The sequence below is a fragment of the Rousettus aegyptiacus genome, unplaced genomic scaffold (assembly GCF_014176215.1).
Source record: "Rousettus aegyptiacus isolate mRouAeg1 unplaced genomic scaffold, mRouAeg1.p scaffold_m13_p_4, whole genome shotgun sequence".
Taxonomy (NCBI): domain Eukaryota; kingdom Metazoa; phylum Chordata; class Mammalia; order Chiroptera; family Pteropodidae; genus Rousettus; species Rousettus aegyptiacus.
In genome coordinates this window covers 151,860,808-151,932,896 of record NW_023416307.1, presented here as the reverse complement: position 1 = coordinate 151,932,896, position 72,089 = coordinate 151,860,808, and the positions used below count along the sequence as shown (strand labels likewise).

The window sequence follows — 72,089 nt, the reverse complement described above, 5'->3', positions numbered from 1 at the left end:
CTTTCTCTTCACCTCCAACTGTCCACACCGGCCAGCTCCCCCCAGCCCAGCTGTACCTACGCCCAGCAGGAAGCGTCCACAGCGCCCCGGGCAGGAAGTGATGGTGCCCCCCTCCCTGGCCCTCCGGAATGGGGTTAGGGAGAATTTGGAGCCTGTGCAGGCTAACAAGGTAGTGTCCCTTTACACCTGCCATTTTCAAACAGTAATGTTCAACCTGGGGGTGTCGGGGAGGGGGTCAGACAAGCAGGACGACGGAGGGGTCGAGCTGTCCTGGTGTCCCAGGCAAGTGGGCTCCAGCTCCCAACCTGACATAGGGCTTGGCGAAGCAGACGCCCTTCGGCGAGGCGCTCTGTGACCCGCACGAGCCCTTGGGCGTCCCTCGCACCGTCCCTCGCAGGCTGGCCGTCGCGGACTCCTGGGAAATGCTGGCAGATGCCGCTTTCTCCCTCCCACGTGCTCCCTGTGGGCTGCGGGAGCCCCGCTGCGTCAGCGGTTCTGGGCACTTGCGCTGTCCGGCCCACCGGGCTCGGCCCGCCTCCCCGCTCCCCGTGCCAGGGCTCGGGGCTGCGGACCCCCCACCCCCGCCCCGCCAGACTGTGACGCCGCTAGCCCACCTTGGCACCTCTGCGGCCCCGGCACAGTCTGCAGCAGTTCTGTGACGCGCCTGCAGGAGCCACCTGTGCTGTCCCTAAGGCTGTCTCCTCCTCTGGGGCGCGTAGGCGTGGCTCGCTCACCAGTTTGGAAAGACCCTCAGAGGGGGCCCTCCATAGCTGAGGCGCACTCGGGCCCTGGGAACCTGAGCAATGTGGTGCCCCAGAGGCATATTCAGAAAAGTAGCCGCTTTACGATACCACCACCCAGGCTCTGGGGCAAAGGGCTTCGTCCCAGATGGACCCCATCAGTGGCATGACACTTGGCCCCGAGAGCATAGGAGCCCCACTGTCACCAGGCTCAGTCCTGGATGAGCCCGACCCCTAAAGGAAGTACCATGGCTAGCAGCCCCAACAGCAGCCTCCCTGGCCTGCAGACCCCGCTCCCCCCAGAGGCCTCGAAGGAGCTGAACCTTTAAAAGCACGGGACCAAGGAAGCAGCAGCAGCAGCCCCTGTAAAGGGCGGCCTCTCTCACCGCCCCTCCTGGGCTCCTGGATGCAGATTTGGCCCTGGAGACTCAAGACTTTGGTGGGCGTGGATGCAGCTCCAGGCAGGGTCCAGCTCCCTCCTCTGGAACTGGAACAATCTAGAGGCACCCACAGGGGCCCGCTCCCCTCATCAATTCTGCATCTTCCTGAAAATGTACTTTTAAGCCCCTTAATTGCATTTCAGAGATAACCCTGCAAGCAAAGTGGCAGGAAGAGAAACCATAGAGAGAGGTTGGTGGTCAGGCTCTTTGTTTTAAATCAATCAAACATCTGCGACTAATGCAGCTTTGGGCTGCTCCTCAGGAAGCATTAGCCCTATTAGTGGGGGCTGGCAGGAACACAAAATGAGATATTTATGGGCTGGGCACGTGTGCAAGACCACGGGGACCGCGGGGCTGGGGAGCGGAATGGCACAGGTCAGCATGTCTGCTCGCCTCACCTCGCCTCGCCTGGGGGATCCACGCCGAGCTGGGGGACAGAGAGGCCCAGGTTCTCCGTCTCGGCACCACATGCACCCTGACACATTCGCGCGCGGTGGGGAGAGGGCTCCGTCTTTCAGTTCTAACTCCGACCAGAGCTGGGCCCAGGCAAGTCGCCCCATTCTGTCTGGGCTCCGAGCCTCAGTTATAACGTGAGAGATCTGGAGAGATGTCCCCTGAAGTTCCTTCTCTGAGCTCAGAGCAAATAAATGTGTGTTGTTGCTACTTGGAGCAACAACTGTCTGCTAAGTAGGGAATCTTCTGGTTAAACCAGAGACCCCCGCTGTGGCCTGGGAGCTGCCTTCGGGAGTCAGGAGCAGGGTAACAGTGAGAGAGGGGACTTTGGTGCTCTCGGAAGGAGGGAGAGGAGCTGGGATGGGAGGAGACGGAGCAAGGGTGGGGGTGAGAACACAGGCACCGTGCCAAACGGAGGGGTGGTGGGGAGCAGCTGGTGAGAAGTGGCCAGTTAAAGACAGGAAGCCCGAGCCACGATTTCAGGGGGTGAGAGCGCGTGTGGCAAAACTTCACTGTGCGCAGACCGTTCACACAGGTCCCGTTAGGAGCCACGGCCTCGTGCATTGTGCTCCTGGTCGTTCGGGGAGGAGAATCAAGAGGGGAACGTGCTCCAGGGTGGATGGAAATAGGAGCAGAGGTAACGGGGAGTGACGAGGACGCAGCAGAGAACAAGAAAGCCCAGCAACGCGCAGCCGGGCCTCAAGGGGCGACCCGCGGGGGGCGGGGGGTGGCGCAGAGCTGGGCACCACGGGTGTCACGGGGAGACAGAGGCGGGCCCACTCCCCCCTCGCTGCCTGGCCGTCTGCGATGGCCACCGCCACCTCGTTCCCAGGTGGTGGAGAGCCAGCAGGGAGGCCGCGGGGACAGACCCAGCTCGGGGAGTTCTCACACCACCTCAAGCTTCCTTCACATCCAATGCTCCCTCTCCCCCGACAGCCCCCTCCTTCCCTTGGCCTTTTTCTCTTCCTCCTTTAGACCTCGGCACACGTGCCCCATCCTCAGCGAGGTCCTCCCTGTCCCCTGTGCCTCCAAGCTGAAACCAACCATCTGGTCCCCTCTCCCGAAGCGCCCTGTGCTTTTCCTGTGCGGCGTCTCTCAGCTCGTCATGACACGCGCTCGTGTGCGAATATCTGCTAAGTCTCCGTTTCCACGCTCACTCTCGGCTCCCTCGGTGACGGCGACGGTGGCGGCGGGCACTGCCTCTGCTTCGTTCATCACCCTGAGCACTTTAGGGGATGCCCAGAATCCAGCTGGCGTTTAATAAAGTGTTTGATGAGTTAATTAATTAAGAGATATTCATGGAGCTTGATTTTTGGTTGAGTATTGACTGAATTGCCATGGATACCCTTGCTGACAGCTTGGGAAACTATACGGAGAGGACGGGGTAAGATGAGGGTCAGGTGGCTGCAGGGGACAGGGGCCGAGACCTGTCCAGTCACTCTCGTGCCCTGCTCAGCAAAGAGGTCCTCAGCAGTCAGCCACCGGCTTCTAGCCACAGCCCAGAGGGCGGACGAGACAGGCAGCACTGGGAACCCAGAATGGAGAAGGCCCCTGTGGGCAGCTGGCGACCCAGGGGCCCCCGTGGAGATGACCGCAGCCCACTTCACACGCCAGAGGCGGAAGGGGAGATGTGAGGATGGCCAGGTAGCCCAGCCTGTGGTCCCCTCACGCCCCTCCCCAATCCTCAGCTCGGCTCTTTTCTCTTATCCGACTGCTGAGGACTCTTGGCAGAATCCTCTACTTCCCACAGCTAAGTGGGCCCAGAAGAAAGCAGAGAGCAGCTCCCTCCGCTCCGCCCGCGACCTTCGCTCCTCCTTCCTGCCCCTTTGCATCATCCTCATTTCCATGACCCGAGCTTCCCTGGCCTCACCGGCCTGTGGGTGACCACGGATCCCGGTCATCTCTGATTTCCTAGGACAGGGCCTGGAGTACACCATGTGGTCGATAAACGCGTATAGCGTGAATGAAATGTGTATTTATGAATAAAGATGGTGTCGAGGTCCCCTGGGTTTCCTGGGGGACCAAAAAGGGGGGCCTGAAATAAAGCTGCTGCAAGCAGTGGGTGTGCAGCTGAACTCCAGGGGATAGCATCTTCCCTTTAGGAAAGGATGGATGGATGGATGGATGGATGGATGGATGGACGGACGGACGGATGGACGGACGGACAGACGGACGAACATATGGATGATGCTGTCTAAACCCATACTGCAAAAACCACGGTCTGTGGACCACCGGCATCACCTGGGAACTTGTATGAAAGCCAGAACTCCCAGCTCCGCCTGGCCACACTGAATCCGTGTCTGAATTTTAACAAGATCGCCATGTGGTTTGCACGTGCCCTGAAGTTTGAGAAGAGCCAGTCTAAACCACAAGCACTCCAATCTGGTCAAGCCTTGGGCTGGGGAGTGATGCGGGGAGGTCCAGGCAGAGCCCTTTCTCTTCTCGGACGAGAATCCAGTCGGCCTCAGATTCTACCTGGAGTTCTATTCCGGGTGGCAAACCAGACATGTGCCCAGGTGTGGTGGGTATTTCTCTTCAGCAAGACTGAAATCTAGTGTGAAGTCTTCCTGTTCTAGAGCATCTAAGGAGCCAAATTGCCCCCAAGAGTGGTGAAGAAGGGAGTTCTCGCTATGCCTATGTGTTTGGACCTCGGATCTGTGGGCTGAAGGCTTGCGGAGATTTCATACACAAAGAGAGGCATGATATCTTATAGTATATTTGGGATGCACTTGGCATCCATCTTTCTGAAGGACCTGCTGGGGCCAATTACCCCAATTATCTGGGACTCTTGCTGTTCAACATCAGCTCTAATTTGCTGGGCAACATGAGGCAAGGCCCTTGGCCTCTCTGAGCCATCGTTCCTCATCTGAGTAGCAAGAAGAGAAGGTTGTTGTACAATATTGGCTATGTTTGAGCCTAGAGACTATTTCTCTTCTCTTCTGGAAGGAGAAACCCTTTAAAGGACTCCCTTGTCTGAACAACTCTCCGGGCAAAAGAAAACAACTAGAAATCTGTCTCTGATGTGAAATCGATCACTTTAAAGCAACTCTTTGACCATGCTGTTTTGCTGCTCAGATGACTCTGGCACTTCCAAAATATGTTATATTTGTCCCAGACTCCTCACCGGGGGATCCAGTCACATCTTCCACATCTTTCTCCATATCATTCACCCAGGTCTGAGTCTCCTGCCAGGGACCAAGGTTGACTTTCATTTCTAAGTATGTGTGCCTGGGTTCCTGAAATCTCATCCTCCCTCCACCGCCGCCTCCAGGAAGTCTCCCCCGATCATCTCCTTCACTCCAGCCAGACATGAGTCCTCTTTCCTCTCAGACTTCCGTGCACTCCCACATAGCTGAATAAGGAAGCTGCCCGGCTGTGGCGCTCCCGGGGGGCCAGGCCTCTCCCCTCACTCCTGCGGCTCCTCTTGCAGAGCCCAGCACGGTGCCTGCCACGCCATGAGGGTATTTCTCACACTTTTTACTAAAATATCTCTAAGGCGGAGGACCGTGTTGAAGTCCTCTGACTCCTCTGGGAAAAGCGGCCTCCACTTCCCACCCCTCCACAAGGACAGCATTTCTTTGCTCCCGTGTTAACATTACAATTCGTTGACTTTAGCATTCCGCACAGCACATGTAAGCGTTTGCTTTCACAGAAACATCAGGATTTGCCCCCGTCCCAGTTGTCCAGCCCACTCGATACTCTGGGAAGATGGGCAACTTCCTGTTGCCCCTTCGTAAGAGGTCTAAGACCGAGACGCCAACTGTAAGTACGTGAAAATAGAACTGGACAGTGTCCGGAGAAGGCCACCTGCCCTGCAGCCGGCAGAGCGCCAAGCGAATGAGCTGAGGGGTTTGGGCTTTAAGCTTGTACCTCATTCTCTGGCAAAGCCCTCGAGAGTTTGCAAAATGCCTTCACAACTTGAATGCCACCTCGTTTGGGTCACAATGTAATGGAAGGTCGGGGAGGGGAGGAGTTATTATTGTCATTTACGGAGTGGTTCTGGGTTACCTGAAACCCCATAACTAAAAAAATGATGCGGAAAGAGCTAAAAAACCTTTCTAATTTTCCTAACACATGGAGCATCCTCTTATGAGGACAGCTGGTCAACCAACACCACTGGGTGGAATTCTACCTTTCACAGAGGACATGTGGAAATCTCTTGGGGACAAGTCAACCTCTCAGCCCTACTGAGGGTGAGACCTATCCCCCAACCTAATATATGTGTGTGAGTGTGTGTGCGCGCACGCACCCACCCCCACACACACACATCTCACCCTTTGGGTTTGCAAACTTGTGCTTTGAGATCAAAGTCTCAGGACCGCCTCTTTGACGCCAAAGGTGTCATCCATGCCAGCCAAGAGAATCTCTCTGCACATACCCTGTGCTGGGGGGCCTGCCTCCTGGCCTCGGGACCCTGAGACAGCTCTGAATACACCAGAAGGGCAGTTTGAGGGCAGAAGGAAGGAAGGAAGGAAGGAAGGAAGGAAGGAAGGAAGGAAGGAAGGAAGGAAGGAAGGAAGGAGATAGAAACTTTTCTAATAGTCTTTTACCCTCCTCCATTTACAGTGGCTCCTCAGCTTACAATAGGCTTACGTCCTGATAAACCCGTCATTAAGTAGAAGATGCACTTAATACACCTAACCTACCAACCATCGTAGCTTAGCCTCGCCTGCCTTGAACGTGCTCGGAACACTGCATTAGCCTGCAGTTGGCCAGAGTCACCTGACACAGTGGATACACTGTGCAGTAACGGCCATTTACCCTCGCGATCGTGTGCGTGGCTGGGCGCTGTGGCTCGCTGCCGCTGCCCAGCATCACGGGAAGAGACCAGAACTCAAAATTCGAAGTACAGTTGCTACTGAATGTGTATCGCTTTCGCACCATCATAAAGTAGAAAAATCCTAAGTCGAACCATCATGAGATGGTCCATCTGTCCTCCCTCCTCCTGGCCCACTTCCCACTTCCTGTCCTGCAGAGAGAGCAGCTCCTGAATTATGGCCTGGAACTGGAAACGAGGGTGAGTGGGAGTGACTCGGCTCTCCAGAAGAGCTCCGTTTCAGTGGGAAGTGACTCTGACCTTGGACACGGGCTGCCCGGAATCCTGGCCCTTAGGTTGCTGGCAGCAACTTAGACGTGAACCCTCTTCGGAGAGACCCCTGGGGGCTGGATGGGCCTGTGTGAAGGGATCAGTGACATGGAGTCGCTCCCCACAGCTCCACCCAGGAGCCCCTGACTGAAGGCGACGCTGCCACCTCTCCCTGCAGGGGACGGAGCTCCGGGGGGAGGCTGCGTGCCGAAGGCCTTTCCCCGGCTGTGTCACACCGGAACCACACCAGGACTCAGCCTCTTCATCTTCAAAACAGAAGACATCGCTGAATCCAGCCAGCCGAGCTTGGGTTACGGCGGCGGAGAATCGCATTAAGTCCTGACCCCAGCAAGAGGAAGGAAACTTAAATCAATGCCCATAAATGACTAAAACCGTGTAAACGGATCCCTTCGGTACAGGGAAGGACCAGGATGGCTTCGATTGGGGGTGCTGGAGGCACAGGAGGCCCCCACTTCCCTGGGGAGGTGGTCCGGGAGACAGCATGCCACCTGCTCTGCTGGCCACCGCGGCAGGTGCCAGATGACTGCTCACTAGCTCAGTGGCCCTCCAGGTCCAGGGGGTAGAAGGGGGCTTCGAATGTGGGAAAGGTAGGGACTGTGGCCACCAGAGATGACGCACTTCCTCCATGACCACGCGACACGCAGGCCCAGCATCACCAGAGCTCCAGCTTTTAAGAGAAGCTGGAAGTCTGGACTTACATGTGAAATTTCCTAATTTTTAGAAGTTGGCAACTAGTTTCGGTGAAAGAGCAAAGTCGCCTAACCATCTCGTCATGGACCACACAGAACACATTCTCTCTCTGTGCTGTGACTGCAGGAAATGGCTCCCCGGGTACAAGGAGTCCATGGAGGGAGCGAGCAGCCCCATGCTGGGGGAGGGAACGCCTCAGCCAGGGAAGCCAGTGGGTGATGGAGAAAGTCAGCAGCGGGGATCCGGCTGCTCTGAAACCTTGCTGGAGAGGCTCCCCTGCGCCCCGCACCCCCTCCCTGCCACCGGGGCCCTGTCCGTCCCCGCAGGCCAGCAGCTGCGGCAGGATGACTTGCAGGTTTTGCTGGCAAAGCATCCTTGCTCTGGCCGGGGCAGACGGCAGCTCCTCCAGCTGCCGTTCCCTTGCCCGGGCTGCCGATCTGTGAGCAGGACTGTGGGACTGAAGTGGCACCCCACTCCCTGACCACCCCCCCCCCCGCCTGTCCCACTGCCCCCACCCCTTCGCCTTCCCTCCCCTGCGCACGGATCTCCCTCCAGACTCAGCCTCCCAGCCATTCCCAGACTGGAGACTCAGTCCTCTCCCTGGGTGGATATTGGCTAATTGATTGGGCTTTTGTTGCTTCTGCTCCAAAGGCAGTCAGGAAAGTCTCCAGACAGCTCTTTGAAGAGGGACAATGACTAAGGCGGAATGGTTTCTAATCGTCCTAAATCCTGCTTTCCTGGAACGGGAAGGGGCTCCTATCATATCCCCCCCACCCCACCCTCTGCTTTCGCCCTGGGGCCCATGGAACCATCCAGCTTTCCTCACCTTGGGGTGTGGGGGCGGGGGCAGGAGAAGGGGGGAAGGGAGAGGCCTCCTCCCTAAAGGGTGGGGTCTCTGTCCTTGCACTCCATGACGACTGCACAGGACCCTCTCTCCTCTCCCTTCACTTAACAGAAATGTTTTCCTCTTTTTCAAATGTGAGATTAAGAAAGCCATTTCACAGTTAAAAAAACAGACTTGTAAGCAGAGGATCAGGCCGCTCTTAAGAAGGCTTTGTTGATTCTCCAAAATATTCCCAAGTGTTGATATAAATAATGACTGCTAAATTAAATGTTGCAAAAATAAATGATTCAAGTACACTGTTCCTTTCACAAGCCTTTCTGAATCTGCAAACTTAAGACTTACCGTGAAGTTTACCCTGCAAGTTTTTAACAAATTCTACTGAAAACATTTCAGAACTCTCCTCCCCCAAATAGAGAGTTTTGATACAGAAGAGGGGTCGACTCGAAGTGCCTGATTTCCTCCTCATAGAACCACTTGAGTTAATGAAGTTAAGATAAAAAGCATTGCTGTTTTCCATTAAGTTGGACTGCTCTCCAAAGAAATCGAGATCAAATATTTAAATATAAAGCCCCATTTCAAAACACGGCCATTACGAGAGGTCGGCTGGAACACTGCCTCCACTGCTCGGCGTGCGAACAGACCTGGGAACGTCACAGAACCTCGAAGCGCCAGTTTCCTTTAGGGAAGACGAGGTTAAAATAATAGTCCTGATGACTGTTCAGAGAGCCGCGTGCTTGCGATATGTACACGTTTCCCTTTGTTTATTGTACCTTCATAAAACGTTGACTACCTATATCGCTCACACCTACCTGCCAGGACTATTGGGATAATCAAAGGGGCTGACAGACATGGCAATAGCCAGTGACCTCTAGATCGCCAAGCGCGAGAGGAGGACACCACTGTCACAGAGCAGGTGGCCCTGCACGCCCATACCTGGCTGGCAATAGGCAGTGAGTGGGACGGTGGCCAGAGAAGAGGCTGGAGGAAGATAGGTCTCACCTGCACAAGCTGCCAGCTTTGTCGTTATTAACTTATCTACCTGTGATGTGGGCACGATAATCATCGTGTCACGTAATAAATGCCAACCAGGTGCGCAAACTCTGTCAACACGCCGGCCCGCACCTCCCTTCTCCCCTTACCCGTCCCACCCAAGTACCCGGAGGTTCAGCTCCTTCCCTGTGCTCCTGATGGCTGCTGAGCCTGCCCAGCCCCCGACTGCGCCCCCGCCTGCTTGTCCTGTGTGAGGTCGCCTTTGGGGCCGAACACCACCAAGCAAGATGACCCAGACGAGCCATAGCAGAGCCCGCCTACGGGTCCGGCCTCCGTCCTGATTCCAGGCCTTCTCAGGCCCCGGTCCCCCCGCCGCCCCGTCTCTGCGCACCCATCACCCGTGTTCCCTCTTTATTCAGGGCCCTAAACACCTCAAGCCTCAGTATCCTTGTGTGTAAAATAAAAATAAAGGAAATAAGATTCGAGATAACAGATTCGGATTAACAAGAGATTCAGGCGGCGGGGCAAGGACAGAGCAAGAGCCTTCGCTGCTGGAGCGTCTTTTCCTGGCTTCAAGCAGTGGAGTGATGCACCCAGGGTCGCAGAGACAGATGGGGGGGTGGGGCAGCCAAGACATGAGCGGAGGCAGCCTGACCCCAAGAGCATGTCTCACTCTCAGGCTGGCTGAAAGTGACCTGTAGGAGGCGCGGGGGTGGGTTGGCAGGGCTGGACCCCCAGCATCTCCATCTTCCCCACTGACATCTGATCTCAGTGCAAGCAGAGAGCTTGCTATGAAACGCGGCTTATGACAAGCCCCGCACGCGCACCCACACCGAGCGGGCACCCCAGCCTGCTCCCCTCCCACAGCCTGGATGCAGAAACAAGAGCTGAGCCAGCTCGCAGCCGCCCCCAACAGGGAGGGTGCGAGGGTGGAGCTGCGCCCATCTCCCTGGACCTGCTTTCCCAGTGCCGGTATATAGGTCACCCTTCCAACCCCTGGTGTGATGACTCACCCACCGCTCCCCTCTGTCACAGCCTGATAAAGAACTTGAGCCATTAAGAAATGGAACAAATTACTAAATGGGAGGCACGAGAGAAATGCGGGATTAAATTAGTCCATTATTCATATATCATAAATGACTCTTCTTCTGCCTGATTCTTGTCTCTGTCTCTGTCTGCTGGACTTGAAACAGGGACGGCCTCCTAGGATCAGGAGGGCAGAGGCTCAGAAGGCCCCACTCCTCATGAATGGGGACCCCAGGGGTGGCAGCCAGCTTCCAGCTGGGCCACAAGAGCTGGCCTGGCCCGGGCATCTACTGGCCGAGCCAGGGCTGCTCTCCGGGCGGCGAAATCTTGGAACCAAGTAACAGGGCTTATAGGGCATGGCTCTGCTACCCGAAGTGGTGGGCAAGGCTGAGAGCTGCAATGCGTGTGTCGCCTGAGGGGTGTGTCACCCACGCAGAGCATGTCACCTCTGAAGGCCATGTCACCTTTGTGAGCCATATCATCCCTCAGGTGTGTTGTCACCCAGGTGGGGTGACAGGCATGTCATTGCTTCGGAGCACACTGCATCCTCAGAAAATGTGTCATTCTTGCTCCGAGACACACCTTCTGGGGGTGTCTCATCCTTGAGGAGCGTGTCTTATGACGGAAAGTCTCTTGATGCCTTTCTGTCACAGCTGGAGACAGGACCGGCCTGGGTCTCTCCTGGGGTCTGTCCTGCTTGGAACAGGGCCAGGAAGGAGAGAGACCAGCCAACCCAGGGCCAAAGACCCAGGACGCCTGTTCCCCACGCCTGCGAGATCCCTGCCCTGCTCTCGGCCACGGCCCCTCCCTGTAGCTCTGCAAGCCTCCACCAACGGAAGGAGGAAGGAGCCAGGGGTGTGTCTCAGGGGGGCTGGGAGGAGAAGACTGGGAGGAGGCCTGATTCGGCTGGGAAGGAGTGAACCCTGGAGGGGGAGGGAGGGAGGGAGAGAGAGAGGTGCCTCCCCCTGCTGGCCACAGCTGGGAACAGTAAAGCTGGAGGCGGGGGCTGGGAAATGATCAAACACTCGGGCTACTGAGATGTTTAGCTTGATAACATGCAACTCCTAGGCCGAGGGTCAGGAATTCCCGCACAAACAGCAGTAGTCTGGGCTATCTGCAAGAAGGCGTTTTCCTAACCAGAACTTACTGGGATCGTACAAATGGCTGGGACTACTCCCTAAGCCGCCCGACGTCTTTTTTTGCACTCTAAAGGGCTGGCTGTGTTTGAAAGGTGAGAGGAGGCCGCGCCGTGGGGGAGTAGGGAGGGGGAAGGGGGCGCGAACAGCGTGGGGCGCACTAGTCCTTGCCAGCCAGAAGTCGGCACAGGTTCTTACGTAACGGCGGTTAAGCGCTGTAACGCTGCGGGGCTGCCAAGGGCCAGCGGCTCTCTGCACCCAGCCACGACCCCGGGCGAGGTCACAGATGAGGAAACTGAGGCCCAGTAAGCGACTGGTCCACGCAAGTGGCTGAGCCGGGATTTTAACGCAGGTCGAAAGAAGGTCGAAGCTCAGGCTTTGTTCACGTCGCCCCGCGCAGTCTGAATTGGAGCCCGCTCGGGAGACGGAGACGGACTTGCTGTCATCTCATTACTGCAGCCACAGCTGGCGTCCGTCTGTGGTGCCCTCCCGGTCTTGCCACACGGTCCTGGCAATGCCGACATTCTAATTGGGAGGAAGGTCAGATTTTTCCACATTCTCAGTATCCCAATTCATCGTGTCCACTTTGATTCTCAGATTTGATCACTTCCCACCCTTGCCTCTTGCTTAACTGTTCCCTGGGCGGAATTCCAGCCTTAGCCAAAAGGGCACCATTCCTACTGAAGCCAGAAGTCAGAACCTACTCCTGGCAGTCTCACCCAGCTCTCCTGCAGCGGGCTCACAGGATCCGCTTGCGGCCGACACGCAGAGACAGCGCCCAAGCCCGTCATTGAGGCTCGCTGGACCTCGCGAGCCATCTGACTTGACACTGATCTCTAGCTACAGCTTTGCAAATCGTTGCCTTAGTTCCCTTCCTTTGAATGCATTACAAAGTTAAAGGGAGAGAAAGAAGTCTTTTAAGAATCCCCCAGCTATCTTAATTAACATGCAGAACGTTTTTCTGGCAGTGCACAGGCTGTGATAAAACGGGAAGCTTCTTAACACAACATATATTTAATCTGTGGCATTCATTTCCACATGAAATTCAATCAGATATTTTAAGGGCGTTAACAAGGGCTCTCAGATCGAACTGTGAAAAAAAACGCAGGTGTGACAAATACAGTCAGGCTACTGAGTGAGGTGTTTTATCAAATGATGAAGATGTAGGGTGCGGTGGGGTTGAAAGACAAACCTTAATTCTAATTCTGTACATTGTCAAAGAGAGTAAGAGAATTTATTGGACAATGCCCCAGCAATCTAATGACCCACTGCCTCCGAAAAATCAATAAGACTTGCTCATTTGTTCTGTTTCTCTGGGAACACTAATTCGAGCCTGCTATGTGTCAGGCACAGGGGGGAGGCAGTGACTGAGGAATAATGCAGTTCAGGTCTCTGACCCCCTGCAACTCACATTCTAACAGGGAGAGACAGACAATAAGCAGGCAAACAAACGAAAATAGCAATTTCCAACTGGGCTGAGAAACAGGTAAGGCATCTGGGAAGACTTATTTGAGGCGAGACCTGAATCATGAGGAAGGGCATGCCCTGCAAAGAGGGAACAGCCTGTGCCCTGTTCCTGAGGCTAGAGGCCCCGCGTGTGGGGGAGGAGGGGCAGAAAGGCGGCCAGTGGAGCCGGACGTGGTGAGCGCTGAGGACCGGCATTCGGTTGGAGAGGTAAGCCTTCCGACTGGTCCTTTCTGTTTTCCAATGAAGGGTTTTGTCTGCTACAAATCCGTGGGAAAAGGATGGTTAGGTCGGCTGCTGGTGTGAGGGAAATAGCTCTCCACGGAGAGAAGTATCAAGCTGCATCCCAAATGAGGACGCCTGACTGATCCCAGTCCTCACTCAGTGTGAACGCCAGTGGAAATAAGGATTTAACAAGTGGCATATCTTTGTGTTGCTGAGAGATGAGGAAGGGTGTCTAAACATAATCCAAAACACATACCCTTCAGATGATGATTGGATGAACGTAACAACATCAAAATCAAGGATTTTTTCCCCCAAAAAACCCCACTTTAGACAAAGCTAGCAGCTAGCGAGGACCTGGAGAAGATTCTGCATTGCCTAAAACGAAGGGATTAATATTTAGGATAAGGGTTGGCAAAGTATAGGCCACAGGGCCAAATCCAGCTGGCTGCCTGTTTTTGCAAACGAAGTTTTTATTGGCATACCGCCACACCCATTCGTTTATGTATTGTCCATGGCTGTCTTTGTGAGCATCATCTGAGTTGAGTAGTTGTGACACACTGTATAATCCTCAAAGCCTGCCCCATTTCATATCACGTCCTTTACAGAAAAAGTTTGCTGACCCATAATCTAGAGTACATAGGGAATGGGCAGGAAATACACCAGAAAAAATGCAACGTCTTTAAATAGACAATTCACTGGAGAGAAAAGGGACTGGCTACACGCAATGAAATGAGGATCCTCATGAGAATTCGAAAGAGTGCAAATTAAAACAATAATGAGATTAGAAAGGTAGGTAATACCACGTGCTGATGATGATGGGCAAAAACGAGAACCTTCAGGCTTTTGGGTTAGAGGTAAAGTAATATGACCATTCTGCAGAGCTTCCTGGCTGTATTTGATTAAGCAACTTGAAGTAGCAGTTACTGAACCTGAGAAGGAGTCCCAGGAAAGGCACCTGTGCCCCACGCCCACCCACACCCCAGCCACTGGACGGCAATGCTGTATGCGAACACTGACCGCTGTCCGCCCTGCATGAAGCTGTCCCCTCCCTCATTTCTAAGAGAACCCTGATGAGTCGTTCACATGCTCCCCTTCCATAAACAGCCCGAGTATTGGGGAGGGAGGGAGACCTCAGCCCCAGCTCCAGGGCTGGGCCAGATTGCCTCAGCAATGGAAACAGGGCCAAATTCAGGCCATTGAGATTCAAAGCAAGGTTTGTCCACAGATTTGGGGGAAGTTGTTCCTTACTCTGCTGAAAGAGCTTCCGGAATCGGTTCTGTCTCTCTCTTTCCTTGGGCGTGCTGTAGCATTCTGGGCCTTACGTCTGCTTGGACAGAAGATGATGCAAATACCTGGAAGAGGGTAAAGGTGAAAAGAACCCCAGGAATCAGAGCTGGAATTTAGACTGGGCCAACACGAAAGTCCACCCATCCTCTGGGCCTCTAGTGCAGCCATCCAGAAATTATTTAAGCTGGTTTGTGTCTGCTTTTCTTACTTGCAGCTCAAGGCCTCTTAACCCATAGAAACTACTGGAGAGCTACAGGGATTAGAGAGGTGAGGGGATCTTGCTTCCAAGTGGAGACTAGAAGGAGGCAAGCCTCAGAGAAGCCCCTCCTACAGACACGCACACATGCCAGGCTGGTAAGGGAGACACAGGAGAGATGGCATGGCTGTGGGCTGCCCTGGGAAAGGAGGCCTAACCCAGGTGAGGCGTCTCCCATTGGCCAAGGGCAATTCTTGAGGAGGGGAAGCTGTGAACGTCTATCTTCCAAAGCTCAAGCCTCTGGGGCTTGAGACAGGGTCCTGGTGGGGCACCAGTGATACCCAGTGTAGTCGGTATAGTCAAATATCCCCAGTTCTCTCTGAGAAGGTGCTGAAGGAAGTGACGAGAGAAACCTGTGCCAAAGCCTTGCGGCCAAGACGGGGAGAACACAGCAGCAGATCAGAGAAGGGCTGCAGGCCATGGAAGGACAGGGAAGTCACGGCGGATGCAGAATATCGACATGCACGGTCACATCAGGGGAGTGTCATCCTAGGGATACCAGTGCGGGCAGATGACAGTCAGGAACCAAGTGGCCCCTGCACCACCACCAAGGCCTGGACGCCGCATGCCATCGCCCCTGGCACTCTCCCCAGGCACAAGGGGGAAGAGGAAAATCCCTGAGTTGACTCACATTAAATGTCTGCCCACCGGGCAGAATGTGCCTCCAGGACAGATACGGGAAACAGTTAAAGAAGAAGTCACATTGGTTTGCCTCCTCGATGTGCAACCACCGCATGTGCACCCTCGGACACATGAAAGGACGCCATTAACAGGAAAACACCATTAGCGAGTTCATTAATCATGGTCATTTTCACACTTCCATGACCAGCTACAATGCTGGTGGTTTAACTAAGGCCTCCCTATTTAATTACGGTGTTTCTCAATTAACAGTTCACCCCCTACCCTGGGCCTGCCCGGGCTTTCAGTTAAAGATAAAGCGCTCGAATTTCACAAATGTTCTTTGTAGGGGATCCCCCCTTACTTGGGCAAAGGGCCATGTCTGGTGTTACTAGGACAATCACTTGCGGTTGAGTGAACAGGTCCGTTATCAACAATGGTGCTAAGGACTTGGCCTTATCTGTGAACGCCAGGGTGATGAACAGCAGCAGTGATTTCCAGGTGCCTCACAGGGCAGCTGGGCAACCCTAGAAAACCCCTTCCCTTACCCTCAATCTTCTCATCTGTACAGTGGGGATAATGTAGTGGGGATAAGGATCCTCCCCAGAAATCTTAAATGACACGATGCATGTAAAGTGGCCAGGAAAGGGCTTGGCACACAGCACTCAATTAATACCAGGACTTAGTATATGTTAAATATTTTAAAAATGTCTGTTGATGCACCCAGACAAAAAAAGTACACATACTATAATTGTACGGCTTGATGAATTTCCCCAAACGGGAGAGACCGAAGTAACCGGCACCCAGATCACAAAAGAGAGCATCACCAGGGCCCCAGAGCCCCCTTCTCCTGTCCCTCCTGTCCCTTCCGTCCCCAGAATGGCGACTCCGCTCCTGGCTTCCGACAGCACAGGCTGCTCGCGCCTGGCTTCGCGTTTCTGTGAGTGGACTCGCACTGTGCGTCTGGCTTCCTTCGCTCAACGCGTCCGTGCCATTCGGTCCCGTTGCATGTAGCTGCACTTCATGTTCGTTGCCTTATACGGTTTCGTTTTGTAAATCGATCCGATTTATCCATTCTTCGGTGTCATGGACTTTGAGGTGGTTTTCAGTTCACGGTGATTCTAAACAAAGTTGCTATGAATACTCATGCCAAAGAGCTTCTTTACTTATTTAAACTTTTTCTTTTGGGATAATTGACAACGTGCAGTTGTAAGAAATAAGAGAGACCTGGTGTAACTTTTACCCAGGTTCCCTCGATTATAACATTTTGCAAAACTATAGTGCAACGTCACCTCCAGGATAGTGACATTGATACGATCCACACGTATTGTTTAAATCTCTCCAGGTTAACTTGTGCTCAATTGTGTGTGTGTGCTGCATTCTTTACATTGTTATCTCATGTGTAAATTCATGTGTCCACACCCACCACAGCTGAGACACTGAACAGTTCCATCACCAACAGCCAGCGAGGAACATGAGCAACTTGAAGGTGAATGACAGGTCGACGGCAGTGTGGCGAGACACCCTGAGCCAGAACCACACGACCACGTCCCCCCGGACTCCCGACTCTCAGACACTGTGTTGATCGTGTTTTGTTGCTTTAAGCTGCTAAGTACTGAAGTAATTTGTTATATAGAAATAGACTAATACTGATGCCTCTATCAGACCCTGGTTCAAAATACAGATCTCTGAGCCTCACCCCAGACCTAGAATCTGCCTCTCATCAACTCCCGCAAGCAAGTCGGACTCACGTTCTTTGTGCGAATCACCGCGCGCCACTCACTTCAGGCGATTTTCTCTTTTACCCTTGGTTCCACACTAAAATGTGGGCGTGACCACGTGAGCTTTTGTTTTTGTTTCCTTCGTTTCTTGTTTAATCTCTGGGCTAGGGCGATACACATGCAGCGCAGCCGCGGGCCCTCCGGGTGCCCTGGCCGTGGCCCCTCGCCATTTCAGCGGAGAGGGACTGCAAACTCCTGCAATGCGTTGCCTGAGACCCTTCTCTTCCTGCTAGAGCCCATTTGGCCGCCTGCCCTCCACAACCAACGACTGAGTCATCCTACCCTTGCCTCTTGGGTAGGATGACTCTGAGTGGCAAGTTCTACACGACTCCCAGAAGTCTCCAGCAGAACTGAATTCCACTCACCTAGTTGGTACCCTGCTGGAGAGCACACCATTCACTGGCCGCGTCCCCTCCCCTGGGCCACAGCCCCACTCCCCCGCAGGCATTGCCTGCACTGCCCAAATACTCGACTTACACCGATACCCTGTCTCAGAGACTGCTGGAGGAATCAAACTAAGATAAGTACCTCACGCAGTGTTGGCACATCGTATGTGCTCAGCTCATGTGTTCGACTGTATTTTCTAAATTGCATGTCTGGTTGGCGAAGGACACGAGAAAATTACTAGGCTAACGACAAACCGAGAAGGTATGTGCGGTGTCTAAAATCCAAGGACGCCTATCCAGACTCTCGGATATACTAAGTCGACTATGAAGCAGCAACAACAGTAACGATTTCGAGAGCAAAAAACCAGAAAGTGGTAATAAGGCAACGCACAGGACAGGAAACCAAATGGCCAACAAGTATGTGAAGAGAAGTTACAGATCAGCAGTAATCAGAAGAATTCAAATTCAAAGAAAATGTCTGTTTACCACCACCAAGACGGCAAAAGTTAAAAATGTAGGGAGGAGGGAACTTTCCACTGCCAGGGGGTACTACGCCGGTTCCACCTGTCTGGACAGCTTTTAGGCACATTTAGCAAAGTTCGGAATCGATTGGCTCCATCACCCATAAATCCCATAGAAATTCTCACAAAGTACCAGGTGGTTCATCGTGGTGTTTTTATGCTGCAGTGTTAGTAAAAGGATAGGGAAATGAGTGGATAAGTTAGCCGTGACGGCGCTTACTTCAGAATTATACACAGCACTCAGAAGCAAAGCAGGCATCTACAGATCGGCATGCAGAGTGAGAAAAGTGGGAACCAAGAAGAGATTTACAGCAAAATTCCATTATGTAAATTAAAAACTGACACAAGACAGTCCTGCATATTTTACAAGGAGATAGATACACACACACACACACACACAAGGACATACACCAAACACATCTGAAAGGGTGGCTGAGGGTGGCGTGGGACAGAGAGTAAGCATCGAGAAGTTTAAAAATGACTTAAATGAGAAGAGCAAAATTTTAAAACATAAGATGGTAACACAGGAGAGCATCTTCATGACCATGGCCTAGGGAAAGATTTCTTAACTAAGACACGCAAAGCACAGACCTTAAAGGAAAAGACTGATAAATGTGGCCACATTAGAATTTAAAACCCTTTGTACAATAAATGCCATGTAAAAAATTAAAAGATAAGCCAGAGCCTGGGGGAAGATATCTGAAATGTATGTAATTGAAAATGGAATGGTATTCATATGATTTCACTTACACGTGGAATCTAAAGAATCAAATAAATGAACAAACAAAACAGAAACGACTCACGGAAACAGAGAACAAACTGACGGTTGCCAGGTGGGAGGGGGGTTGAGGGGCCAGGTGAAAAACGTGAAGGGATTAAGTACAAATTGGCAGTTACAAAATAATCATGGGTGTAAAGCACAGCGTAGAGAATACAGTCCATAATACCGTAACAACTATGTATGGTGCCAGGTCGGTACGAGACTTATCGGGGGGATCACTCTGAAAATTAGACAGATGTCTAACCATAATGCTGTCCACCCAAAACTAATATAATACTGAATGTCTACTGTAATTGAAAAATAAATTTTTTAAAAATTTTTTAAATAAATTTTTTAAAAAATGAATTGGTATCATTTCTTGGTATCATTTCTTGGTATTACTTGGAGAACCCCCAAATAATAGCTAATATTTATTAAATTTTTACAAAGGACCAGGCCCTGTTCTAGGCACTTCGGGTTAATTAGATAAATTACGAAGCAATAGGAAGTTATAAATTGGCACAAGACATGCATGGACAACTCATGGGTCACTCTTTGTCACACTGCATCCTGACATCACAACATGCCAAAGGCCTGTCTGTTCCTTGCTTTGCATTTTGTAATTCTTCCTTAGAAGGAATGTTTGCCTTAAGGAGCCAGTATCTCAACCGAAGATCCAGACCCACTCTGACCCTCTGTTTCTTCTTTGGTAGGATGGTAATATCTCCAAGTGTGCTTTAAAATGTTTTGCACAGTATTTAACACGCTGTATATATCTAATAAATGGTAGCTATTTTGATGATACAAAAATAATAGTAGCTCACATGTAGTAAGAACCTGGTCTTAAAATAGATAGAAACATTCTCATTTAACCCCCACGGGCAGTTTTCCGGAGTAGATGCCATTAGTACTCCCATTCCACTTATTACACACCTAGATGGGCTCGTCTTGTTATGTACACTAATCACGATGCTTTGCATTTGCACTTGGGGTTCTGAAGCTTTAACATATAAGGCATGTCATGAAACACTCCACAGAGGCCAGTATTCAACATACTAAACAACAGGTTAAATTCCTGTGGAGGTTGTATCATTTTAATACAAGATTGCTCAGGATGACCTAGGTGGTGACTATTCCAAGCCTCGATCAGGTGGCAGCTGATTTATAGGAAAGATGATGTGGCTTGAGAGAGTCGCACGGTTTGTTCGCCAGCTGGAGCCCCTACTACGAGCCAGATCCTCAGTCATGATGGGCAAGGCCAGGATGAATGCGCCCTGTGGGCAGGAGCTTTCTGTGTTTGTGGAAATGCTTCTGGTGGCGGTAGAGAAAGCCTGGGAGGTCCCGCCGTCCTGGTGTTTGCCGTGGGACTCAGGGGTCACCAGGGCTGTAAACCCTCTCAACCTGCTCACAGGGTGGGCAGAGGTCACTCATGGGGTCTGAGGGACAGCCGGGGGGAAAAACCACAGCAGAAACAGAGGCGGTCGCATGGGGCCGGCGCTCTCATCTCCCCCTCCCACCCGCACCCCGCCCCCGGCCCCCCTGCAAGGCTGGCTCACCCTGCGGCCCCCGGGGCAGGGCCGCGTGCCAGCCAAGCCACCCCGCCGCCACCAACCGCAAAGCCTGTCTCTCGGCCCAAATTTCTGAGATGTAAGAGCTGACTGACGCGGGCAGGGTGGCTTCTTTAGACGTGGCAGGGGTGGCCCCGGCCGGCGACCGGGCATGTGCCTTCCACCCCTCCGCGCGCAACGCTTCTAGAAACACTTACGTGCTCGCTGTCCGCCCGGGAGAGACGCCCAAAGTCACGGCCAAGCGGCCACGGCCACGGGATTTGGTTCGCCATTGATCCGAGTCCACGATCTCCAGTAACATCTAATGCTCTCTCGGCTCTAAAACACTCAAGCCCGGTGTCACCTCCTCACCTGGTGCAACCAAAACATTACAGAAGGTAACTAAACCTTAGTTGACACCAATGACCCTGAACGAGCCGGGTTTGAACTGGGCGGGTCCACCTATCCGCACTCGCCTTCGTCTACCCCGGGTTTCGCATCAGCAGATTCAAGCAGCAGGGTGGGAAACAGTATTTTCGCATTCCCAACCGCAGATTCCCAACCGCGGATTCCGGGGAGATGAAGGGGCCACTCTGAAGTCAAAAGTCATATGCAGATTTTTGACTGCCCCGACTGGCGCCCCAGCGTTGTTCAAGGGTCACCCGTACACCCGAAATACAATAATGAAATACCAACAGGGCAAGTTAAAAAAAAAAACAACACTTCCTGTTTGGAAAGGAGGCAGATAAACCCCCAGGACAGCGCCTTATATTGGTCCTGAGTTCACAGCAAATTTCATCATTTCACACACTGTCACACAGCGGCACGGTCCTCTTAGCCCAGGTGCCACTGAAAGAGAGGATTCTTGTGATGGGACTGTGATAGGACCAGGGAATCCCATGGGCGTCACTCGTTGACTAGCCTCTATGGCGCAGGGGGGCCATTCTCTGGTCAGCAAACCTGGCTCCCAGGTGGGCAGGGACCATAGCCTAGTCATCTTTATATTCCTCATAGTGCTCACTGAAACGTGGTGCCTGCCCACACGAGCTTTGGTACATCGCGAAAATATCTGGCAAGAAGTTGAGAAAGCGCAGAATCTCAGTGCTTGGTGTGTTTGGGGAGAAGAGACGAGGAATGGAGAATGGCTGAGGTGTGATGGGCGGTGGACAGATGCCTGAGCCAATTCGTTGCCAAGGAAGGAGGCTGGCGTGGGTTGGAGAGCTGGTGTCTGCCTCGACCTTTTCTGCATGCTCAGGGGCCAAGCGAGGCAGAGACAGAGAGGCTTTGTTCTCCTCTCTGTACCCCTCTCCCTCAGGATAGGCAACCTTCGACTTCAACCAGCACGTGGTTTTGTCTTCCCTTCAGCTCAGGTAGGTTAAGAAAGGCTGCCAGGATTTCAGCTGTGCCAAGGATCCAGAGGCCATGTGCTGGCTCCGGGGTGAGAAACCATGACTGACTAACCACATCCTTCATGGACACAGGAGAAGGGAAGGAGCTCACATCCGCCATCCCCATTCGAGGCCCACCCTGACAGGCAACAGGCCCAGAATTTGAGTTTGTGCCATTGTTCAGCATAATCATGACATTACTTAGTGAATGTGAACGATGCCTAAGCAACGATAGTCCAAGTGACTTACATTTCCGTGTCCTCTCATTTAACCGTATGCCACTCCTGTGAAGAAGGAACATTATCTCCAATTTCCAGATGGGTCTCACAGACCTAAGGGGATTACTTGAGGTCACTTGCAGCAGACATGGTCAGTGCCCATCAACGTCATGAACACCAGCTCCCCTGTGCCTTCACTCACACAACCAGCCTCTGCGTCACTTTGTGGGATCACTGCCCTCGGACTGCCAGAGTCCACTTTGCCTACTCACAGAAGCACCTGGGAAGCCTGAGAATTTAGGTCTCATAGGGAAACTCTTCACCTGAGACCGTTGGGTACAAAGGTATACATACATGGTCTGCTTCTGTTGCCCTTAATGTGGACACCCTGAGGCATCACCTCGCCGACTGCAGAGCTCCCTGTGGAGCCAGGTGGGAGCCCTGTCTCTGCGGGACGTGGTTCAATGCACCACATTGTAACCTACCTGGCTCCTTCCCTGCCTAATCTTACATCCCCGGTCTCTACCAGCTTTTCCTGGGAGCATTTCTCAATAAAACATTGCATACAAAGGCTCGGCTGGGAGGTTGCTTCTAAAGAACCAGACCCACTTGGCTTTCAGTGCCAGGTCCTGAATTTGAATTCAGATTCAACAATTCACCGTGTAAACCGACTCAAAAAGAAAACCGCCCAGCAGAAACAATGACAATAACATAACAGCAAACCCACAAATGGAAAGACAGAAGATCCACATGAGAACTCTCTGCCGGGTTGTGAAATCGACCACCCACGGGCTAGCTCAAACTTTAACATCCTCGCCCCGGAAGGCCTGCAGACTCTGGTGTGTCCTCTGACTACATGCCTGGCATAATTATGGTGGACAAAGTCATTAGAAATTTGGAAGCTTGAAAGACTTTTCTTAGCCTGGTAATTTTTTTTTTTTTCTTCCGAACCTCTCTGCAAAGGCTGTAAGTTAATTGATCAGTCTGAAGCTCTGTGCGTTGTTCTCTTTTCGGCAGCCAAACGAAAGTGTGCATCTCTGATGTGCGAATTAACATCTTCCGCAGCTTCTCCCACTCGCTGAGGGAAGGGAGAGATACCCGCCACGGCACTTGCAGTTCACACGTTCTCACGCCAAAGTGGCACCAAAACGAAATGTCTCGAGTCGGGGGCGTAGGGGACAGAGTAGGGAGGAGAGCTTTCTCCCTGTCTCGCCATTTGGAGAAATTATCCTAGAACAGGGAAACGAAATAGCATCCTTGCTAACATAACCTCATGCAAAAAGAAAGGAACAAGACTCGTGACTGTCCGTCGTGTGTGATGTACCTAAAACCTCACCCACCTGGTCTCCCCCTGGAAATGCTAAAGTCCATGAATCTCGGGAATAGCCCTTGCTCAACCCTTTCCCTGCCCGCCCCCAACTCTCTCTCAGCCCACACCTCACCCCTCCCCACCGCACCACCCACACTCTCAGCCAGAGAACTTTTACAGAAAGGATCTAAAGCCTGCTCCTGAGTGACGTGATCTAGGGATTATGTGAAGAAAGAGGACATCAGTGATTGGCTAAAGAAGGAGGAGAGTTTGCAACGTTCTTTATTCTACTTGGAAGAAATTCTACCTTGCATTGCTAAAGTCAGGTTCTAGGTTAGTCTTTGCTCACGCCAACTCAGAAGCGAACAGCTTTCAGAGGGGGCCTGGCTCCCTTCAAGAGCACTCGCCACTACAGATTTGCTTCATTGGTGGAGGTTTTCACCAAGAACAACACAAGGAAACGTCAACCAGCCAGACCCCTGGTCTTGCCTTGCTTACACGCCTTGAGTGTTTTGTTTTCTGATTCCCAAATATATCTGGTTCACCTCCCACCACGAACACGATGGGACTGCATTCCTGGGGCCCTGTGGTCCTCTGAAGATGTGATCAATTCTAGCAATAAGTTGTCAAGGTAACATTTAATTGCCAATGCAAGGTCCTCCAGAGTCCTCTTTTCCCTCTGGTGTGATGACTAGCAAGTCAAGATAGCAGTGCTTTTATCAGTTTTTGATCCCTGAGTGACTACTCTGAGCAGACCCTTTCCATATCCCTAACGACCCGCAATGTACATGTGAACAAGTAAGAAATTAATTTTTGTCGTTTTAAGCTACCGAGATTGGGGTTGTTTGTTACTGCAGCACAACCAAGCCTATCCTGACTGATACACTCTGTTATCCTAGTTTGGATAACTCCTTCAGAAGTATGGCCTGGGTATTGTACACATCACTTCCACCTTTATTCCATTAATCAGAATGTATTTATCTAGCTGAAAAAGAGGCTGGGAAATGCAGCCTTTCATCCAGACAGGTATGTGTCCAGGTAAAAATTGTACTACTCTGTAAAAAGGAGGAAAATAGTATTGGAGTATAGTTAGTAATCCCTGTCAAGAGGTATAATAAGCCAGTTAGGCTCTGGTTAACTAGTTTCTCCTGCAGGCAGGCCATGTTAAGAAGAACAGGGAGTTCTGGTGTACAACAAGTCTTCACTTAACATCATCAACAGGTTCTGCAACTTTAAGTGAAACACTGTGTAACGAAACCAGTTTTACCATTAGGCTAACTGATATAGACAAGAGTTCCTATGGTACCTCATTGTCTTTAACAAAATGACATTAAACAAAATGACGTTACCAGATGACCTGCTATATTACAGAATGGTTCTTTTCTCCCTCTCCCCGCCAGAAGCCTGAGTAGATTTCCGGCCCCCTCCAACCCCCAATATTTACTGTGGGAACTTGATGGGGCTCCTGGAGGTAAATTGCACAATATTATGGGGTTCCCCTTTGACTGAGTCCCTCTGGAGTTTTTAACTCTGAGCTGTCCACACTGAGCTCCAGTCATTTGGCACTTACCGTTGAGCTCTTGCAACCTCGTTCCTGGTGTCCCATGGAGGTTTCCCCTCAGGAGTCTCTGCTCAGGTAAGCCGGCACTCCCTTAGTCACCTGTCTGTCTCTCCAGCCTCGCGGGCAATGGTTTGCCTCTTCTCTTTTATGCATCCAAGAAGAGTTATTGAGTTTTCAGCCTATTCAGCGTTCTACTTGCTGTTAGGAAGGAATGGAAACTTCCAAACTCCTTACACACGGAGCAGAAACCTGAAATCCCTGAATTTTTACAGAGAGAATTTCTGATAAACCAAGTGTTCAGGGATTCACACACACACACACACACACACACACACACACACACAACAAAAAAAACTTGAGCTGGCATCCATGTCCCTATTGTTACATGATTCTTGTGGCTTTCGGAGGCTCCACTCATGGCTGCCTGGGTCCCCACTCCTCCTTCCATTCTCCCTACAAGCTACTGTGTGGATGGAGGTCCCTCTTTTTTCCCAGAAGGCAGAGGCAGGAGCCAGGAGGAAGGCATGATAGGTGGGGACGAATGGCTCCCTCTGCCCTTTGAATGGATGTCAGTTTTCTCGGGCGACTATGCAGTGTCCCCTGCCCAGCACTGGATTCATGATGTGGCCTGAATGCAGTTGGGGGCTGGAAGGTCAGGAAGACGAGATGTACAACCAGCCAAAGGCTGAAGGTGACCCTGAGACAGAGTCAGCTAGAAGGATGCTAGTTCCCCAAGAATCCATGGTCATCAGGCCCAAGAGCTTCTCGCTTATCAAGCAAGACACACGCACCTTCCCATGACAAAAACAATAGCAGCGAGGAGAGAACATTTTTCTGTGCTAAAAGTAGAAGCAGCACAAAGAGAAAATGCAAAGCTGAGCTCCCTCAGCCCTAGGCGCAGCCTTCTCTCTGCCCAAAGACTTGTCCTGGTTCTGCAAAGGGCTCCGCAGCAAGGATCCACATGTGGTCCAAATGGCCTGGCTTTTACACTCTGGCTGGCTCAGGTGCCAGTGTGAGCCGTGCTGGGGTGCGAACTTTGGCGAGACAGGTGCAGAGGAGCTCCCAGCCAGAGGCCGCTGACCGCGAGCACACAGCTGCCTGGCAAGTCCCTCCTCGAAGGGAGACACCTCCGTGTCCACCACACAGACCAGTACACCCTGATGTCATGTGTGGGGCTGAAGTTCTCGGCAGGGCTTTGTTTGCCTCTCCAAACGGACAAGCATTTGAATACGTGCTTAACCACTTCTAGCTGCGGGGCCCTATGTCTGACTCTAAATCTCTGATATTTTGTTGTTGTTGTTGTAAAATGAGGTGTGAAGACTCCATGAGTTCATGACATCGGAGGCCCAGGGTGAACATGTACACCTTTCTCCTCCCTCTTCCTGCCTCTCGTACCCATCCTGAAGGAGGTGGCCAAGATTCTCCCCTCCTCAATTCTCTACAAACACACATTCTCCATCCTCATCCCTCTTACTTTTTCAGGGTCCAGGTACCTACCCGGGCTGTAGGCTGAGGGCCTTCTTTCAGAGCCTCTGTCCATATCCACAATTCCCAGGGGCAAAGATATTTAAGAGAACAGTTGACCAAGTTCCCAACCCCCGCTCCTCCACTTAACTCACTGGCGTCCTGAAACTTCCAGGCTGTATTAGCTTCCTATGGCTGCTGTACAAATGCCCACAAAGTCAGTGGCTTAAAAATAGCACAAATTATCTTCTAGTTCTGAAGTTCAGAGGTCCAAACTAGATCTCTCTTGACTAAGATCAAGGGATCCACAGGGTGATGCTCCTTGCTGACAGCTCAAGGGGAGACTCCGTTTGTTTTGTTTTGCTTTGTTTTGCCTTGTCCAGTTCGTAGAGGCCGCCTGCTTTCCTCGGCCCACGGCCTCTTCCGCCTTCAAAGCCTGCAATGGCTGGTCGAGTGTTTTGTCCCATCACTGTGACTTCGACGCTTCTGAACCTCCCCCTTCAAAGCCGTGATGACACTGAACCCACCTGGATAATCCGGGATCCTCTCCCTGTTTTAAAGTCAGCTGAGTATCAGTCGAATTCCATCGGCCGCCTGGATTCCTCCTTGCCACGGAACACAGCAGATTCCCAGGGTTCAGGGATGAGACATGGACATCTCTAGGAGACGCATGATTCTGTCTCTCACACAGGCCGTGGTCAGGATGCCTTCGCGGGGTCTTCTCCACACTATCCAGCCAGAGGGAACTTTCAGAAGACGAGCCAGTCAGTCATCCCCTGGTTACGCCCCTCCACTGATATTAAGAAAAGAATCTTTAGCCAAATCCCCTTGGCCTGGGCTCTCTGGCCTCTGCCTCTGCCTTTGGCCTCATCTCGAGCTATTCTCCCCTCTTCCCCCAATTCCTGACCTATAAGCACCAGATAGTCCTTCATCCTCACCTGGCTCCCAGCTGCCACCTGGCCTTCGCAGAGGCTGTTCCCTCTGCATGAACTGCCTCCTCTTCTGTCTCCACCTGTTGAGTCTTTCTCAGCTTCGAGGTCTTGGCCCAAGTGTTGTTTCCTAAGAGAACGTCCCGACCTCCCAGATGAGGCTGCCCGTCCCTCTTCCCTTGCGTTTGCCATGATTTCACTACTAATCACATGTGAAAACTGCCACGAGGACAATGTGGCAGTTTTCTCCCCAGAGACGTGCACATCTAAACCCCTAGAACCTGTGAACTTGTTATCTTAATGGCAAAGGGGCTTGGCAGGTGTGATCCAGTTAAGGCTCTTGAGATGGAGAGATTAGCCCGGATCGTCCAGGTGGGTCCCACAGCATCACAAGAATCCTTATAAGAGGGAGGCAGGAGAGTCGGAGGTCAGAAGTTGGAGTGATGCTCTCTGAAGATGAAGGGGCCCTGAGCCGAAGAATGCAGGCAGCCTCTAGGAGCGGGAGAGGGCCCGAAACAGACTCTCCCCTGAGGCCTTCAGTAGGAACCAGCCTTATGGACACCTTGATCTTAGACTTCTGGCCTCCAGAACTGTGAGACGGTAACTTTGTGTTGTTTTAAGCCACAAATCTGCGGTAGTTTATTACAGCAGGAATAGGCAGCCAATCCAGACGGGAGCTGACTCTGTGCCTGCTCCACACGCGTCCCCCACGCCCAGGACGGTGCTCCCTCTTGAACAGAGGCTCAGCAGATCTCTGGTGCACGAACCTGGCAGGCGCTCGTGAATGGCACAGCCAGCCCCCAGCTCCTCACTGCTCGTCACGTGTGTGCTTTCGCGACACTTCTGTTGCCCAGAGGAATTGCTGTGGGAAACCACTTCTCAGAGTCAGCGTGTAAAAGGCAAACAGCAGGAAGTTAGGAACACAGGCTACAGTGTTGGTAGGGATGGGCAAGTGGGGAATGCCACGTATCCTATTATTCTGAAGGTGGAAGGGACCATCGCTGGCAGCCCAGTTGCCTCTGGTACTGAGGAAGAGGCTGTCCTGCGGGTGAAGGCTTTCCCAGGTCACACAGTCATGGAGGCCGAGCGGGGAGAACTTCCGGAGTGTGGGTGCCCTTTGAGGTACATGGTCACAGGGAGGTGCCCGGCCAGGAGGAGGCTGCATGGACAGGCTCGTGGGGGTGAGTGGGGGTCACCCCCGCACCCCAGCCCCTAGCTGTACTGGAAGCACAAATGAATGGAGTTCACAGCCAGAGTGTTGACATCTCCTCTCGAGTTAGGAAAGCAGAGAACCCACAAAGGAGGCCCAAGCGCAGTGAGAGGAAGTGGGTGAGGAGAACGAAGTGGGGGTCTTGAGGAGGAAATTCAAACGTGTCCGCCATGTTTATGTCCTTAAAAATATAATGCTAACGTGTGTTGAATCTGAGAGTGAGTCGTATTATCCTCTCACTTTTTCTGTGTTTAAAACATTTTTAAAAGGATAGAAAATGGAGAAAGTACTGCTCTCTGATATGTATTCATAGAGGAATCACACTAATTCTCTATCACAGACACAATGGTTTCCACAGGGGCTCACTGCCTGCCCCTTTCTCCTTTTCCTCCCGTCATTAAATAACTTTCTCTGTTTATAGAATTTATATAAGTACAGTTAGTAGTCTTAGCACTTTTTAAAAAGTCAATGAGTTTTCTTATCAATTTAATTATTTCAACACATTGTTCGAGTTAATTAACTTTCCTTAAGTTGATTAATTTTTGTAGTCAAAGAAAAGATTTTAAGCGCAACAAAAAAGATTTTTAGAAGTCAACAACACAAAAAATGCATGTTTATTATTGAAAATCTAGTTTAAAAAATATTTGTCTGTATTTTTCCAATCACCCTATTGGCCACTACCCAGACACAAATTCTTAATATTTTGTATTGTTCTTAAGTACAGGTGAAAATTATATAAATTTGTATTCTTTTTTTTCCCCCTTAGCATTGAACCAGAGGCATATTATCATATCATTAAGAACTCTTCCGAAACATAATTTTAATGAATCTATAAATTGTCTACACGCCCCAGCATTTTGCAGGCTGTGTGGTGTTTCACTATTACTATAGTCCTGAAGCAAAACATCTTTGTGTGTGAAATCTTTGACCCCAACTGTGTTTATTATTCCAGGGCAGTTTCCTAGAATTGGAGTTACCAGGCAAAAGGGTGTTCAAGGACGTCAGGTTCCTCATACCAGCTGCTGAGCTGGAATCTAGAAAGAATGTAACAGTGTAACGTGGCTTCCAGAGCCTGTCTCTCTGCTCCGAGCAGCTTGTGCGACAGACGAGCACCTCAGAACCCTACCTCGCCGGTCGAATTTGCTTTTCCTCGATCCTTAGTGGACTTGAACTTTTTTTCCCCCAAATGTCTTGAGCATTTTTATGTCTCCTGTTTGCCTGTTCATAGTCTTTGCCCATGTGATCTCTGGCGTCTCTGCATGTTGTCCCGAGCGACAGGTGTAAGCCCTTTACCCACTGAGGACAGCCTCCCTTTGTCTGCTTTCTCTTTGAAAACCATTTTGCCCACATTTGCCATTTTCTTCTGCTTTAGGTAAACAGATCGCCACTGTGATTCGTTACATTTTCCTGGCTCTCTGGATTTGGGGGTAACAGACTGCCCCATGAGCTCAGTTCTGTAAAGAGTCCAAGAGAAGTCATTGATTTTCAGGTGGTGGTGTGTGTGGTTTTTTTTTTTTTTTTTATTCTGCTTTTTCTCAGTTAAGGATGGGGGTAATGACTTGCAAGTTCTTTACATGTCAGAGCCGAAACCAGGAATGATTTATTTTTTTCAGAAGCTTTTTAAATTCTGAACTCAATTTCTCTAATGTTATAGGACTAGTCAACCATTAAAGAAGTTGAATGTGTAATTAAAAGACTCCCGAAAAGAAATCTCCAGGCACAGATGGTTTCATTGGAGGAGTCTACCAAACATCGAACGTTTCTAAAACGTTTTTTCTTTTTTAATGCTCTGCCTGAATGATATTTTTTTGATCTAATCCTCTCTTTCCATTACCACGAGTTTTCATTTTAACCTAAAACGTATTTCTAGTTCGTACGTCCAGTTATGCGTTTCTTTACGGCCTCAGTGCCCTCCTTAGTGAATCATCACACTTCACATTTCGGCACATTTTCTGTTCTTCCATTTGGAGCTTTCGTTCCCCTTCTCTTTCTCTATATACTTCATGACTTTGCTTTTAGAATTTTAAACGTGTGCAGATAGAAATGAATGAGCGGCATAACATGGCCCCTGTGGATTTTCACCACCATCAATTTAAAAAAAAAAAAAAGAGAGAGAGAGAGAGTGTGAGAGCGCGAGTCAGCGGGACGACTCTTAGCCACTTCCCTGCTTTGCTGCGTTTATTCCGTTCAGGGGCCGGTTGCCCCAGCTCTCTCTATCGGTGGCTGTGGAGGGGCACGTAACAGGTGCCAGGATCTTTAAACATGGCACGGGGGGTTTATTGGAATCAGGATTCATGCCCTCATTCTGAGCACCTTGTCACCCTCTTCTGGACTGTAGCACAGTTAGGCAAATAGGCCAGGAGCAGCAGGGCAGTGTGGCACGGTCTGGGTCAGTCACTTCCGCTCTGCTCTAGGCCAGCAGAAATCTCGGGAGGTCCCTTAGGCCAGGATTCCTAAACCAGGCCGTAAGTCCGAAGCATGAGGAAAACTCATCAAATACACATATTTCCTGGCCTCCACACTGAGAGGGCCTCAGAAGTTTTTACAAGACCCCCAATGTCATTCTGCTGCATTACCAGTTTGGGAGACCTTCAATCCAATGCACACCCCTGCACTGGAAGCAGCCCACCTCTCTAGGTCTCAGGGCCTGTGAGAGGACTTCTTTCTTTGGAGATCTTTTTTTTTTAGAAAACTCTTTGGGGTCACCCCTCTGCTGGTGTTCAATTATGAAGCTTTCCCGAGCAGCTCCTTCACCTCCTGAGTACACAGCCAGCTCCTGAGCAGGACGACCACAGGGCCTTGAGTCAACGCAAGAGATGGGAAGTTGGCTGGAGTTTCATTTCTGGGTGAGCAGTATGAAAGCTATTGTTGCCTAACAGGTCCCCAGCTCCACAGCCAAGTTTGGGATTTTAAAAGCAGCAGACGGAGATGCTGCTGTTTGCACCAGGACCAGTCCTGTGTGTCTCCTTTGGTCAGCGATGTTCACAGCCCTGGCAAGCAGGCCAGACTCTCACAAAGCAGTGGTCTCTTACTCCCCTCACCAGGACCTCCCTTGCTCTCGCTGGGAGCATCTCCCGTTCTGACTCCAAGTCCATTTCTCCAGCCTTGTCTAGTTAGCTCCCAACTCCTGAGCACGGCATCCCTGTCCCAGCATTTGCTGGGCAAACTCTCCTGTCCAGAACTCCTCATACTGGTCTTTGCCAACAGCTTGGAGCTTAGCAGACAAGTGGGTTTTCCATCTTCCTGATCCAGTCGTGGTCAAATTTGCTCAAAGCAGCACCAGCTCCAAACTCTCTCCTGCACTTTGTCCCACTCTTGATCTGCTGGAGCAGCTAGTGCCGAGAGCAGCCAAAGGTGAACGTGGCAGCTGCCCTGGGAACCCAGGAATGGAGTTCCACGGAAGTGAGACCTATGACCGTCCTAGTCTATTCTTAGATGCGTGGTTCTGCTCTGCAAGCATTTTCCTTCTGTAACGCGGACCCAACCACACCCCGCTTCCATGGAGGAGCGAGCTGGACAAGCCCCAGGAAGCATGGCAGCCAAATTCCATGAGACCAGGTCACCATGTGGGTCTGTCTGTCTGCCTTCCTCGCTGTCTGAGAAACGGGATCCTACACTGTCCTGACAACCACTGAGAACCCAATTTTCTTGGGATCTCATTCTCCTTGGGCAGGTACGAGGCCCTTCCACTTTCCTCTCCAAGGCCCTTTTAATACTCAGTCGCCTCCACCTAACCAAGGAGCAGAGCGCTGTCCAGGGCCCCACCGCTTAACCATTCCTGAGGGAGATTGCAAGGCTCGTTTTCTTTTGATGGCACCTCAGGCCTGCCAGGTGCGCTTGCACAGCTCCACGGGATGCCGTTGACACAGACTGGGGTGAAGGAGGCAGTGCCCTGCTAACCCTGACCCACCTGTGTCATGTGACTAACTCGGGGTTGGGCAAACTGTGGCCCACAGACCTGCCACCTGGGCACACCGCCCCAGCCATCCATTTACATATCTTCTCTGGCGATTTTTGCACTGGAAAGGCAGAGACTGTATGGCCGACAAAGTAAATAGAAAAGATCACTATCTGGCCCTTTACAGAAAAGGTGTGCCAGCCCCTGCTCCAAATGGCAGGTGCTCGGTATATTCTTTCACCCCATTGTCCAAATCCCCCAGCTGTCACACCTGGCTGAGGGCCTCTCCTCGCTGGGCCTTCCCAATGCTCCAAAATCAGGTCAGATGCACCGAGATTTGCCTATAAGCTCTGATCTCATCTCATCTTGCAAGTCATTTAACCTCTCAGGGCTCTGTCTCTCTATGGGAATGGCGACCTACCTCATGGATGCTGGACCAGTGAAATGGCCTATGAGACCTGTAGGCAGTTATTAAGCACATTCTACATGTGATGAAACTGAGGTCCGAGAAGTGATTTCTCAAGGCTGAGAGGGGCAGATGAACTGGCTCATGAAAACATGGGGCACACAGCTGTCCCCCGCTCGATGCTCATTTTCCGTTTCCTTTCTTTGTCTTCCTACTCTCTCCCTTCCCACCCCTCCCCCCAAACTTACTATCAAACCCTTCCTGAAGATATGGCCAGGGACCCTACATCTCCAGGCCGATCCTACACTATTATTTATAATGTCTGGCACGAAACTATGCAGAAGGAAGACCAAATGAAAATAACTCTGAAAGGAATGAGAAAGACTATTTTGGTTCCAATGTCCCAGTCACCACTTGTTAGGCTGTGTGATCTCGGGCGAGTCACTTAACCTCTCTCACCATTGTTTTCCTCCTTTATAAAGTGGAGGTTTTTGGAGATATCTTTTAAATGTGCCTGGTCCCAAACCCTCCCTGTATACACTTCCACATTTGCATGGATGAAATCCAAAATCTTATGAGGTACGCGGAACGGGTAATAAGGATGAAATTAGGTATTTGTGGCACCTTTTATAAAAATGCTGTGCTTTCTCTGTCTTTATCCACAGGATAGTCTCTGCGAGCCTCATCATGAGGTCACTGCAGTTGTGTGTCCTTTTAAGTCGTCATTATCAGGGAAGGGACCTAATACTTTTTCACAATGGTAGATCTCTTGGGAGCTCTGTCCAAGGCCATCATGATTAGATTGCCATGAAAACTTTAAAAGCTCATTTTTAAATGAACCAGCTTATTTGTTGCTGCTCCTTGTTGCCTGGTCTCGCTACCAGACAACGGTTTAGAAAACGAGGAAACCCTTGCTGAGCCACCCAGCACATTAAAAAGGGCGGTGAGAATGCCGGCTGCCCAAAGGCTGAGGGAGGGTCTCCGCGTTTTCCTGTATCCAGGGCCTTACGTGCGAGGCTCAGTGGTGTTCATCTGGAGTGCTCAGGTCTTATTCCTCTTCCTTGGTTCCCAGCTGTGTCTACAATAGTGAAGGCTGCTCAATAGGTGTGTGTGTGTGTATGTGAGAGAGAGATACCTGACTTAATGGCCTCCCCCTTTCCTCACAGGCCAAAGATTAATGAATGATGAGGACGATATCAGCACCAATTCACAGGTCACCAGACTGTGATTCTCAGAGTTCCAGGTCTTACTTCCTCAGTGTAGTAAGTAAATCCATTAGTATCAGCTGATTATTTTTAATTCCTTGTCAGCACTGGAGAGTGGAGATATGGAGGAAATATATCAGGAGCATCACCTTTTAGGGTTTTAATGGGTTAGTTTTAGGGAATCATGAACAGTTTCCATCACGAGTTTAAAATCACTCAGCCCTCACATTTTTTTTTTTTTTGCTGATTTCCAGACTAATAAGACTTCGTTAATCTTATCCTATAATTGGTGCCGCGGGGTTCTGAGCAATGCAGGATACTGGGGTACTTCACTATCTGAAGTTGTTGGAACTTTCCTGATTTATGAGAACTTGGTATTTCTCAAGAATTTAACCATTTTGCTTTTGTTGGCTTGGGTAGTAAAAATTCACAGCACTAGGGCTATTAGATTACAATGAACCAGCATGACTCTAACCGTAAGTATGAGAAATACAATTCCAGAGAGGGCAGAGGCCTCAGGAAACAATGGACCAACAAAATGTTGCAAGCTTCTGGAACCACTGGTAGACAGGGCAAGCAAGGCCTGTGAGGCCAGGAAGAGCTCAGGATAGAAGGGCTTAAAAGGAAGCGGCTTTTGAGAGATGAGACAGAAATGGTTTCCAGACAGGCTATTGACTGTAAACTATATTTGGGTTTTATCTCAGCTAAGTTTGGGGGCCTCGGTCTCTAAAAAGAGTGCAGATACCACAGTGCTTTCCCCGCATTGTCTAATCCCTGTTTACACTTCTACAGTAAAGTGAGATATCCACAGACTGTGGCCTGTGGCCACGGCAGGCTGACGGTAAGTGAAGTACAGAAACCAGACGCGAGCGCGTCTTTCAGCAAGACGAGCCTCTACCTAGCCGGGTCTCAAGCTTGCGCAAAAAGATCCCTGGAAAACACTGATCTTGAAGTCTGATCCAGGAGTTTTGCTTCCAGTACGGCTGAGGAAGATCCTACTGGGGACCAACTCACCCACTGACAACAGTCCTAAACTGGACAATATCGAGAAACAACAAAAAGCAAGGAGACCTGGGAAGGGACTTGACATTTGGAATGGAAGGAGAACGGCATTTTCACAGCTCTTAGCCCGAGTGACGAGGTGAGAAGGGGACCAGACCTTGGTAGAAAACCAGCAGATCTTTCTGGCTTCAAGAACCAGAGGACAGAATTTAGGGCGAGCACAGTCACGGCAAAATGATGATGGGGGGCGTCCTGGAAAGGCGAGTGTCAGGGAGAGGAGCCTCAAAGTCTCGATAGAATCTCTGCCCAAATTTCTGGCTCTCTTCTAGCTAAGGATAAAATAACTGAACTGAGATTTCAGCTGCCACCCAGAAACAGCACCGGTAGCTTGAGTCCCACCAAATTAACTGCCTGATACACTACACAAAAAATTGACCCTCCTACGTCAGCTGTGTTGGCTCATGGACATGGTTGGGGGGGGGAGCTTAAAATGTAGATTCCCAGGCCCCACCCACAGATCTGCAGATTCAAAATCTCTCAGTGTAGCGCCTCAACTCTGCATTCGTGACAAGTGGCCTCGATGACTCAGGCACACTAGAGTCCGAGGCCGCTGCTCTGAGAGCTGGCATAGTCCACATCTCATCCTCACATTGTGCTGACATAGGCTGAGCTTGAGGGTGTGGTGTCTGTCTCTGGCTGCCAGGGAAGATGTGTCAGCTGCCTACATCTTTGGTGGTGGCCCCATGGAGCTGAGAGGTCACTCCGAGGCACAGATGGAGATGCTTCACTCCTGCAGACGATTCCTGAGAGCTGGCGCTGAAGGTGGCCATGCGGAGACGGGTTGGATGTCTGCCAGCAGCCCTCTGCGGGTCGGCACACGGCCTCCCTCCTCGGCCATCCTCCATCCTTCACTCTCCACGTACCCTCAGCCTAGTGCCCCTCCCACCCTGTGGAAAGCATTTTCAAGTCTACGTTCAATACATGTTAGGGTTTTCACAAATCAGCAGAAATACAGCAGGCTGGTTGGCACAGGAAGGTGAAATGCCAGTCATTCACATCTGGCATCTTTGTCTTAACACTTAATTGTTTCTATTGCTGTAACTTCCAATTATAAAAACATTCATAGGTAACTACTAGGAAACAGCTCTTAATGAACATGACAAACATAGGAAGAATGTTTCTAATGCTCTTATGTCTCTACCTTGGTCATCGTGACCAATATGTCTCTTCCTATTACCAAGGAGGAAATGGGCCCAGTCATTTAGCTTTTCATGCCTGTCTCCATGACAAGTGTGTCATACAATGCGGCAAACCTGATTTAGAACTCTTGGCCAAGTGATCCCTCTCTCAAAATGAATGCAGTGTTTAATATGGAGAATGTAGGCTTGGTTATTCTAAATTTTCAAAGAATTAATGGGCATTTCATGGAAACCTTTTAATTCTTGAGTATATACAATTTTTTAAAGGATTAAAACATACGGTAGAATAAAATTCCTTACCCATTTAGAAAACTACTTGCTAAAAGTATTTTTCAATTTTAAATCTGGTCGTTAATCTAATTAAGCGCTCATAAAGCAGGACTACAGCTGGTAAACACAAATTTAACCAGTTCTAATTTAATGTAACATTAAAATTTTTTCCTAAGAGTTTTTAGAGGTAATAACAGGACAGATATAGTAGTGTATGTGAGATGGGGAGAGAGAAAAACAGAGGTAGAGCTTAATAGATACAGAGAAACATTCTAATGCAAGGAGTTTAAGCGATAGAAGACAAATGAGAAGGGCAGTCTTGTTTTGGGACTGCGTTTGCTAGACGGAACAGAGACAGGCCAATGATGACTTTATAGCATATTTTTCAGGAAGTGAATGACTGAGGCTTTCAGCCTTCATATCCTGAACACCTCTCTTCCCCAGTCCGGGTCTGCACATCCACACAGACACCACCATAGCTGCTAAGCGCCTTCGGCTAGCTTCTGACCTATTCACAAATGAGCAGAAATATTAACCAAGACTTTTTCTTGTACTTTGTATGGTTTCCATTAAAGTGTAATTAATGCGCATGGATCCAAAGTTTACAAAAGCACATATAACACAATCGTCCTTCAAAACTAACCACTATTAATAAACTCGTGTGCATGTTTATTCTCTCCAAATTGTCTATTTATAGGAGCATGTGTCTCTTTATATAACTTCAGAGGCACACGCTGTTATGTATGTATGTATGTATATATTTATATATCTGTGGGTATGTGTGTGTGTGTATACATATGAAATATTCTGAATTTTTCTGTCTTTTTTTAACTGAAGATGTTTTGGAACTTTTCCATCTCGTCACTTACAGATCTACCTCATTCCCCCCGCCCCACAGCTCTAGTGAGATATTATTGACATATAACAAAAGTTTAAGGTATAAAATGTGGTGATCTGATACACATATATACTGGAATTTCTACAGTAAAGCAAAATATCTATAGATTGTTACACCTCATTTTTAAGGCTGCATAATATTCCAGTGTATGGATGTGCTGGAATTTAATCAGATACATTGGGTTCCGGACTTCTAATATTACATTGTTGCAAAGGTGCAGATATATTTAGAGGGTTGAAAACTGGAAACGAAATTGCTGTCAGGTGGTAGGAAGCACTTATCATTTTACAGTATATTGCCATTATATTTTACTGGGATTTCCAACCGAAATATATAATTACAGGATTTTTACTTGATTTTATTCTTGAACTTTTGTGCTATAAATCTGGGCTCTGAATTTCACCGACATATTTGCTTTATCATCTATAAATATACAGTTTCAAAGCGACAACACCAATGTCCTTGCTAACAATAAAAACATTGAGTGCAGTTTGATTTCTTCCATCAGGGAAGTTTAGACAACATGTTGGGCTTTAAAGTTACTTGAAGTAACTCTTCTAAGTGTGGTTATACCTCCAGCTTGACAGTTGTTTGTTTTAAAGAGCTGATCTTTTTTTAAAAATAGAAAATACTGACAGGGTCCCAAAGTAAAAAGTACAAAACAAGAGAGAGACCTAGTTGCCATCGCCATCCAGCTCCCTACCACCACTCCTGAGGGAGCTGATTTATTAGTTATTGGTATAACTAATTCTTCTATTGCATTTTTTAAAAACAGAAGAAAAGGCTTGTTTTTTCATGTGTCTCCTCCTTTCTTAGCACACCATACATCCTATTCCTTACCTCCTCTACTCTGGAGAGAACTCCAGAATAGTCTATAGAAAGAGCCCTCATTTCTTTTCACAGTTGTACAGTATTTCTTCCATCAACCCATTCTCAATGGAGATTTGGGTGGCTTCCAATCTTTAGCTGTTATAAATAGTGCTGTAATGATACACTATTTCACATTTTTGCCAATGCACCTCAGGTAGATTCTTAGAAGTGAGACTGCCTGGCTGAAGGATAAACTCTTATTTACTTTTGCTAGTTATTAACAAATTCCATCCATAGGAATTTGTATTTTTTAGAGTGCCTGTTTTGTACTTTTTTAGTGGCCTAGCAATAACGGTGTACTGTGTAAGCTGGATTCTTCCCAATCTGATGGGTAAAAGATGCTATCTGTTTAAATTTGCATTTCTCTTACGCATATTCTCGTACGTTTAAGGGCCATTTGCATTTTGTTTTCTATAAACCGTTTATATCTTTTGCCCATTCTTTCAGGTTCTTCTCAAAGTTTAGAAATTCTTCACGTGTTAAGCCTATATTTGCCTTTTGCGAGAATGTTGCAAATACTTTTGCCATTTCTTTATTTACTTTCTAGCTTTGCTTTTTTTGGCCATTCAAAACTTTTATTTTTTAAAGATATACACTTTCCTTATATTACTTCTGGATTTCCAGTCACAGGAAAGTTTTCAGATTATAAAGGAATTCATCTATGTTTTCTTCTAGTTATTTAGAAGGTTTCATTTTCACAATTGGGCCTCTGATCCATTCAGAGTTTATCCTTGTGTGCCACGTGAAACATGGATTCAATTTTATTTTCTTCCATATAGTTAACCATATTTGTCTCAACATCATTTTTAAAGTCTTTTCCTCCATTAATAAAGATGCTTCCTTTATCATATATTAAATTCCTGGACTTTATATTATTTATAGTATAATATTTGGTAGGGTTATCCCTCCTTCTCCACTCTTCTTTTCTAGGGTACTTCTGGCTATTAATGTTTATTCTTTCTAATACCTTTATACAGGAAAAAAAATTCATTTTACTGGATCTAGTATACCCTTTGAATATAAAAATAAAAATATTCATACATAAAATATAAATATAAATATATATAAAACATATATTTAAAGGGAGACAGTTCCCAAGTGTTTTGCAGATGATATTCTGAAACCCATTCTAGACAAAACTCGTTTTGAAAATAAGAAGGAAACCAATCACGCTAAGGGCCGTGTGGGCGGGGTGACGCCACGCACGGAGGCGGCTGCGCCACAGAGCGGCCTTCCGTCAGAACGGCGGCGAGTGTTGCTGGTCACGCACTGGGTCCGCGCGCCCATGGTAATTTGCATAAACAGACTGGGCCATGCTGAAAACTCAAGAAAATATACAGCAGCTGTCATGTTGTGACTATCACAGTAAAATTTATTCTGTAAAATAAAGTTAAAGTACACTGTGCATAATTTAAGGAAGATGAAATACTATAATATATTAAAAAAAAAAACCATTTAGCACCTACTGGATCATCAGGAGTTTGAGGATTATGACTTTCTCTGATAGATCAAGCTTCATGAGATTACATATGTGATAGCCCAAAGTAAAATCTAACTTTTAAAAAGAATTATGAAAATAGTTTTCAACTAAAGCAAAATCAGTCAGTAAGAAACTAAGTTCTGCTTGACATTTGTCTACATTTTTTTTTCCTGAATCACTTGACATATCTGTGGCCAGAAACCCCATTTACTAAGTGAATCTAGTAACTTCCCTTCAAGGCTGGGACCGAGTTTCCTGCATAAAAACTCTCCTGTATGAGTGAAAGTTATCATAAGCCCAGCAAAGAATAATTAAGAGACTGGGGAGTCAAAAAACAAAAAACAAAAAACCAAAAACCAAAACCAAAAACAAAAAAAACGCAAAAACATTACCCCTATTATTTGTGCCACATATAGGTGTGAATGTGGTCATCTAAGATACTAAAAGTAAAGGCTGCTTTGTTCTTAAGGTAGAGAAGTCTGACACCATGTCTTGGCTCTCTTGTGACCCAATGCACTAACCTGTTTAACCTGACCAGCGAGACACATTTCCTGGGAAGCTATCTATCATGCTTCGGTATCATTTGTGTAATCTGCTATTTGTCTGTAAGGGAGATGCTGAAAATAGGACATTTGGTCTTTTGGGCAGTTAATCAACAGTAATACAACCACACATCTCCCAACAACTAGAAATTTCCTAATTAACTATTTTGAAAGTGCAACAGTCAAAACCATCAAACTGTTATTTGCTCCAAGTTCACTGTTTTTATTTATATAACCACCTTTCTCCTAGACAATAGACATTAACAAAACGTAAGGCAAAAACACCTTGTTGGTGACAATCCTATTCAAATTTTTTTTCGGAAGGTCTTCTCAGTAGCCAGTTACCTAAACATAGAGCTTTTTTAGTTTCAATGTTTTCCTCATTTTAAAACAAGAAGATATTACGCTTGATGGTAGATATTGTCAAATAGGTCAATCAACTTTATAGAATTTCTATAATATAACTTCAAGCATGTAAATTATTTAATCAATGCAAAATTCTTAAAAAAAAAAAAAACAAAACGACACAGTGCAAGCCCATTTCTGGTGCCGGGAGATGTAACAGCGGCACCGATTTTTATGTGGTAAAAATATAATCCAGTTTTAGCACCCATCTACAAAAGTTAGATGTTAATGAAAATAAGTGATTTGGCGTACTGGAAGGTAATAATCTTAATATGCCCTCGGTGAGGAAATCCATTCCCTTTGCTGCATCCCGGCTCACAGAAAAGAACAGTATTAATGGGAGGGTGGCGGGGTGCAGACCCTTAGCTAAGGCTTTTCAGTGCTTGGATCACTTGGGCACTGATGCCATGTTTCTCTGGAAGCAGAGAGCTATAGCACACGAAGGAGGACTCCAAGGAGCAGTTGCAGAGATGCCAGGATGGACCACATGGCTTTACAGCCTTAAGTAGAGAACAGAGGAAAATCGGAAAAATTAACGCTAGTGATCAATTCCTATCTTTTTCACAAAAATGCTGTCCCATCATTCCATTTTAAAAATGAAGTGAAGTATGCTAAACAAGTGACAAATTTTTACATAAAAACACACTGAATTTTGATGCACTGTATCAGTTATTAGACACAGTAAATACAAGTAGACAAAGAAAATAAAGTGCACCTTTACGGTATATAAAACACTTAGAAATCATTTTTAAAATAGGCAATATAGATTGAAATATAAAAAGTACCTGACATAGCATAGTTAGAAACGAAAAAAATTTCAGTTGAAAAATTACCATTTTTCAATACAGCAGAGAGACAAACCACCTTTTATTAAAGCTGTTAGATTCAGAGACTTATATATTTCGACTTTGTGTAGGAGAAAGGAAAGGCATTCTTCTAGAAGGCACTAACTGGTTTAAATGTGCAAGCAGCTTCAGAAAAGGATCATGGGCAAAGTACAGCCAGGAAGACTGCCTGGTTCTCTCGTGTTCCTCACTCTTCCTCACAGACTGAATTGCTGCTGAGGGGGCCATCGGGCGGCTGGTTTTCCCAACCCGCCTTCACGGGGCTCAGTCCACAGAGTCACAGATGTCCTTTACTTTTTGGTTGAAGTCTTCTGGTTGATCTGCATACACATAATGCCCTGCCCCAAGAATGGCCTGGGAAAGGGAAAGCGGTCAGATGGTCAGTGAGTAAAAAGCATTTAATTTAATAAAACACAATGACATAAGCCAAGACACTTGGCAATGAAAGTGAGAATAGCTATATATAACTGAGATATAAAAGAATAAGCAACACTGTTCTGTAGCAATTAGCTACTATATATTTCCATCAAACTAAAAAAATTTGAGATTAAAAAAACAATATATTGACTCTTACTAAATTTTAATATGCAAAAAAAAAAAAAAAAGAAAAGAAAAGAAATTCTAAATTGACCACTAATGACAGGGCCAGCAGATGAAACAAACTGAGCAAGTGCTGCTTTGTGAGGCGGAAGCTGGTCAAGGTGCTATTGGGTCTGTTTCTCTTTCGGTCTCTCTCACCTCAAAGACACTACGGCCGTAGGGGCAGGAGAAGCCCCTAAGAAAGGTGATTTGCTTTCCAAACATGAAAATTTGTGTGGATCTAATCCTATCCTCTTAATAAGTCATATCAGGTTTCTGACTGAGGCTGCAGTTATAGCTCAGATGTGAAAGCACAGGACGACCTGAAATGCCACTGAAGACAAAAAAATATATATGTGTATATATAACAGACTTAACCTACAATTGAAAACTCAAGCCACACACTTACTGTTGTCTTCACGTACGACTGTGGTCGTAATGACTGGATGCTGGTGCCAGAATTGCCATCTATGCAGGATCGGGCGCCATAGATCACCGAAACTGGAATGTCAGGGTGCATTTTACCAATTCGCTGGAGCATTGGCCTTTTTGCCCATCCAAAAGGAATTGTCATATTTTTGAACGCTGTCTCACCACTTTAAGGGAAGGGAGAAAATCACATACATGACTTCTAGGGATGAGCATGTATCACACGCCCACCTCTATCAAAACAGACTCATATTTAGCTTCCCCACTTAAGAAAAACCTCATCTTAAATAGAAAATAATTTACTAGAAAGTGTAAGGAACGGACCCCACAGAAAATATATACTTCTGTATGTACCCTACAGAAGATATATGCTTTCATTAGGTAAACAAAGATGCTTAAAACTCTAATTCATCAGAAAAAAGTCATATTCTAAATCAAAACATGTTTTTCACTCTAACTTATTTCAAGTGTAGAAGGTAGCTTTTCCATGGGTTCATGGAACCCACTTTTTGCCTGCCATGGCAAAGCCAATACCAAAATAAGAAGAAATTCAGATTAAGTATTCTTTGTGTAGTGTTCAAATTTTTTATTTTCTACATATTATGAAGTTTGACATCTTAAATAAACCCTTCTGGCTGCAGAGAATCTGTGAGTCCTGGAGCTAGCCAGTTCTCAGAAATGGCAAAGGACTCAACCAGGAATATGCCTTTGATGTGCAAACTGACCCAGAGCCTGCCTCTTCTGATGCCCACACACCCCAGGAGGCAATAGTCCTCTGTCCCCGGGGTAATGATCCCAGGGTAAGGACCAGGCAACTAGAGACCACCTTGTATCTTCGAGCCCACCGAAATTATTCAACTAGCCAATGCCCAGCCGTTCACCCTGCCTTTCCTTTCCAAAGAACCCAATAAAGGCTCTCACCCAGACTCTCCCTTTGCTCCTGTCTTCTCCCACCTGATTAAAATTTGGTGCTTCCCTTGTGACCCCTTGGCATTCAGTGACCCTCCTTGCACCCTGGCCCCATTCTCTAGGACCTGTGACTATAATAAACTTTGTTCTCTTGAGCCTCTCCTGTGTCTTCTCCTGTGGCCACACCTGGCTGACCATCATCACATAAACGAACACAGAACACGCTGCGAACTCCCGGGATGGATCCATTTTTTACTGTCATTTCTTCATCTCTTGCAGTGCTAGGCATAATTCTGAATTGCCTTTTATGAAGAATCCAGGTTCACAAGAAAGGCTACATGGGCGAATGTAATTGTTCTGAATGTAGGTGAGTGAAGAATAAAACACTAAGGCCATGGAGGAACATACACGATGTACCTGAGAAAGACCACTAAAAACTGTTGGAACAAGTCAATAAAGTGTGTAGACCTGATCCACCAGACCCAACTCCCAGGGGTCACAGAACATCAGTCTTCCGAGGACTCCAAATGTCTCCAGCCTCCCTCACTCTTGACAATATCTAAAGACCGGCTACAGCTACACCTCAGCAGCTTCCACGGCCGCAATCTTTAATGAAGTAGATGCACATATTCTCTGCCAGAAGTGAGGGGGGAGACATGAGGGGGGAGAAGAAAGTGAGGGTGGCTGTCTCTGTATCTAGCCTCCCAGCCTTTCACCCACACCTCAGTCTCAGGAAGGGTGAGGTACCACTTCTATGTTTTAAAGCATTAACCACGGCACACCTATACTAGACTCATCTGAAGCACATGGCAAAGATGTAGCCTGGAACTGCTAAATCAGAGTCTTGGAAAGAGGCCTCAGGAACCACTTTTCTGCTGAGCTCCCCGAGTAATTTGGGGACAGAAGGAAGCATGAGAACTGGAGCTCTCACCTTGATACTCCCTTCTTGACCCTCTCCCTAGCAACCCTAGGGTCTTGTCCTTCAGGCTCCTCCTAGGTCCCCCGATCTCCAGGCTCTGCTTTCTCCACTGGCTCCTTACACCTAACATCCACAAGTCATACATATTTTTAAAAATACCTTTGTTTGGCCCTCTATACTATACTCTCCTTCTAATCACAGTCAAAATACATACCCGATTCCCCTCCCCCTCCACCCGCCCACTTACTCAGCGGCACTTCTCGTGCTGATCTAGACACATTTAGAGCTGCTCAGTAACGAGAGCTGCAATGATCAGATGAACTTAAAAAATGCTGCAGAGCATCTCCCATGCACTTGAGAGATTTAATACTTTTTTGGCAAAGGTTCTAAGGGGGTCTATGGTACAGAAAACCAATTACTTCTGTTTAACCCAGCACTCCTTTTTTGTAGAACACACATACTCAGTTTGGGAATGGCTGTTTTATTTGAAATATTCTTTCTCTCTCAACTCTACCTACCTCCTAGAGATGCTCAAGACCAAGACTTCCTTGACTTATCCATAAGCACTTTAGGGCAAGAAAATATGTCTTGCTTTTTAATCTCCCATCAGTATGTCTTACATAATATTTACTCCATGAATAGATGAGTAAATTGAGCAGCATTAGTCATTTTAACTACTGATAATCTCCCAGACTATTCACATATTTCCGAAAAAGAAAAGTCTGAAACACAAACACAGTACGCTGAGAATGATAACCTTTACCTTGGAGTCTGCACATTACAGTGGTAGATGTATTCTGTCACAGTATCGTCTTCAAACATTGAAGAATACTTTCGTTTGAAATCAGGCCTTAAACGTTGTACTAGACTTAAACCTATTTAACAGAAAATGAATTTTTAAATCACACGTATGTTTTAAATTATAATTAATGCATAGACTAACAGAAAGTTTCAGTGTTTGGTTATATGAGTACTATGTGTCTTCAAATATCTATTTTAGGTATAAAAAAGCACATTCCTTGAAGTTATTCTTCTCAAGTTCCCTAAGGAAAGCCTAAAACAAGAATTAAAGAGTGTTTCATATTGCCTTACAGATGTGCTTTAGTTCAAAAACATGTTAGTTTTCTAAGACTTATTTTTGTAGGAAAATAAATTCTATTAAACATGGAAGGTGAATAAAGCAGCTTGTACATAAAATTAACTTATTAACTTGTATTTCTCCAATAATTACAACATATTAACATCTAAATGAAATAAATTGGGATGGATATATTATTTATATTTACATATATGCAATTATACACACACACACACAATGTCTGTGAAAAAATAAATTCATTTTCTTCCTGGGACATTAGCGATACTCTGTGCTGAGGAAACCCACTGTGGCTCCCATGCTCCCACTGAGTGAGAGGCAGCGCCAGGCCCCCAAAGGAAAGAGGATGAAGAGCAGGAGCCTTTGGTCACTGTTTCCCTCTCTGGGGCCCTGGCCAGTTTCCCTGTCTGCTATCGCTGCCTCGTACTCTAGCGAGGTCTTTCCTCCGTTTCTGAAGGAGTTATACAGCTCCCCCAAGATTTCTATGATGCAGTCGATATTCTACATTACTGCCCACCACCACTGCCACGTACAAACCACAGTGGGAGGCACCCTCCCTCCACCATCGTGGTCTCCCAATTTCTTTCCGTACTTTATTTTTCCCATAATTGCTACTTGTGTATCTGTGGTCAAGTAAAATCGCTTTATATTTCAGGGCTCTACAGACTAAACGAAGCCAACTGACGGAGGGCCGGGCACTGAAGAGGGAGCAGCCCGACCGTGGGTGGGGGAAAAAGGCTGCGAGAGCACTGCGGGGGCGCGGCGCGGCCGCCAGTCTAACCCCCGCGCCCTCCGGCTCCTGCAGTCCCACTGGCCTCTCCACCCCACGGGGATGGCGCCGGGGAAGGAGGGGCCGGGGCTGGGCAGACGGGAGCAGAGTCACGGGCACCTGTGCGGCGGCTATTCCCACGCCCTCACTGGCCCCTCCAAGCCTCTCTTCTAACAGAACCCGATTCTTGTGTATCAGTTAGGTGGCAATGTGCCAGAGAAGCAGGCTCCGAACTCTAGCCACTGCGAACGAATCACGATTGTCAGTCACAGAAATTTAATTTTCTTTTTTGCTGGTGGAAGAACTAGGGGTGGGCAGAGACATAAAGGGAGGTGTCTCTTGGAGCCTTCGAAGAAAGACTTTCTTCCCTGGCAAAGAGAAGACCATTTGCTGTGCTCCCCGTTCCTGCTCGGAGTGCCGCTTTGTGAGATGAAGCTTCCGGCTACAGCAGCCACCAAACAACCAAAAAGTCAAGAGAACAACAGTTCCAGGCCCAAACCCTGACTTCGATGAGCTAGCTACTAAGACATATGCCAAAACCACCTGCCTTCGGACTGCCTTGTTAAGGAAAATATAAAAGGCCTTATGGTTCCAGCCACTTAGGTGTTCAGTTACTTGCAGCTAACAGCACTCCTAACTGATACAAGTTATAAGAGGGTAAGGCAGAGGTCCAGGCCATCACCATCTGTGATGAGGGAAGGAGATTCCCTTGGCTTTGGGCCTAAAACCAAGAAGTTCAGAGTCAAACGAACTTAAAACAGAGACCAAACACCAGTATCTCAAAACAGGAGTCTCTGAAATCACTGTGGAAAAGGATGACTTTATCGTCTTAATAATGACATCATGGGGCAAGAAAGGGACCTGTGAGCGCGATGATGCCTGTCATCCCCACTGCCCCTCTGGTCAGGCTTTGTCATTTGCATCTGGATATCATCGAGGGGACAAACGCTCACCGACAGGGCAACGTGGCACCTGTCCCCAGGCCCTGGGCTGATGACCTCACCCTCAGCATTCCCCGCCTTCTCGGCTTGTTAATTATTGTTAATTACAGGTAACGTGTGCAATACAGACTGAAGAGAAGAGCCTGGTTTCATTCCTCTTTACCCGCAGACTGGCACTCTTTAGATGGGGAGGAGAAAAAGTAAGGTTCAGTTTTTTTCGTTGCTTGTTTTTAAGATTATCACTAATAATGGTGACCAGTCGATACTCCTCTAGTGCTAATCTGTCAACATTCTGCTTTCCTAGGATGCAGATATGAGAACTCACCAAAGGGTCCTGCAATCCTGAGGCTGGCTAAAGGGTTGAAGGGAGTCAGTGCTGCCCCCAGGGCTCGGATCCAAACTGGAATTCGTCTTTCTTGATCAGCAAGGTCTGGTCGCTCAGGAAAACCCCAAGGCTCCACTAAAATGAGATGACTAACCCTGTGGGGGAAGAACAGGTTTAAGTTCAGTTGGCAAATTCACCCTAGGTCTCTCCAGAATTAACACGAGTTATGACGTAAAGAGAGAATGAACCACCCTCCAACACCTTCACGTTAAAGAGAAGACTAACAGCTGAACGGGTCGCACCACGCTCTCATCACATGTAAACTCCTGAGATCTGGCAGGACTTCAGAGGTGTATGGTAGAAAAAAGGCTTCGTGTTTCATGTATCCAAGGTATGTGATAACTGTGTGGCCGCTCTTGAGAAATGGCACTTGTTGCTGTTGCTGTATAAACTACACTCTGGCAGATGACACAGATCACTGGCCACACAGGAAAACCCAGCAGTTCCATCTATCTCAATGTTGACCCTGCAGAAATGACTGGAGAGTAATATCACACTTATAAAATAGCCTCAGACACTAACCAGAGCTCCCTTCTATGAAGCAACCATTCTAAACATGTAAGAGGCATTAGGACATTAGATGGGTTCAAAAGGACTTTAAATGGGCTTTTCATTAACATAAGGATAATGTAATGAGATGGGCTGAAAACGTATCTCCTAGTTTTAGATTCTAGCTTGATGAACGGGAACACATCTACTGTACCCATGACATCAGGTTAAAACTGGCCTTGGATTCTGTTCTTAATCCCTTCCTAATTTTCTTTCTTACTGACCAAAGAGCTAGAAAATCTTCAGCCTGACCTCTAAACATAAATATAAAACTGTTTCACATCGCTAATAGTTTAAATTCTTCCATCTAATGAAACCGCTTCCTGCTGAGGGACAGCCAGAACCATTCGCAGTGCTTCCACGAGGCTGCAAATTGGTGTTCCATGCAACAGACACATCACGAAGAGCCTACACAAAGCATGCAGGTTCTCCTGACACAAAGTGGTTTTCAACAAGACGGTCTCCAAACAGCCAACAAATGCCGGCAAAAATTTCCAAGGATGAACTGACAATGATTCTAAAGTCCCTTTCCTAAGTCATAATTGAAATAGAAAGCTAAAGAAACCAGAACATGGGCATTGATGGCTATTATTCCCGACATAAAACGTTTTATTATTTTTGCCAGCTACAATAAGGTGGAGTTAGTAACAAGCCCTTTGCTTTGACTGCATTTTCTCAAACAGAAAGCTTCAGAGCACAGACCCAGAGCACAGAGCTCTAAGGGCCCTTGGAGAACACTCAGTCCAATCTTCCATCTCACAGAAGAGAAGGAGGCTGAGATGCGCTATGCAACCTGCTCCAGGTCATAAAGCTAGTTAAAGAAGAACTAGGACTAAAACCCGAGTCTCCTGAGCCCAGGACACAAACAGATGCCAAGCCATCCGTCGGAAGGCTCTCTCTCCGAAGAATAGGCCCAGCGATGTAAAAATAAACATATTAGTAAAAGTAAAGTTTAACTTTAATCAACATTATGCTCTAGATTTCATAGCATCAAGACTTGTAGAATCTAACTATAAATCTGCTTGGGGATGAGTGATACATGAGATTCCCACAGACTGGGCGCTTTACCGCTTACAAGTTTAATGAGGCTATTTTCTAACAGTGTATGGGAGGGAAACAGAAATGAGTTTGTTTCGTTTTGATGGCTTACATGCATTTTATTGGTTTTCTTTCAGAATGTTTTCTTTTTGATGGTGAAGACTACCTCTGATATTTTGACTTCTCCCAAATTCCTCTTATTTAAGCCCACATTGAGAAGTGAGGAAGGGGGTGGGGGTGGCATGTCAGAGGTATGAGTAGAATTTATGAAACAGCCACCGTGTTGAAAGCAGCAGTCATGTTAGGAAACAGCTAGCATTATTCACTATTGACTTACCTCCTAAAAAGAAAAATAAACTTCTTAAAACATACTCTATCCTAAAAGATGATTAAAATTTTGTTATAAATTTGTTATAGGACTTTGCCCAGTCCTAAGAGCCCACATGGTAGGCTCTTAGGGATCTGCTAACCAAAGGGGAAGGGCAAAGGAAAACTTGAGAGGGTGGGGAAGTCTCGTCTAGCTCTAGCTGAGTAATTGTTTTGTCTTTATCTTAGTTTTGGCTTGCCTTGTTTAATATGGAGCTTCAAAATATCATCCCTAGGTAAAAATGCCAATTTAACAAATTATGCAGAGTATATACACTAGAGACTAGAGCAGATGACTTTTTTTTTTTTTTGGAAAGGGAGTAAATTGCCCTAACAACTGTTCAATTCTGTATCTTCAGCCTAGCATGGCACTTAACACATGGTAGGTGCTCAGTAAACATTGGGAATATTTTTTTATAGGTGTTTGTTCCGTGTTTCCTCTTGGCCTTTGTCTATGAGGATATACAAACTTTACAAAGTGTAATCATAGGGTAAGCATGGGAGTTAGTCTGGTTTGGATTTTTGAGTCCCCAAGATGATATTAGAGCATCAGTTATTTCTTATAGTAATCTCACAGGTCATTGCTCGGTAGTAGTAGTACAATCCATTTAGACAGCCGGAGTCTAAAACTGTATAATTTGAAATAGGAAAGCATATAACAAGCACGAATATCATTCCATAAAATTGTTTCTCTTTCTCTCCTTCTCTCTCCCCCTCCCCCACACGAATCCTTACTGAGGGTATGGTCAAAACATTTTGAAAACAATTTTCAAAAGCTCTAGAATAATGTTTAAACTGGAGTTACATATTATCTGCTTCCACTAGAGATAAAAGACCTCAGAAAATAACTGGGCTTATTTTCAGTTGTAAGGATTTTAAATGAGATAGACTGTGTAAAGCACCTTGGGCGGTGGCTACTAAATAATAATTATCAAGTAAATCTTAGCTAGTTGTAGCGGTAAAAATAGGATGACTACTAGAGAAGAATTTATCCCAGGGAGCATGGGAGACAGTGGCTGGGACCACGTGAGCAGCAAGTAATTTAACTTTTATCGCTCAGGAAAGCCTGATCACAGGTTTTAGCTCACAGGTTATTATAACCTGCACTAGACCAAGTTACCTATCTTCTCGCCTCCTTTTCTAGTGAAAAGATCATCTCATTTGATAGAAGTTATTTGGTTTTAATGGGTATCTAAACTACTAGAGCAATCCAGACCCTATCCTCTAATATTCCACACAGGATAGCCTGATGGGATTGTAAATTCACATCTAAGATTAAGAGATGGGTCTAGCCAGACAGCATATGTGAGTCACCTATCAGACACCTTAGTCAAAAATTAGGGGGTCATCCAAACTACAGGAAAAACAAAACAAAGAACCAGTAGAGCAGGAAGAAGAGAAGAGCCCATCGGTTTCAAAACATACAGAGGCGCTCCTCTCCAGGTGAGCCCGCGGCGTCGGTCCACAGGGGCAGGGCGGGGGACTGCGCGACGGCTCTGACTCGCTGGGGCAGCTGAGTCTAAAGGCCAACGCGAGTACACAAACCTGACTTTCACATGTTTTAAGTCCAGCCACGAGCCAGAAATACGAGGAGGACAGACCCAGAACCAAAATGCTCAAGGGAGTTTACAGGACCTATTTATGGAGCAAGGAAAGGGAGGAAACAGGACCAGAAAGAATTCTAGTCAGTGCACGAATGAGGGGTTCTGAAGATGGAGTCGGCCCGAGGCCACTGTTCAGATCAAGCAGAACAGCCTTTCTTTTCAACAGGGGCCAACAAGAGATGCTCAGCTCAGCCCTGCAGAGTCAGGGAGCAGAGCTAAGAGAAGTCAAAAGGTCAGATGATCTGGAAACCTTTTAGGAGACAAGACCAGCTGTAACCTATTCTACTGTGACTTGGAATGAGTCTCTTGGCTAAATACTTTCTAAGGTAATAAAAGTTTCCTAGGGCCCTTTTCCTTAGTCTAGAACAAACACCTATAAAACGCAGACAGTCTTTGCACAGAGACTTAGCAGCTGGATCATGAAGAAATGCAAGATTAAAAGAAAAAAACAGCACATGGATAAAAGAAAGGGGAAGGCATCTCCGGCTGCTACTGCGGGCCTACCCTGCTCGCCCTCCACGCCCGCCACAGGTGGTCAGACACTGCTTGATGAAGAAGGCTTTACGGGATGGCAGCCCAACACCCTGCACAGTGAGTGGCCCTGTCTGTGACACAGCACACTCATCTCCAAGTGGGATTACGGATGGCACCTGTAGTCAGCACAGGTCGTGGTAAGAGGACTGAATGAACTAAGGTCATTTGGGGGAAGGGACGTTGATAGGGGTTGTGACCCCATCTGGAGTACTCTCATTAGCCAGTTTGTGACTTCTCTGCCCATCAGTCACATGGCTTTCCAGAACGGCCCGGGTGTCCACTTGGCAGGGGACCTCTGCAATTTCTGTCCCCACGGCCTAGAATGCTCTCCTGCCACTCCCTTTTGAGATATCGACCTCAGCTCAAACTGCACTTCTTTAGGGAACCATATTGGACCTCCAGACTGGGTCAGGTGCTGATTACGAGTTCTCACAGAAGTCCCACCTCCCCTTCGCAGCCCACATCACAGCTGTCATGCTACTCACATGGTTATTTATGTCTCTTTCCCCAAGACACTGTAAGCCTTACGAGTACATAAAGTCACTCAACATTATTCAAACACAACAAATCTGACGGAATATAATGTTACAGTATTTTATTCATTACCAACATTTCAAAGAAGGAATCATCCAGGTACTTTTACAAAAAGCATCACAATTGCTGAATACTCAGTTTTTCATCAGTCTCAAGAATCTGGAAGGAGATATAGGGTCACTGCCACAAGTTAGGCTATGAAACAACTTATAGACAGAGCCACTCATCTGCTCATAGAGATGAAGCACTCGGGCTGACCTAATGGACCAAAACTAGAAGAAAAAAAAAAACTGGTCAGATTTTATTTGTTCTCTAACAGAAGAATCCTTCCTAAACAAATCCATTAACCTAGGCACTTTTACTCTTCTCCTCAAACTGTCCTAAAAAATAGACAAAGAACAGAAGAATGGGGAGGCCCATAAAGGGTAAAGACAGAAACAGGTATAAATTGGGACACTGAATCCCAACAAGTAAAATGTTATCTTTGTGTTTTTTTCCCCTCCATGCATAGAAATTAAGAAGTTGTTTTACTTAAGGAAACATTATATCTGTTATACCTGAGGAGGCAAAGAGAAAAGTAACATTATCAAAGTCCATTAAGAGAAAGAGAGAGAAAGAAAAGATGCACAGTGAACGAAGGAAACTGAGTCTCATTTTGGTCTCCGTTTTACCCCTTCTCCCCATCCTCTCGCCTGGCTCCCCTAGCCCCACAAAAATCTTTCTGAAATGCAAAGATTTATGTTAATCTCATGACAGAGTAAGAACAGTACTTGTGGGGGAGGTTACGCATGGGAGGGGCAGGGATCTGTACCTTCTTCTCAATTTTATTGTAAACCCAAAACTACCCCCCTCTCCCGAGATAAAAATCTTAAAAAAAAAAAAAGGTACTTGGATCAAGTGAAAGTTGGATAAGTGGCATTTAGAGTAGGTCATTCCATACTTGTTTAGTTGACACTGGTAAAAGATAAACGGAAATATATTAAAAATTTTAAGAGTTTGAGCGAAAATCGATTCGAATCGGGCAGCGCCAAATCAGAAGTGGTGAGGAGCACCCCACCGACAGAAGCCAGGGAAAGGTCTGGCTTCTGTCGGTGGTTGTGATTGGTTGTCCTTAGGCTTCGATTTCATAATCTGGAGGGGTTTACAGGTGTAGACTTGTTTTGTTTGCATAGGCCTCGCATCAGAGCCACATCTGTCTAGCGGCCCCCTTGTTTCATTCATTCAACACTGGGCACCCACTGGGTGCCATGCAGTGTTCTGATTGAACTTCCTTCAGGATTTCAGATATCTGGAAATACAGAGAACCTCTGTTTCAAAGTTAACTTGTGTTTAATAATTTAAGTTATGCAGCTAAGAATATAGGCTTGAATATTCAAAATGTTCTATAGTTTGGTAGCAGTCAGCTAGTTTGAATATGCGGATTGTTTCAAGCACTCTCATAGTCAGCCATTGCTAATACTTAGTAGTTCTTGGTCCTGACACACTACTTTATTTCTATCCTTAGAAACGAACATTCAAATATCATTTTCTATAAATGATGTGAGTCCAAGGCCGGGATCACTGGCTTTGTTTTAGATACTAGTTCTCTCCTTTATGTCATTCAAAATATGTTGCTATTCTCTCTTCTAGATGATTTGCAAAGCGGTCATTACCTTCTGTATCAACAATCCTATTTCTTTTCATAACTGCAAAGGAAAATCTCACCAACTGACCTAAATAACAGACAGCCATGAAGGGTCAGGATCCTAAGATTTAGGGGTTTCACAACCAGAATCTGGCTCACAGAGTCCTGTGTCATATCCCCTAGGGACAAATACCACAGGACAGGTGTAATAAACACCTGGTAAAAAAACAAAGAAAGCCTGACCTCTATTACATCTATCCTGTGGTATCCAGAAAAGTATCTACTTCCTTCTCTTATTTTCGCCACAAATACAGGTAGGTGTTTGCCACTGAGAGTAGGACACAATTGAAGACAGTATCCCTAAAAGGCCAACCAAGAGAAGAGAATTTGGGTTTCTTTTGAAAGAACTGGTCTGCCAGCTGACAAGATTGTTATCGTCTAGCACACACAGGACTGCAAACTCTCCAGAAAAATCAAGTGTAAATGCTTAAGTGTAGATGGAAACGCTGGCTGTTCCAGCGAAGAAAAGGTCAGGTACACAGGGCTTCTACTCTATATATCAAACTCTGTACGGACAGCACACCTGGAGTTAGGCAGTGGGCAGCCTCACAGGCGCGTACATGCACTCTGAAAATGCCATCATTCCCTGTCTCAGCAGCAGGCCTCAATGTCACGGCTGGTTGCAATTTTGGATTTAAAACTTAGTCCAACAGAAAAATACACTGGCAACATAAATGTGTTAATCTTTTATGATTCTTTCCAAAAGATGAAAAAGATAAGAATGGCAACATAAATGTCTTAATCTTTTTGTTTCTTTCCAAAAGATGAAAAAAAATAAAAATGAGCTTTTCTTCTATTTGCTCAGAATAGCAACATAAATAATAGGAAACAGCACAAGAAAAAGTACAGAAAGGAGGAGATGCTGCAGAGAGAGATTCTGAAACAGACAACAATTCAAGGACTCTGGAAAATAATTCTAGAAGAATAAAAGTTAGGGCACAGTATAATTAAAAACCCTGCAAGATACCCTATGCAGGTGTATTTTCTGTAGTTTAGATAAGAGGAAACTAAAGCTTAGAGGTTAAGTGATCTGCTAAGCCAAAAGACAGCACTAGCTTTAGGTCTTCTAATTTCTAACCTTCCAGTCTCCTATTATAGCTTACTATAACCTGGAAAAGGTTAGCAAAAAACTTTCTGGATCCATAGGTCTAATGCCAATAATAATGAGCATGACCAAAACAACAATTTTTACTTGTGGCTTAAATTGTATGCACTTTGACAAAATAGAAAAGTCCTTTCTCAAGCTTTCTACCGATGTGTAATAAGAAAATCTGACGTCATTATTTCAGCTACTAAACTGGCCATCGGTTGTGACTATTTGGTCTAAGGGTCCTTTAGGAGAACGTCTTATAGCTCAGATACCGACCACCACCAAAGATGGGAACTCGAGACCAGCAGCTGGGTGCCTCTCTTCTGCCACCATCACTTACCTTGAAGGGTACTTTAGTGAGTAAGCAGCGGCCAAGAACCCACCGAGGTTGTGTCCAAGCAAGATCACTTTGTTCAATCCCAGGGCACATCTCCACTCTTCGATCGATTCCACAAACTGATTCTCTACTTCTTCCGCATCGTTGTCAAACCTGGGTCTACTACTTCGTCCGAAGCCCAACAGGTCAAAAGCATAGACAGGTCTATCGGTGCAAAGATCTCCAAAATTTAGTGCCCAGAGTCCAAGACCTCCTCCGAAACCATGGAGGAGGACAAGTGGAGTCTTATTTGAAATATCGTGAGAACACTTCAGGGTCCATATTTTATTTCCATTAGATATACGAACAGGTTCTTTTTTGTATGTGCAGGGGACACCTAATAAAAACATAAAAGAGAAAGTTTGCTTACCTTCAGTACTTCTGAGAAGGGGAGTTTCTTAGAGCAATCAGAAACTAATAATCTAGAAATCATCTGGTGCTCATTCAGATGATTTTAGCCTTTATTATGTCATCCCTAAAAATATACATATACATTTCACTGAAGCATGTAATTCTTAACCATATTTTACATTTAAGTGGGAAGATCCATTCTGACAAGTCGAAAGTACCTGTGGCCAAGGTCTTTGGCAAGTCATGTTAGCTCTCTGGACATCTATGAAGTGAAGGTATTACACTGTGGTACTGGAGAGGAACTCAGTGTTCACTGGATCCACTAGTTTTGACAATAATAACAAAAGAATACCACCTTGAATCTGTCTAACATGTGAAGATAAAGCATTGAAGATTGAAGTTCAGACTCAAAGAAACATTTTTCCCTAAAAAGTAAATCATTAGAGAGTCTGGCCAGGGGTTTGTCAATTTTATTAATCTTCTCAAAGAATGAGCTCTTTGTTGCATTTATTTTTTTCTATTCTTTTCTCAATTTCATTTAATTCTGCTCTAGTTCTAATTACATCCTTCATTTGTTCTTCTTTTTCTAGTTTTTTAAGATGTAGTGTTAAGTTGTTTATTTGGGCTCTTTCCTGTTTTTTGAGACAGGCCTATAATAATCTGAACTTTCCTCTTATTACCACTTTTGCTGTGTCCCCCAGATTTTGAAATGTTTCTATGTATCTCTTGATCTCTTTTTATTAAAGATGTGGTACACATATATACAATGGAATATTACTTAGCTATAAGAAAAGATGAAATATTGGCATTTGTGATAACATGGGTAGATCTTGAGATAATCATGCTAAGTGAAATAAGATAGAAAAAGTTGAATACCACATGATACCACTCTTATGTGGGATATAAATCTAAAAGCAACAAACAGACATGACAAATAAACAGAGACTCATGGACATGGACAGTGGATTGGTGGTTTCCAAAGGGTAGAGGAGGATGGGTAGACGGGGGTAAAAAGGAGTCAAATATTTGGTGGCAGAAGGATCTCTAATTATGGGTGGCGAACGCACAATGCAATATATAAATGACATACTGTTGAATTATACACTTGAAACTTTTTGGATTGTGATAATCAATGTCATCCCAATAACTTTTAATTAAAAAAAGTAAATCATGAATTTAGGGAAAGATTAACAGTATCTGTATTAAACATGTAACTGAAATTTTAAGTCGCCTCAGAGTTAAGTAGCAAAAAGGTGACAGGGTATGGCAGGAACTCAGCAAGAGGCACCAAGTAGTGAGTTCAAGTCTAACAATCTCTAGAAAATGCAAATAATCACAATTTTTTAAAAACTCTTAATTGGCCTTCGATGCTGTGGAACTAAATACTTTAAATCTCCCCCGAAATAGCCTAAGATGAAACTAATTTGAAATTCATTTGCATTAAATTATCAACTGAACAGCTATACTTTAGAGGTACTCCTTACTTATTTGTGTGTATTCGTCTACAGTGGACGAACACTGAAGAACCAGGAGTTTCTGCCCTTTAATGAAAGACATAATCTCAGGTTTTGCACGCAGAGTGGGAACAGAGAAAACACAGCATTCATTAGGGTATTAGCTGAGCCTGTGGCCCCCGAGTCGGGGGAAATGCCACTAGTTTTGAAGAGACCAACCTGCATTGATGCCAAACCGAACCACATCAGCATTCGGATTACCGATGTCTGCACGTTCCCACAGAGCCCATCTGTGGCCTCCACCTGAGAGCTCACTCCGCTTGCTTTCAAATCTGATACTGGACCAGGGGCCAATTCTCACTCCTATTTGCATCCTTAGAACCTAGCAGTAGGGACTCATATGTTTGTTAAATGCATGAATTGAGGATCTAGCACCCTTTCTCATCTCCTGTCAAGAATTCTGTGTGTGTGTTTCTGAACCCTTGGTGAGAAAAAAATATAATACTAAACTCAAGAACACTGTTTGGTGTGTTCCTGGGTCAAGGGTTGGGGATACATGTGACAGAGACAGAACTAGCAAACAGGACATAAACAAAGGTGCTGCATGGCATGATTAAGTCCTGCTTTCCTCATCAGTCAGCACCCTGCTGGGGATCCCCCCACTACTGGGTGTCAGGCCCCCAGACTCCAGGCAAGGAAGGAGGAGGGGTGACCTCCAACATATCCATCTGCAGGAGGATGAGGAGCATCTTCCTCAGAAGGTTCTCATCACGCTCATGTCCCTGAGTTGGCCCTTTTGGCGCCTTGACCAGAAGCGAGGTATCGGCCACCTTGAAGCGCCACCCACTCCGCCATGGGGATAATACGTGCCATGAACACGAAGTGAGCACTGAACTCCACAGGGCGATGCGGATCTAGGTGGCCTAGAGGCACAGGGGCAAGCCACAGACCATGTCCCACACATTCAAGTTCAGCTGTTTATAAGAATTTTATTTCAGTAAACCACAGTGACAACTTTCTTAGCTTTGTAGAGAACAAAATTACTCAAGTATACAGAGTGAGTAGAAATTTATTTCCATGCTAAAAAATTCCATGTAAGTTGAGTAATTATCCCTTCCTATTGATATATCCAGGTAAGGTCACTTACCCCTAAATCATTCAAATGCACAAACAAGAAAATTCATTTGTGGTAGAGAGGGTGAAAAACAATCATGGACAAACATGTTAAGCAGTGCGATTCACGTATGATTATTACATACATACGTAATAATCATGCGTGAATCGCACTGCTTAACCCACTCCTCTAATTTTCATCAGCAGAACAAAACTGCACAATAAACTCTATTAAAAGCATACCCACAGAATCCTGGGAACCCTAACAATACGAGTTTGGGTAAATTATAGTGCCCATAACGAACAAACAAAAAAAGGTTTCTGTACCACTATAAATGGAGAATTAAAGAATCCCAGAATACTAGAACCAGAAAGAATTCTAAGGATCATTCGTTTTATAGATAAATATAGGAAGCTGAGAAAAGTGTCTTGCCCAAGATCCTATAACAACCTGATTGCAGATCTGGGCCTAGACCAGGTTACCTTGTTCTGGTCCTGAATTTGTTTCACTCTACAAGGCTGCCTGCTCTGGAACCCCTCCAGCCTGTTCTCAGAGTACAGTCTGGGGACCCCTGGGGAATCCCTGAAACCTTTCTTAAGAGATCTACAAGGTCAAAACTGTTTTCATAATAATTCTAAGACTTTATTTGCCGTCTCACTCTCATTCTTTGATGGGTATACAGTGGAGTTTTCCAGAGATCACAAAATATGTGATTACCAACAACTAAATACAGAAGGAAATATGAGAATGCAGCTGCCTTGTGCTAAACCAGACATTAAAGAGATGTGCAAACACGTAAACAGTGCTACTCTCCTCACTACATTTGTTTGGAAACTAGTTAGTCTTAGAAAACATGTTATTTATTTTAACCTGTAATAGGTTTATTACTATTACTTAAACATAAATGAACGTATTTTAAATTATTTGGTTTAAATTTCTAATATGGTAAATTTTGATAACTATAACCTATAAACAAAGCTCCTGAGGGTCCTACTAATTTAAGAGTATAACAGGGACCCACGACCAGATGTTTGAAAACCTTTCCACATTTATACACTTGAGGACATGGAAAAGAAAAAGAAGTTCTTTTGTCAACAAGTAACACAACACAGAATCTTATCTTCGGTTTCAGGACAATGCAAATATTGGACCTATTTTAGCAAATAGCTCAGTTAACTTACAAGACAGAAACCTTACATTTTAAAATTTTCTCTTCAGCTTCTTTAAGGTGTGATGTAGACGAGGGGCACCATGTGGGAAGCCAACCAGTTAGCCATCCTGACCTAGAGCATCAAAACAAAATACAAATAGGTGAGATAATGTTCTTCCCAACTCCCAACTGCTACATGAAGAGAAGGAAAGCATCACAGGAAACATACCGCCTGCGTTCCGGTGAAGCTCTATGAGACAAAATTCACCCAATGGGCACAAAGCATTGTGGTAAAGTACTGGGATTAAGATACTCGACTTCAGCCCGTGAACTTGCAAGTGAATATATCAAACTCCATCTTAGCTTAGTGAATAGGCAGATTCCAAATAATCACGCAGAGATTAAAAATGGGCAGAACAAGAAAAGGCAACAAAGGCACCCCCCACATACACCCCAACCGAGAGACAGCCTCTCATCAAGGTGGAAGTGCAAACAAGGTAAAGTCCATGAGTATTCATTACAATGGAGGGTTCATAGCAGGTATAAAATGTACCTGCTATGAGGGTTGAGAGAAATCTTACTAAAATGTGAGATTATTTTTATAAAAAGGCTTCAAATCTCATCGTTATGGTTAGAACACACTCCTAATACAAATGCAGGGGACTGGCCCATGTACAATCTGCCTAGGGTGAACTGGTTAACTGTTAATGGAAAATCTTTGAGTTCTGGCAAACGGCGGATGAAAAGAATGACCCAGGCATTTGGCAGAAGACAGCTGAACAAAGAGAAAAAGGAAATAAGCCTGAGATTGCAGGTGAGGAAAGGTGTGGGGAGGCTGAAACTGACTCGCTTTGCTAACAGCTATTATATTAGCTTTGCTAATAGCTCATCAGAAAGAGCACGAGCCTTGAACTCCTGGCCAGGCATCAGTGGACCACAGGCTTATTGTAAGAGTCTGAGATAAGGGAGCGCTTCAGCAGCCACATGACAGCAAGGGTTCAGTACCTGACCGGTGTGATTTAAAGTGAGAACTTTCTGATGAATGAATTAGAGGAGGGAGACCAACTACTGCAGATTCTAGGAGAGAGGTATGGGCCTGAACCAAGGATTTGGTAATAGAAATGAAGATAAGATGAGGCCAAAGGAATATTTAAAATAAAGTAGGTTAAAGTACACAAACTTAAAACTAGACAATAAATAAGCTCTGGAGAGCTAATGCACAGCACAGATTACAGTCAATAATTCTGTATTTTATACTTCAAATCGCCATGAGGTTAGATCTTAAATGTTCTCTTTCATAAAAAAAGAAACTATAATTATGTGACAGGAAAGAGGTGTTAGCTAAAGCTATGGGTGGTAATCACATCGCAATATATAAATGTAGCAAATCAATATGCTGCACACCTTAAACTTATACAATGTTACAGTCAATTATATCTCAGTTAAAAAATAAAAGAAAAAATCAAATAGAGGAAACAGGTGACTCAACAACTACAATATAAGACAGAATTACTCCACACCACAAGTATTTACTGAGCGCGTACTATCTGTGAGGAACTATTCTAATCACTGAAGGCATATAAGCCACCGAACAGAAGTACGAGTGATTACTTCTTGTTGAGGGGGTCAGGGAGTTGCTTTTGAGCTTGATCTTCATAGACAAATAGGATTATTTCAAAGGTGAAGTGGTGGTTCAAGCATCTCCAGCGAGGGAAAGGGCATGAGTCCATGTCATAGGAAGTGCATAATGTGTGTACTGAGATAACAAGCTCAACAGCTGCGGTAACAAATTACCACAAACCTGGTGGTGTAAAACAAAGGAAATTTATTCTACTACAGTTCTGGAGCCCAGAAGTCTGAAATCAGTGTCACTAAACTGAACTTGAGGTGTCAGCCAGGGTCACGCTCCCAACAGAGGCTCTAGGGGATAATCCATTCCTTGCCTCCTCTGGTCTCTGGTGGCTGCTGGCACTCCTTACCCTGTGGCACGGTCACTCCAGTTGTCCGTGTCCATTACCACATGGCCTTCTCTCTTCCGTGCGCCCTCCCCTCCTCGGCCTGTCTGTAATCTCCGTCTTTCACTTGTAAGAATACTAGTGTTGCATTCAGGGCCCACCCAGGTAACCCAGGATCGCCTTACAATTTTTATCTCAATCAGTTAAGTTAAAAGTCTCTAAATTCTTTGCCATAGAAAGTTAACATTCACAGGTTCCAAGGATAAGAATGTGGACATATCTTTGGAAATCATTATCTCTGGGACCACTACCACAAATATAAAGCATGGAGTGTGTTCCAAGATAAAATATGTAGAAATATTCAATAAATGGTAGTTGACATTATACTGATGGTAATAATGTACTAAAATGATGTGGCGTTAATTAGGAAGTAATTCCTAAAGTGAGAGCTTTAACTAAGGTTCAGAAGGAGTTCAAAAATAGGAAATGACAACTGTCATTTTGCATCACTCCTTGTCTCAAAGATAAGGCTACTTCCAGTTGACCTACAATGGGAAACAGCCTTTCTCCAGCCTTTTACTTGATACTCTAGTATCATTTTTGTCACTTCTTAATTCTCTCTCTGTTCTCTAACCATAAATATTCCCTGTTCTCTTGCTTCTTGGCTGTGAATATCCTTTAAGTATGTATCTCCCCTTCCCTTCATGATTCATTACATCTCTTACCAATCTCAGATTAGATTTCATTTCCCAAAAAGGATTAGATCATGGTGGCAAAATGGTATCTTATACTCAAGCTTTATACTCTTCTCAAGTTGTGTTATATTATGAAGTTCTCATTTATTCATAAGCATCCTTACTCAACTGTTAAGATCCTGAGGGAAAGGACTTTGTGCCCACCAATGCATTCTCAGTTTCTATGCCAATACCTAACATGTTAATGACAGTGATGACAGGAGTAAAAAACGTTATTGCTTCATCTGAAATGCACCCGTTGCAGTGAAGGACAAGTGGCTCCCTTGACTAATAAGAGGATCTTCTGGGGTGATCATGAAGTTCTCTGTCTTAAGTGGTGAGTGGATGACACAGATGTATGTATATGTCAAATTTCAATACATGAACGCTTAAAATTTAAGGATTTCATAATAAAATTTTATACCAACAAGAAGTACGACAGGCTGGATTTGATAACTGGTTAAGAAGGTATAATAGAGGATGCCTAGGCTTCTCTGTTAGGTGCTACTGAAAAAGACAGAGAACACACGACAGAATCGTTGTGAGTATAAAAATGTGTTACGTTTTGGATGAGTTAATCCAGCACTGACTTTTTTCTAAGCTTTGTAGGCTCATCCTATTACATCTCCCTCCCCTGTAGAATTTCTCTGGGCATTATGTATAACAGGCACTCAGAAATGTTTGTTGAATGCTTAAGTCACTCACGATCCAGGGTATCCTCAGTCCAAGTTATCCCTACTTCATAGACATAAAAACTGAGGTCCAGAAATCTTAAGCACCAGGTCCATGAGTATGCAGCTAGTAAGTGACACAAGTAAAGATTTCAGTTGAAAGTCCTTTTTTTCTCAGGTGACTATCTTCCTTAAAATATATGAGGAGCTGTCATTACCTACAGGATAAGGTCACATTCCTTAGACTTGCACAGAAAAGAAGATACATAACAGCCTGCACTATAAGGAGGCTCTCTGCTAGTGTTCTCTGCTGCCAATTCCAAAACTTTGCATTCACAGGATAAGACCGCTAGGCATCCCCTACAAATATTACATATAAATTACCAAAGTTTTATAAACATAATATAAAACATTATTAATATTAGCCTACTTGTAAATATATAAAACCATTTAGAAATTATCAAGGAAAATCAAATAAAGGCTTCGCCAGTGAATTTTTCAATTCATTCAATAATTTGTCAATTGTTGGGAAAAAGTTGTTAACAAGCAATGAAAAGAATCTCATGATCTTTAGAGCTCAAAAATTTTAAAGTAAACCATTATTGAGCTGAAGCTCTTTGGTCCCTGACCAGGAATAGTCATCATTCTATGTTTGGTCACAAAAATATGAGCTGGTACCAAGAAGTTAGTTACAACTCAACCTCATCAATTTTCTTAAATATGCCTCAAATCATACCACAGTTCTCTGCCAGAGAGGATCAGAGGTCAATACAAAAAAAAAAAAAAAAGAAAGAAAGAAAATTAAAGTGAAATGAACTATACTCTACTACTGCTCCAACTGACATCATAGACATGTTGGGGGGAAAAAAACTCACAATTTTTACTGTCCTTTTTCTTTAAAAACAATTACATTCTCTGAATACCTACAACACACAAGGTACCAGAGTTTAAAATGTTATATGCCAGCCTATAATACAGGAATTATGTCTACCTCTCATCACAAAACTAACTTGCATTTTGCCTCCTAGTGATGGGTTTAATTCTCGGAGAAGAGGCGAAACGATTTTTTTTTTTTTTTTTTTTTGCGTTTGCAAGTCTAGTGCATTATATTAAAAATTAAGGTTCTTCAACCACAAGAGTCACTAACGTCCCTCAGGTTTTCATGACAATCTTTTCATCAAAGTATCAATTTTCTTAAAGTAAAATTTTTCTAAAGTATATTGAAACAGAAAAATCTATATGTAACGAAACATAGTAAAATATTTTATTTTCACTCTTAGGAACAGAAAAGACACCTCTCTATTCCTAAGTCCTGATGTTTCTGTCCACTTTTGCCTTTACCAGATGATCACATGTTTTCTAGTACTTCTTTTGTAGAGATAACCTACGGGATTGAGCACTATGCACATAATAAGCTCAAAGAAACATTTCTAAAGAGGAAAAAGCAGGTAGCTATCTTTTCCATCCTTTAGATGATCACCCTTTGCTCACGAGTTCCCACATCTTAGCTTCAACCATCTCTGTTGCTTCAACCCTCTAAAATACCCATCCAACCTCATCTCCTGTCTTTGGGGTAAAATGACCTCATCTTCGGAGACCCTCTACCCTTCCCACATAATCTATGTCATTCAGTGCTGTTCTGCATGTCTAGGCTCAGGTTGTGTAAAACTAGAACTAAGGACATGAAATAGGAACTACAGGCAAGAGACAGGAACTAAGGACACAGACAGCCGCTTGTCAGATATCCAGTCATTTTTCTGAGGTCACAAAATCCAAACTAAAAATTAAATCCATGTGCTCGTCTATAAAGCAGTAAACAAGTTACAGAGATGCCTTCTCATAGCTTTGGAAAATAAAAAAGCAAAACTTAACTTCCCTAATTTATTTAAGCAGATAATCAATAAACATCATCGTCCACTGCTGAGGTCCTAATTTCAGAAGTGACCCCAGTGTTAATCGCAATAGAAAGAAAAATCATTTAGTGTGGGAGAAGACATTTGCAAATTATATACCTGATAAAGGGTTAATAGCTAAAATATATAAACAACTCATACAACTCAATAACAAACAATCTAATTACGAGATTGGCAGATGATCTGAATAGATATTTTTCCAAAGAAGATATACAGATGGTGGACAGGTAGTGAAAAGATGTTTATTGCAGCATTATTTACAATAGCCAAGATATGAAAACAATCTAAGTGTCCATTGATAGATAAACAGATGAAGAAGATGTGGAAGATATATACAATGGAATACTATTTAGATAATACTACTCAGCCAAAAATGAATGAAATCTTGCCAATCATGAGAACATGGATGAACCCTGAGGTTATTACATCAAGTAAAATGAGTGAGGCAGGGAAAGACTAATATTGTATGATTTCGTTTATATGTGGAATCTGAAAAACAAAACAAAACAAAACAAAACAACCAATCTCAGATACAGAGAACAGACTGACTGGGGGTTGCCAAAGGGGCGGGGAGTTGTGGAAAACACATAAAGGGGATCACGAGGTACAAGCTTCCAGTTATAAAATGAATAAGTCATGAGAATGTAATGTACGACATGGTGACTACGGTCAATAACACTGCATCGCAAAATTTTTTTTGATGACATGCAAAAAATTATTGTAATGAAAAACATCTCAAATGTCCATCTAGACATAACTGTTAGAATTTTGTATCTAGGAATATATTTTACCATCCTAGTTAAAATATGTTGTTTATACAAAATTCTTCACAGTAATTTATTTTTACTACATGTCACTGCATTACAAAATTATTCATAAAACACAACTTTTAATGACTGCATGGTTTTCCATCACTTGTATATATCTTATGGTGGTTTCAGACAGTCCCTTGTTGAAAATAAGACTGCTTCCATTGTTTCACTGTCATAAATTCGGCTCTGATAATCATATCTTCATATAAATTTTGTCCTTGTGTATTAGTAATCAAATGGTATGAACATATTTAAGTTTAATATATAAAAATTATTTTCTATAATGTATTGCAAATTTTAAAGTTGCTTAAAAAAGTAAATCTTAAAAGTGTTCATCACAAGGAAAAAAATTTTTTGTGACTAGGTATGGTGACGGATGGTAAATACTTAGTGTGATCATTCTGCAATGTATACAAATATCCAATCACTATGATGTATACCTGAAACTAATATTCTGTATGTCCATTATAATTCAATAGGAAAAAAAAAAAAGAAAAAAGAAAAAGCCATTCCCCAGAGGGACTATACCTATTTTTGACAACAGAAAGGCTTACTAACGTGCACCAAAAGCTTTTCTACACAGCCGCATTAGTTGAGCACTGATCTTACCAGCATAGCTGAGGACCCAAGTCTTAAAGTCTCCGATCAAAACCAAATAAAAGGAATCTTGCTTTATAATCGCCGTAATAAGTACAGAGGAAGGATCTGTCTAGTGAGCCAGCTTCTGAACAAGAAAAGCTTTAAAAGGCTACACTGGATGAGGCAATTCTAAGGAAAGCCAAAAAAGATGTGCTTGACATATTAATAGAGTTTATTAAGAATCTGATTTTAAGTATGCTGAGTTTGAGAGACAAAACACTGAATTTTTTACCCTAAACTTTCTACCTGACCTTTATTAAAAAAAAAAAAATGTATATATATATATATGTATATATATATGTATATATATATATAGTTGACATTGTACTTATGTCCTATGCCATCAACATTTAAGTTTTCTGGTAATCTGTTTTGTTCTCTAAGACACTTGACTATCTATAGTATTACTAAACCTGAATTGCACAATCCATAAATATTGTGAAATAGTGAAAGAGGTTTCAAAGTATTCTGAAGAAAATATAAGAAATCTGGCCAATTTCCACACACTCTTGGCCACTTAACATTTTTAATTAGGTTATAAGTAAAGAGGATTTCATTATATTACAATTTTGTTTAGAATAGCCTCCATATCTACACTCGTACTGCTGAGAGAGAAACTGTATTTATTACTGCTCTCTATAAGCTACCCTACGCACAGTATTCTATCTCATTTAGAGAACTATGAGGTTTTTATTTTTATTATAAATATTCAAACTACTTAGAGGTATATTACTCTGAAGTAATTCCTCAACCAATGAATGATTGAAAACTTCCTAACTAGACATTATACAACTTGGGCAAATAAAATCCTTCTTTCCTGGGAACTGACTTCCTAAACCCTATTCTTGGAAAAGAGAGAGAGAAAAAAAAGAGTATGTCTCATATGATCCTAATTTAAAGTGATTAATGTGCCATTTTATTTTAAATGATTCTTAGGTGATTCAAATTATCACCAGCTATTATTAGATCAATGACAACACAGGCCCTCTAATATATTTTAATACATTCTTTAACATTCTTATAACTTTTTTTTTAATTTCTAAACTTTAACTTTTAAAGACCCAGATTTAGAGAATCAATGTTTTAGACATAGCCATGTGCTAGAAATATTTTTTCCCCAATTGTTTCCTACCTTCCTTCTCTCATACAATACACAAAGCATTCTAGAGTCAGACACAGCATCAAACATACTTCATGTGTAATTTTAGATTTATGTCATAATTTAAATTGCTAACAAATCCAAGTGACATTTTGTGTTATTCTAAAATGTTTCATCCACTAGATTAAAAAAAAAAAAAAACTAAACTAAAAATCCCAGGTCTCAAACTGAATAACATTTTTTAATAAAATTATCTTTCCACGTAATTTTTTATGATTCACAGTCAGTAGTGGGGAATTACAGAACCATGAGGTTAGACTAAAAACCTAACAATATAATGCTTCTGAACTGCTGTCATAAATAAGTCAAATTTTTAAGGCCTCATTCAGAGATATCTATAATTCTGAAATGTATTATCCTGTGTTGTTTTTATTAAATGGACCATCCTTGGGACTTTATAATCCTTTAAGTTCTTTGTCATAGGACTGAAATCTATTTGTTAAGTCTGATTGGCATCTTGGAGAACAGACAAAACAGTGAAGCATGGGTTGGCCCATCCAAGGTCAAGAAAGAGAATCATATTCCCAAGCTCCCCAATATAATTTAAGTTCATGATCCTAATTATTGGCCTAGTCAAATTCAAACTCTGAATTCTTATGAATATATCTTTTGATGCCTTTTGAATATCTTAGGATGAAAAAATTTAAGTCGCACAGCTGGAAAATATACAGTTGACTACTAGGTTTTTTATCTTAATGTTTGTGCCAGCATAAATTTACATAATTTATTTAATTCAATAAAAGTTTACTGAAGCTTACTATTTATAAATCTAACAGACATTTGTGCAAAACAAAGTCTTTTTCCTCAATGAGCTGACAAAAGAAATATACAAATAACTATACTACAAAAAATGGTATAAATGCCATAAAGAAGATTTGGAAAAATATCAACGACCTTGAAGAAAGGAGATCACCATCTGCTTTAAAGGTCCAAGAAAACAATGTGAACCAAGCCATGGGGAAATGGGAAGTGCACAAGGAAAATGTTCAATAAAGGATGAAAGACACAGCTTGGCAGTCCAGTGCACAGACAGGAAATATGACTCCAAAGATAGATGGCAGCCACGCTGCCTGCAAAGAGCTTTGAAGTCAGGTGAGGACATATACTAAAGCCACTGTGGGTAGCTGTGCTACAGAAAAGATGGTGTCTCTTGGGAATATAAAAGCAAGTAATGAAATAAGCTATGTCAAGAGCAGAGGAACCAAATCAGTTACTAAAGTCTGTAATAATCCAGAAAAGGGAATAAGGTAAAACTGAACCAGGTGGCTCTCAGGTGACAATGGGAATAGAAAGGTGACATTGTTCTTATAATCTATCAGACTTGGCAACAGATTTGGTATTTGGGGCAATGAAGAGGGGAGAAGAGAGTTGAGAGATCACGCCACAGTTCTGAACCTGGGTGACCAAAAGGACCCTGATAAAAGTGTCCTAATCAAAATAGGGAAGACAAGGGGAAGAACTGAGCTTTCATAATGTTTAGTTCAGGGGAAGGAGGGTGCAAGTAAGATCCTGGCCTGGACATTTTACATTTGAGGAATCATGTGCAAACATTTGGCACAAAGTTAGAAAAATCACTAGACTACTGAAGAGGGCTCCACAGTGAGGATGAGAATGTTCTCCTCACAGACAAGACAGGTCAAGGAGTGTCTGTAAACAAGACAAGGATGAAGATGGAATGACTACATTTAGAGAATGGGGGAATAACAAGAGAACCTAATAAGAGTGACTATTGGTCTCAGGTAAGACAAGCAGCAAAATGTTTTGAGCACTAGAATGTCTGATAAGAGTTTCAAAACGGAATAGCTATCTTTAGAGTGTCAAGCATTGAAAAGGACCCAAGAAAGATAAGTACAGAGAAAAATAAAATCCCATTGGGATTTGGCATTGAGGAGTTCTGAAATTTTTACAAAGTCATGTGGCAAAGGTTTGGGAAGGGGAGATGGCAACAGACAGGATAGGAGAGACTGATTCTAGCAGTCTACTAAAAGACAGGGAAATACCCTCTCCCATCTCCAAGAACTATATAGTCAAATTCTAATGTCAATCCAGTAGGGGGCTGATAAATGCACTGGAGAGGAAGGGAGGGGAAAAATCCCTCTTTACAGCATTTGATGATTTCCGTGGTGTAAATACTACCACCATGGCTGATTTCAAGCTGCCAACGGGTGGCAAAATTCCTGAAAATTTAACAATGGTTGCCGGCACAAGCTAACTGCAGCACATCACTGCAAACCACCTATTTTATGGTCTACTCTGCAACCGAGCAATTCTGTGACAGCGTTCCTCTAAACTCAACTGATACTCATTCTCTGGGACAACCCAGCAGCAATTCACAGAAGTCTACCCTATTCTTGTTACATTTAGCTTTCTCAACTGTATTGCAACTGAAAAGGGTCAGATGTTGAAAGCCAATGGCTCCTAGGCATGCCTGTCTTCACTAAGCGTCACAAAGGAAAAGACAATCCTATGCTCCAAAAAGTTTGCCTGAGTTTTATAATCGTTTCCATTGCTAAACCTGAAATATCTTAGAGACAGGGAACTTGATTCTGTTTTCCCACGATCCACTTGGCTGTTGCGATAGTTCTATTGTTGATTAGCCCAAAACATTTTTTTTTAAAAGAGCCCTGTGTCAACGCAACGATTAAATAAGAAAGTGTCAATAGAGTAAGCTAAAGAAACATCCCAAATGAGTTCCAATCCCAGTGAGAGCCAGCAGAGATATTGGGAAAGTGCCTTAGACTAAATTCAGACACCTGAGAGGCACCCTGCTACTCACTAGTGAGGTGCTAGTAGCCTTCCAGTTGCAGGTCCAACTGAAAAATGGGAACAGCAAAACCTAGCACACAGGGTCGACCTTAGGATTAATATAAGCAGTTTAGGAAACATCCACCAGGAGCAGGTCTTGCTTGGTACAGTTCAGAACGCCATACTAGTTTGGACACGGGGCATTGCTCAACTGTATTGCCAAGACCAAGTACCAAGGAGGCCCACCTCTGTCTTGTACTACAGCTAGTCAACTGCTAAGAATTTTTTATAGTTTGTCCCCATTGACCTTCGGCTATCACCCAAAGCTACAAATTCCTTTCATAGTTGTACCCTGAACTCCCAAGCCTCACAACAACAGGGAGACCGAAGAGTCCACCTAAAAGCAGTCTCAAAAATTGCCAAAAATGTTTTGACAAACTAGATGGGAACAAGCTGTCAGTTAGGTTCCTACTTATGTCCACGTGACATTCAGCAACTCACCACTCAACAAGGAAGTTCAAAACGAACCAAAACAATGGACTTATCCATCACATAAACAAAACTCAAGGTATGAATCCAGTTTCTAATATTTCACAATTCCCCTCCCCCACATATCCCCAAATATTCCCGTCTTCATTGTACTCCATATTATCTTCTATCTTTTAGATTATGTTTCACAGGCCAATTTCTCTAGACATTTGAAGAACTGTTATCAAAATATCAAACATACATAAGGGGGGAGAGAAGTTTATTTACTTTCCCATATAAATGACTAGTCTTGAGAAAGAAGCCAATAATGTTCATAGCAGTTTAACTTCTTCACTTATTAACTTTTTGTTTATTGAGAAGTGCATGAAGTTGCGGGTAGAAGATAATTTAAACTTAGTATACCTGTATATAAAAATGATTCACATTAGTCATTTGTCCACACACACACACACACACACAGTTCTCCAGTAGCCAGGGCACCTGGAAGCAAAGGGAGATCTCCATTTGAAAGATTATTAATTATGAAGTTGCTAGCTATATCTTGTCAGCTTCCTTTCTTTCTCTAAAGTATCTGTAAATTAAACGTTTTCTGAAACCCAAAGACATATATACCCACTGCCCCAATGCCCTTTACTTCGTGATGGGCTGCTCTTTCCCTGGACGCCCCCTTATGTCCTGCGGCTTCAGGGGGTGAATTTGGGCTCTGCATCTATTAGTGCCGCAAGGAAGCGCCGCCCCTTCCTCCAGGCTTCGGAGAGGCTCGGCCCCGGCGGCACTTTCGGTCTGGTCCCAGGCTGGACAGAGCTCAGCGCGTACCTGACAGCGGAAGCCACGCTCGGAAGTGGACAAAGTGACTTGGCCGTTTCCCATGACCCGAGTCAGGTGCAGGGCCAGCCGGTCACCGCCCGCCCGCCGCGCTAGGGCAGCGCTGGGGTCCCGGGTGGCCGCTGCCCCGGGGGAAACCCTTCCCGGACGACAAGCCGGGGTCTGGGTACCGGGCCACCGTCGCCGACACCCCGCGGAGACGCTTACACAACAAGGCGGCGACCCCTCCGCGGGGCCCAGGTCGCACTCAGGCACCTCCCGAGCCCGGGCGCAGACAGGCGTCGCGCCGGCATAGGGCGGGCCGGGGCTGCTCCGCGGGGCGCCGCGCGGGCGGGCGAGGGAGCGGCCGGGAGTTTTGCAGTCTCCGGCGCTGTCCGCCCGGCCCCGGCCTGCGTGCAAGGCGCGCGCCCGAGCCCAACGCGGGCCCAGCCGCACTCACCTCTCGCCAGCGTCGTCCTCCTCCGCCGCCATGACCGCCGTGCTGCGTTAGCGCCGGCCTCTGCTTTCTAGCCGGCTCACAGGCCGCCTGGGCCGCAGTGGCCGCCCCCGCCCGCGCATGCGTCGCCCGCCCACTCGCACGACCCCGCGGCGCGGCGGCGCGCTTGCGCGTGCCCGGCCATCAACCCCGCCCCCGCGACCGCCAGCTACGCATGCGCAGTCCCGCCGGACGCGCTCCTGTGGGTTCTGGGCAGCACAAGCAGACTGACCTGGCGGTGTATGCAGTAGCGGATTTCAGTAATGACTCTGTTAAAGCATCATGCGCTGGTATGGACTATCGGGTGCTGGGCACCAGGTAGGCACCTGCTAGTACCCTGGGACCCAGGCGCAGCCTTGCCCTGCAAGAGCCCAGATCGTATCCAGTTGAGAGAGGCCACATGGAGACCCCTTTAGCACTGGAGTTGAGTG

The 72,089-nt window shown here is 45.6% G+C and overlaps 1 protein-coding gene across 1 annotated transcript; it reads right to left on the bottom strand.

Moving 5' to 3' along the window:
• Positions 1-40,322: 40,322 nt before the first annotated feature.
• ABHD5 (abhydrolase domain containing 5, lysophosphatidic acid acyltransferase) lies at positions 40,323-71,768 on the bottom strand. Its single transcript, XM_016141265.2, has 7 exons — positions 71,623-71,768; positions 59,289-59,374; positions 55,137-55,509; positions 47,338-47,492; positions 44,970-45,081; positions 42,359-42,545; positions 40,323-41,724 (listed from the first exon to the last, which is right to left on the bottom strand). Exons 1-7 carry the CDS (start codon positions 71,652-71,654, stop codon positions 41,635-41,637), a joined length of 1,035 nt encoding a protein of 344 aa, XP_015996751.1. The 5' UTR covers positions 71,655-71,768; the 3' UTR covers positions 40,323-41,634.
• Positions 71,769-72,089: the final 321 nt, after the last annotated feature.

Excerpts from the sequence above, each read along its gene's own strand:
- ABHD5 (XM_016141265.2), bottom strand. The coding sequence starts at position 71,654 with ATGGCGGCGGAGGAGGACGACGCTGGCGAGAG. Across the intron at positions 45,082-47,337 it reads CAGGATTGCAGGACCCTTTG|GTTTAAGTCTAGTACAACGT; the intron begins GTGAGTTCTCAT and ends TCTGTTAAATAG. Across the intron at positions 42,546-44,969 it reads TGTAATGTGCAGACTCCAAG|TGGTGAGACAGCGTTCAAAA; the intron begins GTAAAGGTTATC and ends CTTCCCTTAAAG.